The sequence below is a fragment of the Carcharhinus amblyrhynchos genome, unplaced genomic scaffold, assembly GCF_965287045.1.
Source record: "Carcharhinus amblyrhynchos unplaced genomic scaffold, sCarAmb.v2.hapA scaffold_79, whole genome shotgun sequence".
Classification (NCBI taxonomy): domain Eukaryota; kingdom Metazoa; phylum Chordata; class Chondrichthyes; order Carcharhiniformes; family Carcharhinidae; genus Carcharhinus; species Carcharhinus amblyrhynchos.
This window is the reverse complement of record NW_027649819.1, coordinates 410,846-482,934: the sequence shown is the minus strand read 5'-3', so window position 1 is coordinate 482,934 and position 72,089 is coordinate 410,846. Positions and strand designations below refer to the sequence as shown.

The following is a 72,089-nucleotide window of genomic DNA, read 5'->3' as shown; positions in this document are numbered from 1 at the left end:
ACGATTCTGACCCTCTCTCGGAGAAACTGTGGCCTTTCCAAATGTGTAACTCGTTACCTGGTGGCCATGGCAGCGGCGGATCTGCTTGTCATTATTATAGACCTGATTTTGAGGCATATCCCAACTGCTTATCAACGTGAATTTCGATTCATGCAGTACATCCAAGTGTGTAACATCCACGCTGTCCTGCTTTTCGCAGTTACTGACTGTTCTGTCTGGTTCACTGTTGCTTTCACTTTTGATCGCTTTCTGGCAATTTGTTGCCAGAAGATCAAAACTAAATATTGCACAGGTAAAATGGCGGCTATAATTCTAGGATCATTGACTGCACTGAGCTGTTTGAAGAATATCTTCTGGTATTTTATGTTTACAGGTCAATATCGAGGTACAAACGTTCCTTGGTTTTGTGATGTGTCAACAGATGTTCTGTTTTCAACTGTCTGGTCAGCAATTGAATTCCTTCATTATATTCTAACCCCGTGTGTCCCATTTGTCCTGGTTTTGCTCTTCAATGTGTTAACAGTCAGGCACATTTTATTGAGTAGCAAGGCACGGAAGAGACTCCGGGCTCGGAAGGACATGCAGAATTCCGGAGACGCAGAGATGCAGAGTCGAAAGAAAAGCATAATTTTACTGCTTGCTATCTCTGGGAACTTCATTCTCTTATGGTCAGTGTTCATGATGTATTCTATATGGAGCCGCATGTGGAATATTGGGTATCAATCTGTATATATTCATAGTTATATACGAGAAGCAGGATTTATGCTTCAACTTCTGAGTTGTTGCACAAACACATGTATTTATGCTGCGACTCAAACTAAGTTCAGGGCACAATTCAAAGATGTATTGAGGTATCCTATCGCTATAATTGCAAAAAATATCAAAAGATATTAAAAATAGACGTTACTGGAATGAACTGCCAAATCAAATACCAGCTAAACATCTCTCCCCTGCAGATCATCACCCAAATATCAACAGTGGGATCGATCAATTCTCCCCACAGGAGCACTGTGATACTGAGAGAATTCTTTAATTATACTCGCTACAAGAAGATGTGATGTAGAATCACCGTGGTCAATCTGGATTCCCAAAGGTGTTTGACAGGCACAGGGGAGATAGTCAGATTGGCACAAGTACAATTGATCTCATCTTAATTCGTACTGTGTTGGTAATAAAGAAACGGGGGAACACATTAGTTTGCCAAGTTGGATTTGTGATAGACTCATAGTTGGCTTTGTTTTCGTTTGCTGTGTCATCAAATTGGTTAAATGAGCTCCAAAAGGTCATCCATGATTGTTGCATCCAGATGGAGGCGTGGAGCTGGCTGGGGGAGAGGGTTTCGGGAGACCCTCAGCCTTAGTTTCCGTTTTTGGGAATTCTCAATGAAATCATAATCAACATTTCTTGTGTCCACCTGTTCCTCTCAGTCGCTGCCAATGTATCGAACTGCAATGTATCTTCAAACACTCATCACTTATTCCAACCCAGATCAATATTGTGAAGCTAAACCTGGTCCAAAACAGGACTTAACAGGCTACACTTCGATTATTTAACGAGCCACCGAGAAGAATGATCCTGGACAGAGTGTAGAAACCTGGTGCACGTTTGTTCTTAGACGTATTATCACACATCCACTATGAAACATGTGCAATTTTGTTTATATCATATTCCCTCATTCTTGCTTTTTAAATGCATACACTTGAAACAGTTCTCAGCGTCAGTGCCATCTGCAATATACCTTTGCGTTAAACCAGTTTTGCTTTCTGTCTTCCTTGAATGCCTTGTTATCCTTCACATCCTTTAGATCATTTGATCACTTCAGACACAAGTACATTTAGTACATATCTTCCCAGAATAGATCTATCACTAATACCGATTCTTAGGGAACACCACTGTTTAATTTCTTTGGTTTTGGAAAACGATTGTTCACTGACAATTTTGTGTGTACATGTCCCTGAATTCCATTAAATTCCATTTACAATTTACTGGTAAAGCCTCAGAGGATTCTCTGCCATCCAGTACTCTGGCCATCATGCCATCGTGGGACTGGCGTACCATCTGAATGCATTTGGGGAGGTAGCCGAACTTTGACATGATCCTCCACAGGCCTTGTCGGCTTCCAGTGTCGGAGGCTTTCGCGAAGTCAACAAAGGTTGTGTAGAGCTCGCGATTCTGTTCCTGACACTTCTCAGGGTAATATTCCACGTGTTGACTACGTGGCATCGCCAGATCAAAGGTGAACCAAAATGCTGGTGAATTGAACGAACGTTGATCTCAGGTCACGAAAAGTGTCGGTAAAAATGTAAAGATTTGCATTTTTGAAAGTTTCATTATTTGACAGCCTTTTTCGTTTCTGTTTCAAAGTTGGAGAACAACACAAGTACAATTTGAAGTAATAAAATTGCGATAAACTCCCCGTCGGGGAATTGAACCCCGGTCTCCCGCGTGACAGGCGGGGATACTAACCACTATACTTACAAGGAACTGGCAGTTAAAGCGACCATACGCATCGTACACTTGTCATTTTCACTTCCGGAGCGACAACTCAGTTCTGACGAGATCAGTTATTTTCCCCAATGCGGTGAACCATTTAATGCAGCAAACAGCGGCTTTAACTAACTTATTAAGACTTTTGGATTAGCAGGAAAGAGAATGAGATGGATGCATGAAGAAAAAACACAAATCAGGTGGAGACAGAAAGGTGCGTTTGCCGTTCATATCAAACCGCATGTTCTTTTTAATTTTGGAGGAAAGACGGGGTGTCTTGAAGTCTGAACATTCTGGACAATCTCAGCTGGTCTCTCTCCACAGATGATGTCAGACCCACTGAGTTTTTCCAGCATTTTCATTTAGAACATCGAACATAGAACACCACAGCACAAACAGGCCCTTCGGCCCACTAGTTGCGCCGATCACTTATACACCTACGAAGCCATAGACCTATCTATAACCCCCAATCCCATTAAATCCCATATACTCATCCAGTAGTCTTTTAAAAGACCCCAGCGAGTTCGCCTCCACCACCACCGACGGCAGCCGATTCCACTCACTCACCACCCTCTGAGTGAAAAACTTACCCCTAACATCTCCTTTGTTGTTTCAGATTCCAGCATCGGCAGGATTTTGTTTTTATCTTGTCTCGAAATGTTTTTTTTTTCTCCAAAACCGCTGGAAGTTTCAAAGTGCTTTACAGCTGAAATGCTTCTCTTTAATTATATTGTCTTTTCATTGCCCGAGGTACAGGTGCAGATTGAGCAAAAACATAAAATATAGTATCTACCAGAGTTTGGAGATTTGTTTTTTCGGCAACAAACAACTTTATCCGGATCCAAAATCCAATGAGTAAGAGTTATTTGAGCCTGACGTGATTTGAACACGCAATTTTCTGATCTGGAGTCAGACGCGCTACCGTTGCGCTACAAGCTCACACCACTAGGAGCCCTCCTACATCTCTGTTATTTTTGGTGAATTCAAAACTCAAACAGGGAGTTGTTTCCCTCTTTCCTTTCTCGGGATTGAAATCGAATGGAAGAGGAACAACGAACCAAAATTAAAGAGAAAGCAGAAACACAACATTATCTTACAGGAGAAATGTGTTCTTTGTTCAAGAGGTGATTAGACCGTTTGTTACTGTATGGCGAGGTGGCCGAGTGGTTAAGGCGATGGACTGCTAATCCATTGTGCTCTGCACGCGTGGGTTCATAATCCCATCCTCATCGATGCTGCATATCCTATGCCCCTTTTTTTGAAGTTGAACTCAATCTGTGAAGTTCCGGGGATGCGGCGTATAATAGAAATGCTGGCGAACTATTCGAGAGCACGTTAGATTTTCTCAGCTTTGCCCTTCGGCTGAGATGTGGTTATCCTCCGACTGCATCCTCACCAGTAAACCCTCCCTGTTGAGATTAGGGCTGAGTGGATGGTAATGTGGGAATATGCTGACTTCGCCTTTATTTTCATTCAGACTGTGTTCCTTTTTTTCATTATCTGCTGCTGTGTGAGGATTGGGATCTTTCTGATTCTGTCTGTGGAACTGTGCGTGTACAAGCGATGAGTTCTGACAGTCAGCTCCCGGAACTGTAAATTAGCTTGGAATCCATTCTGTATTTGCAATCTCTGCGATTGTAAACGAGTTGATGGATTTCCTCATTTTGAATCTCCGATGGACTTTTCTCAGCGTCGCTGACTGGGCCATTGGACAGTGATTACATTTCAAAAATACTTCATTGTCATTAACATAGGACTTTGAATAGAGTGGAGAAGCAGAGGGATCTAGGTGTATGTGTACTTAGATCCCTGAAAGTTGGGAATCAAGTAGAGAAGGTTGTTAAGAAGGCGTACGGTGTCTTGGCGTTTATTGGTAGGGGGATTGAATTTAGGAGTCGCAGCGTCATGTTGCAACTGTACACAACTCTGGTGCGGCCGCACTTGGAGTACTGTGTGCAGTTCTGGTCCCCACATTACAGGAAGGATGTGGAGGCTTTGGAGAGGGTGCAGAGGAGGTTTACCAGGATGTTGCCTGGTATGCAGGGGAGGTCCTATGAGGAGAGACTGAGGGATTTGGGGTTGTTTTCACTGGAAAGAAGGCGGCTAAGAGGGGATCTTATAGAAACATACAAGATGATTAGAGGTTTAGATAGGGTGGATGGTGATAGCCTGTTTCCTCGGATGGAGAAATCTAGCACGAGGGGGCATGGCTTTAAATTAAGGGGGGGGTAGTTATAGGACGGATGTCAGGGGCAGGTTCTTTACCCAGAGGGTGGTGAGGGACTGGAATGCCCTGCCTGCTGCAGTTGTAAATGCGCCTAGTTTGGGGGCGTTTAAGAGATTGGTGGATAGGTTTATGGACGAAAAGGGATTGGTTTAGATTAGTGGGTCAATGTTTTTTTTTAAAAATAAGACTGGTCGGCGCAACATTGTGGGCCGAAGGACCTGTTCCGCGCTGTAATGTTCTATGTTCTATGTTCTATACTTTGGGACGTCCTATGGTTTTGAAAGAGCTACAGAAATTTCAGTAGAACTCCAATAGGACACAGACACTTTTTTATTCATTCATGGAGCCTGGGTGTCACTGGCTGGGCAGCATTTATTGCCCAAAACTCGCAGCCCGAGGACAGCTGAGAGTCAACTACATTGCTGAGGATCTGGAGTCACATGTGGGCCAGACCGGGCAAGGACGGTAGGTTTTGTTCCCCAAAGGGCATTAGTTTATCATATAAGTTTTTCCGATGATGGTCAGTCATTTCATGGCCAGCAGTAGATTATTGATTACAGATTTTTTTTATTAAATTCAAATTTCACCAACTGAAATGGCAAGATTCGAGATCTAGAGTATTAGCTGAGTTTCTGGATTAATATTCCAGTGATAATACCACACAACCTAATAGTTTATAAAGCTTGTGTTCTCAGCACCTCGTCAGAATCATAGAATCATACGGTGTGGAAGGAAGTCATTTGGCCCATAGCCTCCAAAATTCCCTCAAACAGACCGCTTTCATAGGTGACAGGCTCTGTGGCTTAGTTGTTTAAAGCGCCTGCTCAGTAAGCAGGTAGATCCTGGGTTCTTGATTCTTTCCCAATGATATTTGCAATTGTGCCAGTCACAAAATCCATTTCTGCTTGTCAGTTTTGTCTTTCCCTTCACAGTGGATAATCTCCAACGATGGAAAAACTTTGAGACTCTCCACCAAAACTTCCACTATTTGTTGAGATGATCCAGGTATTTTCATCATCTTGCAGTTAAAAAAAATTTCACCCGCAATAAACCCAATGCTGTAAGTTCTACCAACACACATTTCCATTATTTTCTCAGGAAATTCCGAACACAGTCAAATGGCCTGAGAAACACACAATCCCGACAGTGCTCAAGGAGACCGTTCTGCCCATCGAGTCTGTACCGACTCTCCGACAGAGAATTGCACATAGGATCTATCCTCGCAGTGCCACACACCCACTCCGCTAATCTACTGATGGAAATACCTTGGGGGCGAAGAGACAATCTAACATGGCCAAATCCATTCAACCTGCTCATCTTTGGAATGTGGGAGGAAATCGAATCACCTTGTTTCCTGAGATCATTTGTCTGGGTGAATTCAACTTGAACAGAACTACAGAAGTTTGGGACCATCCAGGACAGAGCATCCCGCTTCATTCGCTTCCCATGTATAACAACTCACTCCCTCCACTACCGACGCACAATGGCAGCAGTGTGCACCATCTGCACGATGCACTGCAGCAACTCAATAAAGCTCCTTTGCCAGCGCCTTCCAAACCCACGACCACAAGGACCTGGAAGGAGAAGCGCAACAGAAAGATCAGAATAACATTGAAAAAGGCTCCGCTGGAATTTGAACTCAAGATCCCCTGCTTATGAAGCATACGCTTTAACCAACTAAGCCACAGAGCCTGTCACTACTGTGGGTGGGTTCAGCGGAATGCTGGAAATACGTTCCAGATCTGGTGGTATTTGTGAAAAAGGAGATCCTGCCAGGTTGTCGGACACTGATATTTATTTATTGATTGTAGTTATTTATAAGTTGTTGTTGCGTGTGTGCGTTCCTTAATCTTATTTATCTTCCATAAGAAATGAAATATCTAATTGAAAAATGATGTTACTATTTCTAACCCAACCAGCGAACGTTGTGTCAAACTTTAAGAAAGGTTTGTGATTTATTCTCGAGTCAGTGGTTTCCCTGGGAGCCGGGTTAACAGAAACAGCATGGAGAGATGGCAGAGCAGGAAATATCGGTGCCGAAGGTGAATCACATCAATGAAGCAGCAACTGGTTTGTTACTAACCTGATCCATAATCCGATTGTGGTGGGACTCAAACTCACAACCTTTAAGTGACTGAATTACCATCATTTGGAAGTCCAACGCGCCACAGACACATGCTGAAATTTTGCTTTACTTGTCCTTAGATGGATTTTTGACAATGTGGAAACTATTGATAAGTTCAATAATCTCCTAGTTAAAAGGTTAAGGACTGTTAAGAGGGATTTCATTGATTGCAAGTCATGTTGGGACATCTGATGTCTGTTAAAACAGTTGTGGAAATACAGACCATCTCGTCCTCTATACAGGAAATCTGTCCCTCACAGAATGATGCTCCCTCTCTCTCTTTCTCTTCCTCACTCCCCTGTACAGCTTGAAGTCTCATCTCGCAGGCCTGATAGTTGGGAGATACATTCTACTCTGTCTGTCATAGGGCTGATCAGAAGCTGTTCCCTTTTCCAGTTAAACACCTGCACAGAACACAACGCAAAGCTGGGAGCTGGAAACCTGACAAAAAAACAAAAAATGCTGGAAATACTCAGCAGGTGAGGCAACATCTAATTAACGGAGATTTGTGTAAAACCAGCTCCTGAAGCACAGCACAGCTGCACAGTTTAAAGTTTCCTTTCATCCACAATGGATGCTCCATTCTATGATTTTGAACAATTCAAATTGAGAATGTGTATTGTTTTTCGAGTCGCCACAGCCTGGAAACCACTTCAGGCATTGATGTCACCCTTTGAATTTTAAATTTGTAAATCCATTCTCTATCTTTTTAAAGCTACTGTTGAAACTGTATCCAACACACGCTCAGTTCTTTGTCAAAGAGAAGGAGAATTGAAGATATATTTGTGTAATTTTCCTTTGACTAAATTTGTACAGAAGCAGAAAGGCGGGAATCACACTCAGCTCTTCATGAAACTCACCCGCTAAACATTGAAAGGTGGCAGTGTTTATTCAAGGGATGATCCTTGAACATAGAACATAAAACAGTGCAGGCCCTTCGGCCCTCAATGTTGTGCCGAGTTATGTTCAAACCCAAGATCAAGCTATCCCACTCCCAATCATTCTGGAGTGCTCCATGTGCCTATCAATAACCGCTTGAAAGTTCCTAAAGTGTCCGACTCCACTATCACAGCAGCAGTGTATTCTACACCCCAACCACTCTCTGAGTGAAGAATCTACCTCGGACGTCCCTCCTATATCTCCCATCATCAACCTCATAGTTCTGCCCCAAGGGAAAAAAATCTCGGCTTGTGTATCTTTGCAACATTTACAGCTTGTGTCTGTTTGTGAGTAAATGACATTTCAGCCATTTGTTACTCATTCAAATGTTAACTAGTCACGAGAAGCGGAAGAAAATAACTGCACCCTGGCCGGAAATGTCAAATCATGTTGAAGGAGCCGCCATGTAATTCTTTTTGCTGTTGCTAAAAACGTACTAGCGGAGAATGGTTTCGATCCATCGACCTCTGGGTTATGGGCCCAGCACGCTTCCGCTGCGCCACTCTGCTACTCCAACAGTGTGCTTTCATTTATTATTAATGGAGAATAGAAATGTTGGAACAGTATGCAATCTGGGCAATACAATTGAGCAAGGTGAAACACGATGGGGACTGGGCAGGATAATCCTACCATGGGCAGTGCACTAAGTGAAGATGCGACATTGACTGAGTTGTCAGATGGAGCAGGGAATCCTTGCAGAAGATGTTAAGGAAAGTTGGAGTGCCAAATGTTTAATGATCACTGTACAAGTAGACGGTGAAATGCAGACTTCGGGCTGGATATTCATGAGTTCTGAGATGGGTGAAGAGACTGTGGCATCTCAGCGTAGTAAAGGTGCAATGGGGATTAGGAAGGGTACAGGTGTACGCTTTATTTTGTATCGTCTCTCCTCGACCTTTTGACCAACATGTCTCACTTCACACTTCCTTACATTAATTAAGTTGCATCTGTCACGTGTCTGTCCATTCCACCAGCCTGTCTCCATCTTCTTGAAGATGTTCAATATCCTTCTTATTAAAGTTCAGAATATTTTCAAGTTTTGCACCACTGGCTAATTTTGAGATTGAAACCTGTGCACCCAGATATAGGTCAGTAATATATAATCAAGAAAAGTAAGTTTCTCTCTATACACCATTCCCAATCAGAAGTAAGTAAAACTTTGTGTAATGTGTGTTTTAATAGGCCTGTACTAATAATTAAACTGTTATATAATGAAATTCTAACTGTGCCAAACAACAATGATTCAAAATATCACTTAGTTCTAAATGAAATCCCCAACGTCACTAATACTTGAAGTTAAAACGCATAGCCATGCTGATTTATCGGTGTTTCAATGATGAATACAGAGGAAAGCAGCGTCCTGGTGGATTTCGAATTGATATGGCCCACACATTTAGTATTTCGAAATTTCTCCGTCCCAGCTTCAATATAATGTGAACATTGCCTCTCTGTTTTGCTTCTCCCTGATATCTAAACTTTCGTCTATCAGAGTGTGCTGACATCTACTGGCCGCAATAGAGAACTGCAGCAGAGCGGAAGAAAATTCGCATTAACTCTCGCTGCTGCAGAGACAGATCAACAGGAATTAATGACTGGAATCAGCATCAAATCCCATGGAGAATTCAATATTAATGTACTTTCCCATGTCGTCAATATAAATTGGAATGTGATCTGACCTGCAGCAGTTGAGTCGATGTATCGGTGTACTAAAGAGAATTCTAGTTAATAAGACGACGGAGAATGAATTTCAGAGATAAGCAGATGCTGTTACATTCAACATTTTGAGTAGAGGGTCGTGTGGAATCATGTACTAATTAAAACAAAATGCCCGTTTCAATTAGGTATCTTCCGGTAGAATGCGTGCAGATTAGCGTAGGGAAAATTGTGCAAAAGATGTTCTTTCAGGAAGTTGTTGCAGACTCGATGGGCCAAATGGCTTCCTTCTGCAACGCAGAGATTCTGTGCAGAAACATTGTCTCCACTTATGAAGCCAAAGATCCAATCCGCTTTCCGAACGACATGTTCAAAATGTCATCTCACTGTCAAAGGTCTCTCTGAACCTCAGGCCCCTCTGAGCTTGCACCCTGTTTGGAACTGGGCCACTGAGATTCTGTTGCATCTCCCCATCTCGTCCGTCAAAATGCAGCACTGTTTCTGAATGTGGAATTAATAATGTGTCTCTGCTGCAATATCAGTGAGAGTTAGATGAATATATCAAGAGTCGCAGATGACACAGAGATGGGTGGAAGAGCAAAGCGTGCAGAGAACGCTGAAAGTCTACAAAGGGACGTTGAATGGGCGAGGGTCTGGCAGATGGAGTACAATGTTGTAAATGTGATGTCATCCATTTTGGTAGGTATAACAGCAAAATGGACTATTATTTGAATGGGAAAAATTGCAGCATGCTGCTCTGCAGAGGGAGCTGGGTATCCTTGTGCAGGAATCTCAAGGAGTTGGTTTGCAGGTGCTGTGGAGTACTGTGTACAGTTTTGGTCCCCTTACTTGAGAAAGGATGAATTTGCATTGGAGGGGTACAGAGGAGATTCATTAGGCTGATTCCGGAGATGAGAGAGTTGGCATATTAGGAGAAACTGAGTAGAATAGAGCTACACTCATTGGCATTCAGAAGAATGAGGGGAGATCTTATCGGACTATATAAAATTATGAAGGAAATAGATAAGGTAGAAGCAGGGTAATTATTTCCACTGGCGGGTGAAACTAGAACTGGTGGGATGGGGGGGGGCGTGGGGGGTGGTGGGGGTTGGGGGTGGTGCGGGATAGCCTCAAACTAAGGGGAAGCGGATTTAGAACTCAGTTGAGGAGGAACTTCTTCACACAAAGTGTTCTGAATCAGCGGAATTCTCTGCCCAGTGAAGCGGTTGAGGCTACCTCATTAAATGTTTTTAAGGCAAGGATAGATCAATTTTTGAACAATAAAGGAATTAAAGGTTATGGTGAGCGGGCGGGTAAGTGGAGCTGAGTCCACGAAAAGATCAGCCATGATGGGTTTGAATGGCGGAGCAGGCTCGAGGGGGCAGATGGCCTACTCCTGCTCCTAGTTCTTATGTCCTTATGAGAGCTGAGACTGCAGCTTCTGTTTCTCCAAAAGAATCTCTCTGGATAAAGCCGGAATTTACAAGGATTTCTGTCACTGAGGCATTGTCTGGCGGTCTGTGTCTCACTGCTCTAACTCACTCTATCCCTCCACCCCCTCTCACCAACTCTATATGAAGGTGGGATCTTGTTGTTTAGTGACTGAGTGCACACAATCTGTACCTACATCTGATCAAATAGAATTCAGCTTGTGAACAATATCATCGTTTCAACCAGCTCTGGGTTAACCCAGGCACAGCTCTGATTGGCTGCAGCCCCCTGAATCTGGGGAACAGACACTGTGAGCATCGCCGGCCTCAGAGGCTTTCACAGTTACTGAGCTGGGAAACTCCAACTCATCCCCGAGAATCCACAGCACAGAGCGAGAGGAGAGGAAAACCTGTCCTGGGAGATGTCAATCTGAGACACAGTTTGACCTGTCAATGTGCAGATGTGAAGCTGCTCCTTCCATTCCCAATCTGCTATAACCAGGAGTTCCTAACGCCCAATAATGACCAGCTTGCAGCAATGTGTTTGAATGAACACGATGTCATATCATCCAAGCAGCATTTTGAAATGATCATTCAGTGTATTCTGATGAAATGTATTTCTTATGTTCTGTGTGTCATTCCATAAGAATCTTCCTCTGAAATGAGACCTTGTTTTGTCCTTGCGCTCCTGATGCTGTTTATTTTTCAATCTGCTCACATTCTGATTTCCCTCATGGAACCAGAGAAAGGGAACAGCACTGAATCATTCGGCTTATCTTGTCCATGCCAGCCCGAGGCCACCCGGGTGACCTCTTCAAGCTCACCTTCCTGCACTCGGCCCGGAGCCATGGAGCTAAAAGCATGATGGTGATCCACAGACTTGGCACCAAAATTGCAGAAAAGATCCGGGTCAGCGGCTGCCGGAAAGAAACGCTTTTAACGATAATCGCTGCGACCAGGGCTCGAACCTGCGCGGGGAAACCCCATTGGATTTCTAATCCAACGCCTTAACCACTCGGCCATCGCAGCTCCGCAGTTTACGTCTCTAATATAATCACCTCAGTAGCGTTCATACTAACTTCATCAGGCACCGTTATTGGACAAAGCACAGTGTGTGAGCTGAAATTTGTTCCCCTCCTTTCACTTTGTCTTTTTGTCTCTGACGGAGAACTCATTGACTAGGTCAGAGACTTGTTTTTGTAGCTCAATAATTTTTCAGTAGAAATGAATTAGGTCTGAATAAACACAAGAAAAAGAGAAATCTCTATTGTATTTCATTATAGTCAAATGTTGTGTCCGCCCTGTTTCGATCCACTCTGTTGAAAACACAGGAGGAAGTGGAAAAAGTTGTAAATAAATGATCAATGCGATGGCTGGGAATGGAACCCGGGTCAACTGCTTGGAAAGTAGCTATGCTCACCACTATACCACCATCGCTTGCTCTACGCTGTTAACCCTTATTTGCAATAGTTTTAATTACGGAACTTCCTCAGTTGCTGATTTTCTCAGGCACCAGGAGAGCCCGGAGCGCAGTTTGGAAACTGAATTTGCCTTGTCTGGTTTAAGCCACCTTTTTACAATTGTTCCTTACTGGGAACTCATTGATCAATTCTGAGGCCTGTTCTTTCATTTCACAAAGTTTCCACTCAAAGCAAATTGAAGCTGAATTTTCCATTACAAAGATCGTGATGGGGAAGATTTTTAGTGAATTTCATTTTAAGAGTGTCCACCTACTGTTATGACCTGCGATAACTCATTAAAGAAATCAGAACAGTGATGGTCAGGAACTGAGCCTTGGTCAAATGCTCTCACAGTCACCACTCCATCACCGTCGCTCACCTGGCTCTGTCACCCACTCTGTAAGAAAGTCCAGCTCTGACAGTGAATCTGGTTCCCTCCAGGTCCAATCGGAGGATGGTCAGAAACTGTCACTGTCAGAAACTCCATTATCAGCGACTGTGGGATGGTTATTTAACTGGCTGTCACTGGTTGGTGAGGTTGTGATTTGATGTTACCTGTCAGTGCAAGAACAACAAATACAATTACACAAACACTTGTTTGGGGGAAAGGGCTTCTCTGGAGGCACTGGGAGTAATTGTATAATGGATATCTGGTTCTGTTCAGTTTGACGGCTGTCACGTCTGAAACACTTTTTTCTTGTATTTTTTTCCCACAATGTCCTTTCCCATCGCGATCATGCTTTTTCTGTTGGCAAAATCCTTCTCACTGTCCTGACTTGAGACAATCCACACCTCTTTAACTTGTGACTATCTCTCTCTCCACCCTTACTGTCTGTATTTTTAACGGCTTGATTACCCGAAAAGATGCGCATTCGAACCATTCTTCTCACTCCAATCTGTAATTATCATACTACTGTGCTCCTGTCTATTTGTCAACCTCCCTCAACTCATCTAAAGAAGGAACAGCGCTCCAAAGCTCGTGATTCCAAAGTTAACCCGGTGTTGTGAGACTTTTTTATTGTGGCCACCTCAGTCCAACTCCGGCACCTCTACATCAACACTGGTGCGAGCAAATCATCTGTTGAGGAAATAGGAAAATGGATCAGAATTGATGACGTTCCATTATCCGTCCTCACTGTTCAGAGCCTTAACCACGCATTCCAGGTGTAACATTAGTTTCTATATTTCTAATTTCAAGGTGTTATTATGTTGATAAAACTGTCGGTCATATTGGGCAGACTGAGTGACTGCGTTATGAAGCATCTCTGTTCAGTCAAGAAACATCACTCGGATTTCAGTCTCCACTCATTTTAATTCTTGATCTTGATGAATGTTGATATTTTTCCATCTCAGCCTCCTATAATGATCCAATAAAGCCCAGTGTAAACTCCAGAAACAGAAAGTCATTCCTCAATAAAACATTTTATCGCCTTCCAGATACAATTTCAGACATTCAACTCAGCTCCATTTTGCTTCAAATTTTCTTTGCAGGTTTCTATTTTATTCTCATGTTTACTCTTGCTTTCCTTTCGGGAGGCACCTGTTTATCATTCTGCCAACATCAACACATTTTAGACACATATCTGGTTTCTTCACCTTTTCCTTTCGACTTACACCAACATCTCTCCTGTTATTGAATCATTCCTGCACTTCAACTTGTTTCGAAACGGCAGGGAACAGTTCATTCTCGATTCAGTGATGAGTGATGAATGACAATATATTAACGTTCTGACAGATAATGAGCATTTCCGCCTTTTCCCTGGAACTCTGCACATTCTTCCCTTTTTTAAATAACAGTCTAATTCCTTTTGGAATGCTTCAGTTGAACTATCCTCCTCTCTCCAGCAGTACATTCCATACATTAAGCACTCGATGTGTGAAAAACATTTTCCTCGTGTTTCTATTCCCCCCTTTGATAATAACTTTAAATCTCATCTCTTTTATTCCAGGCGTAGGAACAGTTTGTTCCTTTCCATTCTGCCCAGGTGTGTCTTGAGATTTAGTACCTCGATTAAATCTCCTTTCAACATTCAATTCTCCAAGGAAAACAGTGCCAAACTCTCTCATCCTTTCTCATTAGTGAAGTTTCTCAGTCCTACAAACAATATCATGAACTTTTTCTGCAGTCTCTCAAATGCCTTCACATCCTTCCGATTGTGTGACTTCCGGAATTGGACACAATACTTCAGCTGTGGATGTTTTAGCGCCTTACATCATCTTAACATAACCTCCTTGTTCATGCACTCAAAGCCCCTGTTAATCAAGGGTACAATTCAATATGCTTTATTAAACTATCTCTCAGTGTATGCTGGTGTCCTATCACTTCATCTGTCGTTACATGTTTCCAGACAATGAATCTTGTTACTTTTGTGTCTGTCTTTCTCCTTTCATTGCATTCTTGGCGTTATGTAGTGGAATTATGTGATGAAGATTAGGACACCAGCATACACGGAGAGCTAGTTTAATGGTCTGTCCAATGACTGATACACATACACAACCAGCTCCGTCTGCTTCTTTACTTTTTGCTGTCTCCCTGTAATCTTCCAAGGAGAATGAATCACTTTACAATCCTCTGCTTTGGATTTCATCAGCAACTTGTCCACTCGTTCCGACAACTTGTTTATCTCCTTTTTGAAATTTTGCACCATTCTCCTCGCAGTTAACAATGTTTCCAAATTTCACATTGCCCACAAATTCTGAAGTTGTGCCCTGAGACCATTAGCTTGTTCACTAATATGTACTGGTGCGTTTTCAAAGGCTTTGCTGTTTGTGTGGATCTAGAAGTGTTTTACTGCAGATTGAAGCATTTCCCGGAAAAGACAACCAATGTAATCAATGTAACCTGTCTATAATCTTCACGTAAAAGTCACAAATATTGCACATTTGCAGTGAAGTGGTTTTATCATTATTGTTTATAGAAATACGAGAAGAATATTTCGATTGACAAACCTCAGGCCTTTAGGCCCAGCACGCTTCCGCTACACGACTCTACTACGGAACGATAAAGCCCTGCTGTCTATAAATGCAGCCAGTCAGGTACTCAATTCTAGATTGTTTCACACCAGCAGCAGCGTCAGGAGGCTAAGTCTGGCCACATAATTCCACTACACAACACCAAGAATGCATTGAAAAGAGAAAGACAGACACAAAAGTGGCAAGACACATCGTCTGGAAACATGTAACGACAGATGAAGTGATAGGAAACCAGCATACACGGAATTGGACAATCAGTCACTGATGTAAAGGAATTTTGTGTTGAAAATATATGTTTGCAAATATATTTCCTGCTCTGTAACTGTGCTCTCTGTTGTTTAGTGATGTTCACTGTTATTGTGTAAGGTGTTTTCCTGTTTGTAAATATATTTCCTGTTTTGTATCTGTTCTATCTGTTGTTGAGAGGTGTTTTCTGCTGTTGTGTAAAATGCTTCCTTGTTGTTGTAAATGTGTGTCCGGCTGTGTAAATATTGCGTGGCAATATATTTATCAGTTCTGCTGATACGTCGCCTGCTCTAGAAACGTTTTCCCTGTTATGTAAAAGTATTCGCCGTGAAGGTGTTTTCTGTTCGGCAAAAAAAAAATCTTCCTGTTCTCTGATGTTCGGTGTCGGGTTAACATGTTGCATTTTGTGTTAAGATGTTCGCTGTTCTTGCGTAAAACTCTGGTTAAACTGCAACTGGATTACTATCGCTTCATCTTGACTTCATGTCACCCTCTGTTAGTGAGTGTGATTGGCGAATTCATTGTGTATCTAACACATGTATGTGAGCGAGGTTGATTCTGTATCTGTTAGTCTCAGGTTGTGGTTGCGAGTTTTTACTTGTTTTATTTATTTATGTGAGGTGAGCTCACTGGCTCGGCCAACATTCATTCCCCATCTCCAATTGATCATGACAATGAGGTGATAAACTTTTTTCTTGAACGGCAGCATTCCCCGAGGTGCAGGTACATCCACAGTGCTGTTAACTTAACGGTTAGGGAGGGAGTGGCAGGATTTTACCCCAGCGACCGCGAAGGAGCAGCAATACATTTCCGAGTCAGGATAGGGTGTGGTTTGGAGGGAGGCTTCCAGGTACTGGTGTCCCCATGTATGAGCTGCCACTGACCTTCTAGATGGTAACTGTTATAGGTTTGTAAATGCTACCTAAGAAGAGCAGATGAAGAAATACTGTTCCCATTGGCAGGGAAATGAAGGATAGTTTTTAATGTGCTGAGTCTTTAGGACCTGGACTGTCTGAGAGTGTGGCAGGGGCAACATCAAATCAGGGTTGTCAAAGGGGAATGGGAAAGGCATCTGAAGAGAAAGGATCTGATGGATTATAAATCAATGACTGGGAAAGAAACGAGATGAACAGAACTTGTACAGGGCAACACACAGGCAAAGGCCGAATAGTCTCTCTCTTTGGATTCTTGGAATAGAATAGAATCCATTCTAAGATTCTATATGTATGAGAGTTGGACTCATTTTCTATCGCTCTGTCTCTCGTATGATATATGAGTGTTTGACTGAGTTTTTCTGAGTGAGTGAATGAGCGGATCTAAGTGAGTGAAATAGTGAAGGAGTGAATGAGTGAGTAACAGAGGCTAAGTAAGTGATTTGCTCTGAGTGATAGAGTGAGTCTGTGAGTGAATAGAACATAGAACATAGAACATAGAACATTACAGCGCAGAACAGGCCCTTCGGCCCACGATGTTGCGCCGACCAGTTACAAAAACAATGACCCACTAGCCTATACCAATCCCTTTTCGTCCATAAACCTATCCAGAGATCTCTTAAACGCCCCCAAACTAGACGCATTTACAACTGCAGCAGGCAGGGCATTCCAATCCCTCACCACCCGCTGGGTAAAGAACCTACCCCTGACATCCGTCCTGTAGCTACCCCCCCTTAATTTAAAGCCATGCCCCCTCGTGCTAGCTTTCTCCATCCGAGGAAAAAGGCTATCACTATCCACCCTATCTAAACCTCTAATCATCTTATATGTTTCAATAAGATCCCCTCTTAGCCGCCTTCTTTCCAACGAAAACAACCCTAAATCCCTCAGTCTCTCCTCATAGGACCTCCCCACCATACCAGGCAACATCCTAGTAAACCTCCTCTGCACCCTCTCCAACGCCTCCACATCCTTCTTGTAATGCGGGGACCAGAACTGCACACAGTACTCCAAGTGCGACCGCACTAGAGTAGTGTACAGTTGCAACATTACACTGCGACTCCTAAATTCAATCCCCCTACCAATAAACGCCAAGACACCGTACGCCTTCTTAACAACCTTATCTACTTGATTCCCAACTTTCAGGGATCTATGTACACACACACCTAGATCCCTCTGTTCATCCACACTATTCAAAGTCCTCCCGTTAGCAATATACTCGACACATCTGTTGCTCCTACCAAAGTGAATTACCTCACACTTCTCCGCATTAAATTCCATCCGCCACCTCTCGGCCCAGCTCTGCAACCTATCTAAGTCTCCCTGCAGACTATGACACCCTTCCTCAGAGTAAGTGATTCAGCATGTTTGAAACTCTGGAATAATGACTAGCGCTGCACCTGGGTGTGTGAGTGAGTTTTTGTGTCTGAGCGAGCCTGTGTGAGTGAGTGAGTCCTTGTTTATGAGTGAGTCGGCAGAAGTGATTGAGACTGGGCGTGTGACTGAGTCCGCTTTAGTGAGTGATTGAGCCTGAATGTGTGTAAATCTGCTCGAGTGAGTGAGTCTGCATGTGTGAGTGAGTCTGGATATGTAAGTGAGTCTGGGTGAGGGTGTGAGCCTGGTTATGTGAGTGAGTCTGGTTGAGTGAGTGAGTATGCGTGTTTGAGTGAGCTTGTGTGAGTGAGTGAGTCTGGGTGTGTGAGTGAGTTAGGGTGAAGTAGTGATTCAGAGTGAGTGAGTGAGTCTGAGTGTGTCAGTGAGTCAGGATGAGTGAGTGAGTCTGGGTGAGTGAGTCTGAGTGTGTGATCCAATCAGGGCCTTTGAGTGAGCCTGAATGAATAAGTAAGTTGAAATGTGTGTGTCAGTCAGGGTGAGTAAGTAGGTGTAAATAAATTCTGGGATAAGAACCAGGACACTGCTAAAGGGAATGAGTGGGTAAAGACACAGATGCCCTTCTCCTCCATGCACAGAAACCAATGCACAAAACAGGTCAGGATATCAGGAGTTCCGAAATTCTAATGCAACCCATTTCCATCAGAACTATTGCATGAACCTAGCCGAGCCAACACGGAGAGTGTGCAACCAGAGATGAATGCAAGTACATTGTCAGTTAAACCTAGCTTCTTAGCTCAGTCCCGCTCCCCCTCACACCCACACCCACCGCCCCCAACCCCTCCCCCCGCCCCCACCCCGCTACCCCCTCCCCACGCCTCACTTTTAATCTTCACTCCCTGGATTTTGGGTCTGGTCTCTCTGTCTCTGCTTCTGCTTCATAAGAAAAAATGCAAAAAAAAATTCTATCAGTTAATATTGCTTCTCGGCGCATCTTAATGCCCTTGTTTTATTCGTTGTGTTACTAAATGACCCATTTATTTGGTTGAAATTGATATTTTTAACATATACCTTTTTTGTCTTTTACACCCTTATCCTGCTTAAACGACTGATTGGAACATTGAGTGAAAAACAAATGGAATATTGTCCTCACAAAAAAATGGTCGGATGAGTCTGCGCGAGATTGAACTGTTTGTTCAGTAACTGTAACTAATCACCGTCTCCATGGACGTCAAATATAAAACTGGAGGGTTCCGTTCTTCTATTGATAAGGAGCTGCTTTCGCTCTGACACCCACAGCATTACCATCGGAATTAGCTTTTCCAAAGAGAAAGGGAGGATGGATGATAATCTTCTTTCAGAGTTCAGAATATTACTTCTGTTCTTTGATATTGAACGGATTTATTATCCCGTCCTTTCCGCTGTCGTTGTCCCTGGTAGGTTTTTGTATTGGTCTTTGTTTTTAGATATTTTGTCCTTAATTGTAACTGTTCTCTTCCTATTTACTCCTTCCGGTTGTTGAAGCCACTCTATGGAACTATCCGTTTGTTCTCGCTTTTTTGTGAAATACGTGTGTCAGACGCACAAGCTCGATCAATAAGATTCCCATTCACCGGTTGCCTTTGAAAAGGTGAAAGTGAACCAGCATTGCGAAGCTTTTCGCCGTATAGGATGCTGGTACACCTGCAGTGCTGATAGGAAATAAGTCCCAGGACTTTGATCCAGCAGCAATGAAAGGACGATCAAACAGGTTAAAGTCAGGATGAGGTGTGACTTGAGAAAAAAAAGCTTGTTTGTGTCTTAAAGTAAACGATTTTGCCACACAGAAAGAGGCAGTTCAGCCCATCGTGTCTGCAGCGACTATCAAACACCTATCTATTATTTTATGCGTCAGTTGGTCCACTGCTTTGTATGATATTGTGTATAACTTGCTCATCTACCAATTTATTAAATGTAATGTTTCCCGCCTCTCCCAATCTTTCAGGTGGCGAAACTGAGATTCCTTCCTAACCATGAATCATCCATGGCATGTTTTGAACCTGCTCCTTCAGAGGGCAGAGTTCGGGGGTTTGGGAGGTTCTGTTGAAGGAGCCTTGGTGAGTTGCTGCAGTGTCGATGTCACACACTGCAATCACTGTGCGTCGCTAATGGAGAAAGCTGATGCTAAATGTGATGGATGGGATTCCAATCACGCGTTTTTTTTTTGTCCTAATTTTGTTGAACTTCTTGAATGTTGCCGGAGATTACACCATCCAAGTTTTGGAGAGTGTTCCATCACACCCTGACCCGTGGATTGCCAGTGTTGAAAAGGGTTTATGGAGTCAGGAGGGGAATTACGCTGCACAGAATTCACAGTCTCTGATCTGCTCTTGGAGCCAAAGTAATTAGATCGCAGACCCCGTTTACATTTTTGGAAATTGTTACCAAGAGGATATTGACAGGGCCGCTTTCAGAGACGACAATCCATTCCGTATCAAGTGGAGATCATTGGATTCTATGTTACTGCAGATAGGTGCGTGTGTAGTGAGAATGTTACCTGTCATATTTCAGTCTAAGCCTGAATGTTGCTGGTCCTGCTGCCTATAAACTCGGAATGTTGCAATACCAGTGGAGTTGTGAATGAGTCTGGCATTCTGCATTGATCAGCGGAAAACTCCATTTTCAATATTTTGATAGGAAAGCGGTCATACTTGAAGCAGCTTCTGATGATTGCGCCTCTGGCACTAGCCTGAGGAAGGCGGGCAGCAATGACCTTGGGGTCGGATGTTTCAAGTCAAAAAAAAGCCACAACCATTTTCCATTGTGCCAGGTCTTACTCCGACTAGTAGAATGTTATCCGCCTGTTTCCCTTTGCCTCCAGTTGTATTAGAGCTGGCGGATGCCACAGACCAAACAGCTTCGACAAATACATGAAGAGTAAAACAGAAACTAGGAAGAGGATAGGATCTCTTAAGGATCAAAAAGGTTACCTATGGGCAGATTCAGAAGAAATGGGTGAGATCCTAAATGAATGTTTCTTATTAGTATTCACTGTTGAGAAAAGTATTGATGTTAGGGAACTTAGGGAAATAAATAGTGATGTCTTGAGCAGTGTACATATAACAGAAATGGAGGTGCCAAAAGTCATAATGCGCATCAAGATAGCTGGTCCCCGGGACCAGCTGAAATGTATCCCAGGACATTGTGGGTTGCTGGGGATGAATTGCAGGTCCACTGTTATTTGCCACTTTGAATGCTTTGGATGATAATTTAGGGGGCATTATTAGCAAGTTTGCGGATGTTGGAAAAATGTTGGAAAAAATTCTTAGGGATAGGATGTATAAGCATTTGGAGCGTTGCGATCTGATTAGGGATACGCAACATGGTTTTGTTCGGCGGAGGTCTTGCCTTACGAATCTGGTAGAATTTTTTGAGGAGGTGACAAAAACGGTTGACGATGGGCGAGCCGTTGATGTCATCTATATGGATTTCAGTAAGGCGTTTGACAAAGTCCCTCACGGTAGGCTGTTTGAAAAAGTTCTTGTTTTCCGCAAATCCCCTCTAAATTTGCTGTCCTTCACCTGAATAATAAGCTCCCGGATTCCTGCAAGCGAATAAGATACTTCCTAACCATTAACCATCCATGGCATGTTTTGAACCTGCTCCTTCAGAGGGCAGAGTTCGGGGGTTTGGGAGGTTCTGTTGAATGAGCCTTGGTGAGTTGCTGCAGTGTCGATGTCACACACTGCAATCACTGTGCGTCGCTAATGGAGAAAGCTGATGCTAAATGTGATGGATGGGATTCCAATCACGCGTTTTTTTTTTGTCCTAATTTTGTCGAACTTCTTGAATGTTGCCGGAGATTACAGCATCCAAGTTTTGGAGAGTATTCCATCACACCCTGACCCGTGGATTGCCAGTGTTGAAAAGGGTTTATGGAGTCAGGAGGGGAATTACGCTGCACAGAATTCACAGTCTCTGATCTGCTCTCGGAGCCAAAGTAATTAGATCGCAGACCCCGTTTACATTTTTGGAAATTGTTACCAAGAGGATATTGCCAGGGCCGCTTTCAGAGATGACAATTCATTCTATATCAAGTGGAGATCATTGGATTCTATGTTACTGCAGATAGGTGCGTGTGTGCTGAGAATGTTACCTGTCATATTTCAGTCTAAGCCTGAATGTTGCTGGTCCTGCTGCCTATAAACTCGGAATGCTTCAATATGTGTGGAGTTGTGAATGAGTCTGCCATTCTGCATTGATCAGCGGAAAACTCCATTTCCAATATTTTGATAGGAAAGCGGTCATACTTGAAGCAGCTTCTGATGATTGCGCCTCTGGCACTAGCCTGAGGAAGGCGGGCAGCAATGACCTTGGGGTCGGATGTTTCAACTCAAAAAAAAGCCACAACCATTTTCCATTGTGCCAGGTCTGACTCCTACTAATAGAATGTTATGCGCCTGTTTCCCTTTGCCTCCAGTTGTATTAGCGCTAGCTGATGCCACAGTCCAAACAGCTTCGACAAATACATGAAGAGTAAAACAGAAACTAGGAAGAGGATAGGATCTCTTAAGGATCAAAAAGGTTACCTATGGGCAGATTCAGAAGAAATGGGTGAGATCCTAAATGAATGTTTCTTATTAGTATTCACTGTTGAGAAAAGTATTGATGTTAGGGAACTTAGGGAAATAAATAGTGATGTCTTGAGCAGTGTACATATAACAGAAATGGAGGTGCCAAAAGTCATAATGCGCATCAAGATAGCTGGACCCCGGGACCAGCTGAAATGTATCCCAGGACATTGTGGGTTGCTGGGGATGAATTGCAGGTCCACTGTTATTTGCCACTTTGAATGCTTTGGATGATAATTTAGGGGGCATCATTAGCAAGTTTGCGGATGTTGGAAAATTGTTGGAAAAAATTCTTAGGGATAGGATGTATAAACATTTGGAGCGTTGCGATCTGATTAGGGATACGCAACATGGTTTTGTTCAGGGGAGGTCTTGCCTTACGAATCTGGTGGAATTTTTTGAGGAGGTGACAAAAACGGTTGACGATGGGCGAGCCGTTGATGTCATCTATACGGATTTCAGTAAGGCGTTTGACAAAGTCCCTCACGGTAGGCTGTTTGAAAAAGTTAAAGCACATGGAATACAAGGACAGGTAGCTGGATGGATTGAAAACTGGCTAGGCAATAGGAGGCAGAGAGTAGTAGTGGAAGGGTCCTTTTCTGGCTAGAGGTCTGTCTCCAGTGGTGTGCCGCAGGGCTCAGTACTGGGACCTCTTCTCTTCGTAATATATATAAACAAATTGGAAGAGGGCGTACGTGGTGTGATCAGCAAGTTTGCGGATGACACCAAGATGGCAGGATTAGCGGATACTGAGGAAGATTGTCAGGTGACACAGCAGGATATGGATAGGTTGGTATACTGGGCAGATAAATGGCAGATGGAATTTAATCCTGACAAATGCGAGGTGAATCATTTTGGAAGGAATAATGCAGGGAGGAGTTACATGATAAAAGGTAGGCCAATTAAGAGTATAGCAATGCAGAGGGACCTGGGAGTGCAAGTGCACAAGTCTCTGAAGGTGTCAACACAGGTCGAGAAGGTTGCAAAGAAAGCTTATAGAATGCTAGCCTTTATAGGAAGGGGTATAGAGTATAAGAGCTGTCGCCTAACGTTTCAGTTGTACAGAACGTTGGTTAGACCGCATTTGGAGTACTGCGTCCAGTTCTGGTCACCTTACTACCAGAAGGACGTGGAGACACTGGAGAGAGTGCAGCGGAGGTTTACCAGGATGCTGCCCGGTATGGAAGGGCTGGGTTATGAGGAAAGATTGGAAAAACTGGGGCTTTTCTCCTTAGAAAGACGGAGAGTAAGGGGGGAGCTGACAGAGGTGTATAAAATAATGAATGGTATAGATAGAGTCAACACTGGCAAGCTTTTCCCTAGATTGGGGACAACTATCACGAGAGGTCACGAGCTAAGGGTGAGGGCGGAGAAGTATAATTTGGATACTAGAGGAAGGTTTTTCTCACAGAGGATTGTGGGGGTATGGAATGCGCTACCAAGTAAGGTGGTGGAGGCAGGCCATCTGGACTTGTTTAAGGTTTACTTCGATAGACACATGAGTGACACAGGGATGGAGGGTTATATAAGACGGTTTTAAAAAGGGACAGAGCCTCGGGTCGATACTAGAAATGTAATAGTATATGTTCATGTTTTGTCTCTTTAATCCACAGGTGTTGCTCCACCTTGTTGTCTAACGAGGGGCACGCACACGGTGGGTCGTGCGTGGGCTGCTCTTGGATGTTTCGAGAGTAGCCGAGTGCTTTGTGTCGATGTGTGTGCTTAAATCTGGACCAGCAGACGGGCACCACAACAGCTCAGTGACTATCACTGCTAGCTGTGCAGATACATGGATTTGGGCCTGTGTCTGTGGGAGTTTGCGCATTCTCGCTGTGGTTGCGTGGGTTTTCTCCGGGTGCTCCGGTTTCCTCCCACACCCTAAAGATGTCCCCTTAGGCTGATTGGTGTACCAAAGTGACCCTACACTATTCTCCCCTGAATCTGGCTACAGTAGCGGTACCATTCGCAAACACACGGGGCAAGGTAGGTGTAGGAAAATTCTTTAAAATGGCGGCGCGGGCTCGTTGGGCCGAAGGGCCTGTTTCCTGTGCTGGGTTGTTCTTTGTTCTTTGTTCTTTATGACATCAAGATTGGTGGTATAGTGGACAGTGAAAAAGTTTGTCTAAGATTACAAGGATCTTGATCGGCTAGGCCAGTGGGCTGACGAATGACAGATGGTGTTAAATTTCAGTAAATGTGAGGTAATGCATTTTGGGAGATTGAACCAGGGCAGGATTTACTCAGCTAATATCGGGCGTTGAGGGTTATTAGAGGACAAAGAATTCTAGAGGTACAGGTTCATAGCTCCTTGAAGGTGGAGTCACAGGTGTACAGTGAGGTGAAGAAGGTATTCGTCGTTCTTGGTTTCATCGGTCAGAACATTAAATACAGGAGTTGGGACGTCTTGCTGAAGTTGTGCAAGGCAAAGGTAAGGCCACACTTGGAACACCTTGTAGAGTTTGGGTCACCCTAATATGCAAATAATATTATTAAACTGGAAAAAGTGCAGAAAAAATATGAGGATACTCCAGGATTGTTGGTTTGCATCATACCGAGAGGCTGGATAGACTGGGACTTTTTTCTCTGGAGCGTAGGAGACTTAAGAGTGATCTTATACGTGTCTATAAATGAATGGAGAGCATTGATCAACTCGATAGTCAAAACAATTTCCCAAATGAAGGGGAGTCCAAAATAGAGGACAAAGGTTTAAGTTGAAAGGGCAGAGATCCAAAAGGGTTCACAGGGGCAAAATATTTCATTGGGGTGGCGGGGGGGAGATGGTGATTGGCTGGAGTGAGCTGCTGCTAGAGACAGAACTGGAGACGGAGACAATTTTGTCGTTTAAAAAGTGTTTAGACAATTACATGGTTAAGGTGGGTAGAGAAGCATATGGGCCAAACGCGTGTAAATGAGAATTTCTTACTGGTTAAAAAAAGGTGACAAAAAGTTGGATCAAAAGGCGAGATTCCCGTGCCATAAACCTCTCTGATTGTATGACTCTGTGTGCTGCCTTGTTGCCAAGTGGAATTTGATAGCACAAGCTGTTGGAACACCGCTTCTTTATTACATAAGAACATAAGAACATAAGAAATAGGAGCAGGAGTAGGCCATCTAGCCCTTCGAGCCTGCCCCGCCATTCAATAAGATCATGGCTGATCTGTTGTGGCTCAGTTCCACTTTCCCGCCCTCTCCCCATAACCCTTAATCCCCTCTCTTATCAAGAACCCATCAACCCGCTTCTTAAAAATATTTAGCGAGGCAGCCTCCACCACTTCAACGGACAGAGAATTCCAGAGATTCACCACCCTTTGAGTGAAGAAGTTCCTCCTCAACTCCGTTGTAAACCGCCTTCCCTTTATCTTGAGGCTGTGCCCCCTAGTCCTACTGTCTGTTTTGATCGGGAAGAGTCTCTCCACCTCTATCCTATCCATCCCATTCATCATCTTATACGTCTCAATGAGATCTCCCCTCATTCTTCTAAACTCTAACGAGTACAAGCCTAGTTTATTCAGCCTCTCCTCATAGCTCAATCCCCTCAACTCCGGTATCAGCCTAGTAAACCTCCTCTGCACTCCCTCCAGGGCCAAAATATCCTTGCGCAGGTGCGGCGCCCAAAACTGCGCACAGTACTCCAGCTGCGGCCTCACCAATGCCCTACACAGCTGCAGCAAGACCTCCCTACTTGTATATTCAATCCCCCTCGCTATGAAGGCCAGCATCCCATTCGCCTTCCTGACCACCTGCTGCACCTGCAAGCTGGGTTTTTGCGACTCATGCACAAGGACCCCGAGGTCCCTCTGCACCGTCGCCTGATGAAGGAACGGTGCTCTGAAACCCCGTGCTACCAAATACACCTGTTCGACTTTAATGTGATGTTATGACACTACTTACTGTGCCTACCCGAGTCCAATGCTGGCAACTCCACATCATATCTCCCCAGAATGTATTTTCCTTGCTGGTTTGCAGTTCCAACAGGAGCACAGAGACATCATGATACTTGCAAGGTGCATCATCAGTTGTTTTGGTTTCCATGCACATTACTGCAGAAAATACGGATGCATGGGATGGAAGGTGATTTAGCAGTTTGGATCAGGAATTGGCTAGCTGATAGAAGACAGCGTGTGGTGGTTGATGGGAAATATTCAACCTGGAGTTCAGTTACTAGTGGTGTACCGCAGGGATGTGTTTTTTATAAATGACCTAGATGAGGGTGTAGAAGGATGGGTTAGTACATTTGCTGACAATACCAAAGTTGGAGGAGTTGTAGACAGTGAGGATGGATGTTACAGTTTGCAGAGGGACATAGATAAGCTGCAGAGCTGGGCCGAGAGGTGGCAAATGGAGATTAACGTGGAAAAGTGTGAGGTGATTCACTTTGGAAAGAGTAACAGGATTACAGAATATTGGGCAAATGGAAAGGCTCTTGGTAGTGTGGATCAGTGGAGAGATCTCGGTGTACATGTGCGTAGATCCCTGAAAGTTGGTACCCAGGTTGATAGGGTTGTTAAGAAGGCGTACAGTGTGTTAGCTTTTATTGGTAGAGGAACTGAATTTCTGAGCCATGAGGTCATGTCACAGCTGTACAAAACTCTGGTGCGGCCGCACTTGGAGTATTGCGTACAGTTCTGGTCACAGCATTATAAGAAAGATGTGGAGGCATTGGAAAGGGTGCAGAGGAGGTTTATCAGGATGCCGCCTGGTATGACGGGAAGGTCTTGTGAGGAAAGGCTGAGGGACTTGAGGTTGTTTTCGTTAGAGGGAAGAAGGTTACGAGGTGACCTAATTGAGGCATACAAGATGATCAGAGGGTTAGATAGATGGACAGTGAGAGCCTTTTTCCTCCAATGGTGATGGCTAATCCGAGGAGACATAGCTTTAAATTGAGGGGTGGTAATTATAGGACGCATGTCAGAGGCAGGTTCTTTACTCAGAGGGTCGCAAGGGCGTGGAATGCCCTGCCTGCAGCAGTTGTGGACTCGCCAACTTTAAGGGCATTCAAATGGTCATTGGATAGGCATATGGATAATATTGGAATAGTTTAGGTTAGAGGGTCATTAGATTGGTTCCACGGGTCGGCGCAACATCGAGGGCCGAAGGGCCTGTACTGCGCTGTAATGTTCTATGTTCTATGTGATTCATTCTGCAGCTCAGCTTCCACTCACTGGTGTGGATATTTGTCATGCGAGGTGTGATAAACAGGCGGAGTCGAGTTACCACGTATTACGCTTATTTTCCTCTTAGAAATCATAGAAAGAAACCCTACATTGCAGAAGGAAGCCATTCGGCCCTTGGAGCCTGCAGTAACAACTCACACGCAGGCCCTATCCCCGTAAACCTACATATTTTACAAGTTAATCCCCTAACACTAACAGACAAATGATCATGGTTAATCCACCTTACCTGAACACTTATAGACAGTGGAGGAAACCAGAGCACCCGGAGGAAACGCACGCAGACTCAGGGAAAATATGCAAACTCCACACTGACAGTCATCCAAGGCCAGAATTGAACCCAGGGCCTTGGCGTTGTGCGGCAGCAGTGCTGAGAACTGTGCCACCGTCCGGCCACTGCTGGTATTGCATGATGTTCTTTCAGAGACACCACAGTCGAAACGACATTCCCGAATCAAACTTGCACAGATTTTTTTAAATTAATACATCACAAAAACAGTGATTGAAAACTCAACATGCATCGACTTGTGGATATCCCATTTGAACTGTTGAACTTAAGGTCTTCCCTTCAGTTTCATTGGGCATAAGCACAAGGAAGTCACTCCAGTTCCCTGCTTCCCGACTTTGCTTTCCGAAATCCTTATCGCGTTCTTTTTGACCAGGGTATTGCTGATCTGATGTAATATTCACTGCGCTGCCCTATTTTGTACTCTGAAGCTCACGTGAATCGGATTAAATGGTTAATTTATGCTAAATCATCGTTCGCTTCATTTGAGCATGAAATAAACTGTCGGCAGAACTGCGACCATTATCAGTCCATTGATGTGTTGGTCCAACTTGCGAAATATTTGATCAGAAACATTGATTTTCATTTAACGGTTCATCGTGCAATACTAACAACTCATCCCAGTAAATCCATGTCTCCCGGATGCAATCACTTCAATACATCATCATATAAAGTAATGCATTTGCTCATCACAATAAATACTCTCCATTGTAATTTGACTCAGAAGTTCATGTGATGTTTTCTTTGTGTTTTTTTTCCTTCCTCACAGTGAATATGTTGACGATTCTGACCCTCTCTGGGAGAAATTGTGGCCTTTCCAAATGTGTAACTCGTTACCTGGTGGCCATGGCAGCGGCGGATCTGCTTGTCATTATTATAGACCTGATTTTGAGGCACATCCCAATTGCTTATCGAGGTGAATTTCGATTCATGCGGTACATCCAAGTGTGTAACATCCACGCTGTCCTGCTTTTCGCAGTTACTGACTGTTCTGTCTGGTTCACTGTTGCTTTCACTTTTGATCGCTTTCTGGCAATTTGTTGCCAGAAGATCAAAACTAAATATTGCACAGATAAAATGGCGGCTATGATTCTAGGATCATTGACTGCACTGAGCTGTTTGAAGAATATCTTCTGGTATTTTATGTTTACGGGTCAATATGTAGGTACAAACGTTCCTTGGTTTTGTGATGTATCAACAGGCGTTCTGTTTTCAACTGTCTGGTCAGCAATTGAATTCCTTCATTATATTCTAACGCCGTGTGTCCCATTTGTCCTGGTTCTGCTCTTCAATGTGTTAACCGTCAGACACATTTTATTGAGTAGCAAGGCACGGAAGAGACTCCGGGCTCAGAAGGATGTGCAGAATTCCGGAGACGCAGAGATGCAGAGTCGAAAGAAAAGCATAATTTTACTGCTTGCTATCTCTGGGAACTTCATTCTCTTATGGTCAGTATTCATGATGTATTGTATATGGAGCCGCATGTGGAATATTGGGTATCAATCTGTATATATTCATAGTTATATACGAGAAGCGGGATTTATGCTTCAACTTCTGAGTTGTTGCACAAACACATGTATTTATGCTGTCACTCAAACGAAGTTCAGGGCACAATTCAAAGATGTATTGAGGTATCCTATCGCTATAATTGTAAAAAATATCAAATTATGTTAAAAATAGATGTTACTGGAATGAACTCCCAAACCAAATTGCAGCTAAACATCTCTCCCCTGCAGATCATCACCCAAATATCAACAGTGGGATCGATCAATTCTCCCCACAGGTGTACTGTGATACTGAGAGAATTCTTTCATGATACTCGCTACAAGAAGATGTGATGTAGAATCACCGTGGTCAATCTGGATTCCCAAAGGTGTTTGACAGGCAGTGGGGAGATCGTCAGATTGACACAAGTACAATTGATCTCATCTTATTTCGTACTGTGTCGGTAATAAAGAAATGGGGGAACACATTAGTTTGCCAAGTTGGATTTGTGATGGAGTCATAGTTGGCTTTGTTTTCGTTTGCTGTGTCATCAAATTGGTTAAATGAGCTCCAAAACCTCATCCATGATTGTTGCATCCAGATGGAGGCGTGGAGCTGGCTGGAGGGGAGGGTCTCGGGAGACCACGGCCTTAGTTGCCATTTTTGGGAATTCTCAATGAAATTATAATCAACATTTCCTGCGTCCACCTGTTCCTCTCAGTCGTTGCCAGTCTGTCTAACTGCAATGTATCTTCAAACACTTATTCCAACCCAGATCAATATTGTGAAGCTAAACCTGATCCAAAATAGGACTTAACAGGCTTCATTTCGATTATTTAACGAGTCTCTGAGAAGAATGATCCTGAAGAGAATGTAGAAACCTGGTGCACATTTGTTCTTAGACATATTATCACACATCCACTCTGAAACTTGTGCAGTTTTGTTTATATCATATTCCCTCATTCTTGCTTTTTAAATGCAGTCACTTGAAACAATTCTCAGCGTCAGTGCCATCTGCAACATACCTTCGCGTTAAACCAGTTTTGCTTTCTGTCTTCCTTGAATGCCTTGTTATCCTTCACATCCTTTAGATCATTTGGTCGTTCCAGACACAAGTACATTTAGTACATATCTTCCCAGAATAGATCTATCACTAATACCGATTCTTAGGGAACACCACCGTTTAATTTCTTTGGCCTTGGAAAACAATTGTTCACTGACAATTTTGTATATACGTGTCCCTGAATTCCATTAAATTCCATTTACAATCGATTAATCACTTTACCAAACGTCACTTGAAAGTCAATATGCATCGATTGACGAACCACAATAACCCACACATAATCAGCCTGTTTTATTCCTTGAGTAAGGAACACATTTGATGTGTACACAGAATTTTGAATATATAAATCAAGTCTAGTTTCATGACTACAAGTTTGAATGAGGTAGATGCCAGATATGGATAGGGAATTGCAAAAGGTAACGTTTACTGATTGAACCAGCCATGCAGCCTCGCAGTTGAGAAACTTGCACGCTAGAGCACCAATATTCACACAGTTGCTCACATGTGTCCAGTTGGAAAGCTCTCTAAAGGTACATGAAGTTTGATAGAGCGCCTGTGAGCACCCTTCACTGTCTGATTTCACGCTGAACAGGGAACTGCTCAGTGAAGCTGCATTCACTACGTGGAAAAATATGATAGAGTTGATATTCAAGAGTGCAGTTGCATTTGGCCTTCACAACGTTTCTGTTGCACAAACTCTGTCAAAGCAATATGGAAATTTGGAAAACTTTAAAATATATATAGTTTATGGGATGTAGACGTCGCTGGTTCACTTTTCCAGCATTCATTCTATCTGGGGTTTTAATAAAGTTCTGCGCAGTTGTTTCTACTGCACAGTAAACAACGTCTGAACAGCGTTGTGATAGAGTCGATTGTGCCTTGCGAATATCAAACCTGCGAGATCGGATTCCAATGTCTACAGGAGAATAAGGAAAGTGAGTGTGTGGCTTTTCTGCATTGAAAAGAATTTCTGCCTAAAGATACAAAATTTGCCAGCCTTGTTCACAATTACAAGAAGTCACAACGAGTTTTACATTGTATATTGTATTTGATGGGAGGGGCCTGATAGACACTTACAAGATAATGAAGGGGATGGATAGGGTAGAGGTAGAGAGATTCTTCCCGCTGACAAAGGATAGCAGGACTAGAGGGCACAGCCTCAAGATAAGCTGGGGGGCGGGTAGTTTAGATCGGAGTTGAGGAGGAACTTCTTCACTCAAAGGGTAGTGAATCTCTGGAATTCTCTGCATTTATTGCCCATCCAAAATGGCTTTTGCCAAGATAATGTTGAGCTGCTTCTGAACCTACTGCCATCCGCGTAACACGGTGCAATCTCACTACAAATGTTATTTACCACATGACAAGACTAATTTTATTTACCACATGTCACAGACCAGGACTGCGCGGTTATCCAGTTCTTGCTGCATTTGGAAATAGTCTGAAGAGTCCTCTGAATAGTCCTGAGCAGTGTGCAGTCATCAGTGAACATCCCCAGTTCTGCCCTGACCATGGAAGAAAAGTCATTTCTGAAGCAGCTGAGAATCATTTCACTCAGGGCGTTGCCGTGAGAAAAAAACGCCGAGATTTCCTGAAGATGAGCCGAACAACATCCAAAAACGGCAGCCATCTTCCTTTGTACCAGGTGCGGTTGCTGGAAGACAATCAGCGAATTCAGATTCAATTCAAGACTTGGGTCACCGTTTTTATGGAGTTTGCATTTTCTCCGCGTGACTGTGTGGGTTTCCTCCGGGTGTTCTCGTTTCGTCCCACAGTGCAAAGATGTGCGGGTTAGGTTGATTGGCCATACTAAATTGACCATACTGTCAGGTGGATGAGTAAACGAGGGTTTCGGGGAAAGGGGCTGGGTTGAATTATATAGAGCATAGAACATAGAACATTGAACATTACAGCGCAGAACAGGCCCTTCGGCCCACGATGTTGCGCCGACCAGTTAAAAAACAATGACCCTCTAACCTAAACCAATCCCTTTTCATCCATAAACCTATCCACGGATCTCTTAAACGCCCCCAAACTAGGCGCATTTACAACTGCAGCAGACAGGGCATTCCAATCCCTCACCACCCTCTGGATAAAGAGCCTACCCCTGACATCCGTCCTATAACTACCCCCCCTTAATTTAAAGCCATGCCCCCTCGTGCTAGCTTTCTCCATCCGAGGAAAAAGGCTATCACTATCCACCCTATCTAAACCTCTAATCATCTTATATGTTTCAATAAGATCCCCTCTTAGCCGCCTTCTTTCTCGCGAAAACAACCCCAAATCCCTCAGTCTCTCCTCATAGGACCTCCCCTCCATACCAGGCAACATCCTGGTAAACCTCCTCTGCACACTCTCCAAAGCCTCCACATCCTTCCTATAATGTGGGGACCAGAACTGCACGCAATACCCCAAGTGCGGCCGCACCAGAGTTGTGTACAGATGGCCTACTCCTGCTCCTATTTCTTACGTTCTTATGTTCTTGCATCTCTGGTTCTGAGCCAGCATACAGGGCACAGTCATCGGCAAAGAGGAAATCTCTCAGAACAGTCTCCTTCACACTCGTAATAGCTTGAAGTCTCCTCAGGTTGGAAAGCTTCCCACCCACTCTGTACTTGAGGCTGATTCCAGCAACACTGTCCTGGAAGGCATCATTCAGCATGGCAGTAACCATCATGCTGAACAGTGTGGGTGCGAGCACACAGCCCTGTTTCACTCCATTGGTGACTGGGAATGCCTCAGAGGATTCTCCGCCATCCAGTACTCTGGACATGACGCCATCATGGACCTGGCGCACCATCTGAATGAATTTGGCGGGGGTGGGGGTGGGGGAGGCAGCCGAACTTTGACATGATCCTCCACAGGCCTTGTCGGCTTCCAGTGTCGGAGGCTTTCGTGAGGTCAACAAAGGTTGTGTAGAGCTCGCGATTCTGCTCCTGACACTTCTCAGGGTAATATTCCACGTGTTGACTACGTGGCATCGCCAGATCAAAGGTGAGCCAAAATGCTGATGAATTGAACGAACGTTGATCTCAGGTCAAGAAAAGTGTCGGTACAAATGTAAGGATTTGCATTTTTGAAAGTTTCATTTCTTGACAGTCTTTGTTTCTGTTTTCAAAGTTAGAAAACAACACAAGTACAATTTGACATAATAAAATGACGATAAACTCCCCGTCGGGGAATTCAACCCCGGTCTCCCGCGTGACAGGCGGGGATACTAACCACTATACTAACGAGGAACTGACAGTTACAGCAACCATACACATTGTACACTTGTCATTTTCACTTCCGGAGCGACAACTCAGTTCTGACGAGATCAGTTATTTTCCCCAATACGGAGAACCATTTCATGCAGCAAACAGCGGCTTTAACTAACTCATTAAGACTTTTGGATTAGCAGGAAAGAGAATGAGATGGATGCATGAAGAAAAAACACAAATCAGGTGGAGACAGAAAGGAGCGTTTGCCGTTCATATCAAACCGCATGTTCTTTTTAATTTTGGAGGAAAGACGGGGTGTATTGAAGTCTGAAATGCTGGACAATCTCAGCTGGTCTCTCTCCACAGATGATGTCAGACCTGCTGAGTTTTTCCAGCATTTTCACTTGTTGTTTCAGATTCCAGCATCGGCAGGATTTTGCTTTTACCTTGTCAAGAAATGCATTTTTTTCTCTCCAAACCGCTGGAAGTTTCAAAGTGCTTTACAGCTGAGATGCTTTTCTTTAATTATATTGTCTTTTTATTGCCCAAGGTACAGGTGCAGATTGAGCAAATACATAAAATATAGTATCTATCATAGTTTGGAGATTTGTTATTTCGGCAACAATCAACTTTATCCGGATCTAAAATCAAAAGACTGATGAGTAAGAGTTGCTTGAGCCTGACGTGATTTGAACACACAATCTTCTGATCTGGAGTCAGACGCGCTACCGCTGCGCAACAAGCTCATAACTTTTGCAGTTCTTCTACATCTGTGTTATTTTTGGTGAATTCAAAACTCAAACAGGGAATTGTCTCCCTCTTTACTTTCTCGGGATTGAAATCGAATGGAAGAGGAACAGCGAACCAAAATTAACGAGAAAGCAGAAACACAACTTATCCGACAGGAGAAATGTGCTCTTTGTTCAAGAGGTGATTCGAAAGGTTGTCACTCTGTGATGAGGTGGCCGCGTGGGTAAGGCGATGGATTGCTAATCTATTGTGCTCTGCACGCGTGGGTTCGAATCCCATTCTCGTCGATGTTGTATCTTCTATGCTTCTTCATTGAAGTTGAACTTCAATCTGGGGATGCGGCATGCCAGGGAAATGCTGATGAAGTATTCGAGAGCACTTCAGATATTCTCAGCCTTGCCCCTCGGCTGAGGTGTTGTCATCCTGAGACGACATCCTCAGCAGTAAACCCTCCCTGTTAAGATTAGGGCTCAGTGGATGGTAATGTGGGAATATGCTGACTTCGCCATTATTTTCATTCAGACTGTGTTTCTTGTTTTCATTATCTGCTGCTGTGTGAGGATTGGGATCTTTCTGATTCTGTCTGTGGAACTGTGCGTGTACAAGCGATTTGTTCTGACAGTCCCCGGAACTGTAAATTAGCTTGGAATCCATTCTGTATTTGCAATCTCTGGGATTGTAAACGAGTTGATTGATCTCCTCATTTTGAATCTCCGATGTACTTTTCTCAGCGTCGCTGACTAGGCCATTGGACAGTGATTACATTTCAAAAATACTTCATTGTCATTAACATATTTTGGGGCGTCCAGTGGTTCTGAAAGAGCTACAGAAATTTCAGTAGAACTCCAATAGGACACAGACACTTTTTTATTCATTCATGGAACCTGGGTGTCGCTGGCTGGGCAGCATTTATTGCCCAAAACTCGGAGCCCGAGGACAGTTTAGAGTCAACTACATTGCTGTGGATCTGGAGTCACATGTGGGCCAGACCGGGCAAGGACGGTAGGTTTTGTTCCCTAAGGGGCATTAGTTTATCATATAAGTTTTTCCGATGATGGTCAGTCATTTCATGGTCAGCAGTAGATTATTGATTACAGATTTTTTTTATTAAATTCAAATTTCACCAACTGAAATGGCAAGATGCGAGATCTAGAGTATTAGCTGAGTTTCTGGATTAATATTCCAGTGATAATACCACAAAATCTAATTGTTTATAAAGTTTGTGTTCTCAGCACCTCGTCAGAATCATAGAATCATACGGTGTGGAAGGAGGTCATTTGGCCCATAGCCTCCAAAATTCCCTCAAACCGACCGCTTTCATAGCTGACAGTCTTTGTGGCTTAGTTAGTTAAGGCACCTGTTCAGTAAGCAGGAGTCATCCTGGGTTCAAGTGATATTTGGCTTCCATTTTCCCCGAAAAACCTCGATCTGTACTAAATGGATTTTATATGCAACCAGAGTATTACACAAGAAGGGAGAATCCCAGCGGAGCCTCGATTCGTTCCCAATGATATTTGCAATTGTGCCAGTCACAAAATCCATTTCTGCTTGTCAGTTTTGTCTTTCCTTTCACAGTGGATAATCTCCAACGATGGAAAAATCTTGAGACTCTCCACCAAAACTTCCACTATTTGTTGAGATGATCCAGGTATTTTCATCACCTTGCAGTTAAAAAAAATTTCACCTGCAATAAACCCAATGCTGTAAGTTCTACCAACGCACATTTCCATTATTTTCTCAGGGAATTCCGAACGCAGTCAAATGGCCTGAGAAACACACAATCCCGACAGTGCTCAAGGAGACCGTTCTGCCCATCGAGTCTGTACTGACCCTCCGACAGAGAATTGCACATAGGATCTATCCTCGCAGTGGCACACACCCACTCCGCTAACCTACTGATGGAAATACCTTGGGGGCGAAGGGACAATCTAACATGGCCAAATCCATTCAACCTGCTCATCTTTGGAATGTGGCAGGAAATCGAATCACCTTGTTTCCTGAGATCATTTGTCTGGGTGAATTCAACTGGAACAGAACTACAGAAGTTTGGCACCATCCAGGACAGAGCATCCCGCTTCACTCACTCCACTACCGACACACAATGGCAGCAGTGTGCACCATCGACACGATGCACTGCAGCAACTCAGTCAAGCTCCTTTGCCAGCACCTTCCAGACCCACGACCACAAGGACCGAGAAGGACAAGCGCAACAGAAACATCGGAATAAGATTGAAAAAGAGCCAAGGCTCTGCTGGGATTTGAACCCAGGATCTCCTACTTACTAGGCAAGCGCTTTAACCAACTAAGCCACAGAGCCTGTCGCTGCTGTTGGTGGGTTCAGCGGAATGCTGGAAATACGTTCCAGATCTGGTGGTATTTGTGAAAAAGGACATACTGCCAGGTTGTAGGACACTGATATTTATTTATTGATTGTAGCTATTTATAAGTTGTTGTTGCGTGTGTGCGTTCCTTAATCTTATTTATCTTCCAAAAGAAATGAAATATCTAATTGAAAAAAGATGTTACTGTAAGGGGAAGTTGATGCAATTTTTGAGAAAGCGGGCTGACAGAGCGGAAAATCGAGAAGTGAAATATGCTGTATAAACGCTTTGCAGGGGCAGGTGCTTAAAAACAAGTATGAAATCAGTTGCTCGCAGTCAAAGTAGTCATGGGTTGGGTATGATAAAGAAGCGGTTACTGAGAACCATAAAAAGGAGGAATAGGCGCCAAAGATAGAACAAGGGAAGGGAGATGTAGGAGGGTGAAGCTAGCTGAGCAGTTCACGATAAGGGAGCGTGGAAACCAAGGACAAAACTAGCTGAGCAGTTCACGATAAGGAAGCGCGGCGCGGGAGCCAATTAACAAGGGAAGGGAGATGTATGATAAACTGCATAGGCATGTAAGGCAGAATCATGTATTGTGTGTGTGTGTGTACCTGCGGGACTGCACCCTTTCTTGCAAGATTGAATAAACTGACGTAGAATGACTCCGCCGTGTCTTTGATTTCAAGAGCAGGGGGGGAAAGGGAAGTGGGATCGGTGTCCCCAGAGGTGTCTCTTTGGATGGGCTCGACGGTTGAAACCTAACGGTGACAACTAAGCCGATCGAGTTCCCCCCCCTCAAAGATTGAGTCAGTTGGTCGGGTGTAATCCATACAAACTGACTGGCCTCGGGTTGGGTACCTCCTACTTCTCACACAAATTGGGGGCTCGTCCGGGATCCTGAATTATAACGGGGACCTCTCGCGGGGGGACCAACTCGGTGGAATAAGACGCGTCTGGTATATATTTATGCCTAGGAACGCCGTTTTGGTCCCCGGGTGGAGAGATCTGAAACCACTCGATTGAGATAATTCTGGACCCTAGGAAGGAAATCACACGGATGAGTAGGGGAGAAGGACTGTGACGGGGACCTGTAAAAAGGAAAGGGGGTACACACACAGGCAGAAGTCAGACAACTCCGTGCACGGATCAAGGTAAGAAATTTCTCTCGGAATTTGGATTCGGGCTAGTGAGAGTTATTATCTACCTTGTTGACTTCATGGTTATGACAGTATGATCTGAGAGTGTGGGCGATTCATACTCAAGACGACTACTGGAGACTAACCATGGGAAATAGGTCGTCCCGAAGACGGGACGGGGAACCTAGGAGGAAGGATAAGAAGGAGGAAATACCCCCAGATAGCCCATTAGGTATGAAGTTACAAAATTGGGACTATGGGACGAAGACGAAAAATCTGGACAAAACGGTTATGATAAAATATTGTTGTTTTACATGGACAGCAGAACCAATCCGGGCACCGTCAGTATTCTGGCCAAAATACGGATCGGACGAGGATTGGGTCTGCCAACTCTTAAATTTATATGTAAATGGTAAACCATCACCCAGCCCGGAGGAAATCAAATACGCGGCTTGCTGGGTGGGAGCGATACCTGGGTCGCCCCTGTCTGTCCCACTATATCCTGTGATCCAGCAAACACAGGGTAAACCGAGACCCTGGGAGGTTATGTGATGAGGGAGCAGAGGAAAGTAGAATAAGGGAAGTGTCCCTGGAGGCACTGGAGTTTGTGGATGGGTCACGAAGTATATGGATGGATCAGCGTGAATGGGATGGACCTACAATTGGTCTGAGCAGAAAGAGTAGAGAGAAGTATGTCAGTGGAACTGCGAACCCTGACATAGGCTTTTACTGAGATGCGGGGAGAACACTAATAGCGGTTATGTATTTGGAATTGTGCATGACTATATGACTGTTTGAGAGAGAAAGGGATTTGTCATGACATGAGGCACCCGAATCAAACATGGTCAAATTTATTAGAGGCCAGTGAGCTCCCATCAGTAAAGGGTTAAAAAGAGACAAGCAGGCTGACTCTGTATGGTACAGAGAGAGAGAGAGATGGAGAGTGTAACTGTGTAATCGAGACCCTCATGTGATGTAATAGGTATAGCCAATCAAAGTGAATTGCTTTAAGTTTAATAAATTATGTAGGGATCGGACAGAGATTTGAATTCTGCCAAGTGGGAAAGGTGGCATTACATTGCATCTTAAAGTTGTAAGGAGAGTTAACCATTTAGGCACACAGTAGATTTGATTTTGTACTTGCCTGTGTTGGTTACAAAGGCAGAGCTGCAGAAATAATTAAACATGTAGATTGCACATTAGAATGCTTTCAGTATTTCTTCGTGCATCTGTGCTCCAAGTGATGTTTTGTTTTATTGTACCAGAATTGTAAGAATGTGCAAGGGTCTTGATTTAGTGAGGATATTTAAAGGTGATAAAAATAAATCTTATTTTGGATTTTCTGAATCAGGCTTTGTTAAATAAACTGCTGTACTTTGACTCACAATTAGTCTCAGAGGAATCTTTACCTACAAGAATTGGTGCGGCCACAACCGGAGCTCCGGAATAGATTACCAAATTTAAGGGAGTGAATCAAAGTGCAGTAGGGGCTCACCTGTGATGAAAAAGTGTGAGTGTGTGTGAGAGGTCTGAGCTGAGCACGTACAGACAAGGAGGCATCTGTCTTTACACCCAGCCTTAGACCAGTTGTTAAGAGGGGTAGCCCCCTACGCGAAGTTCAGGAGTTTGAAGTGAGTGTAAAGGCTAGAGAAGGATGTCTGGGATGTGATGTTCAGACGTGAGTAAGAAAGAATCTGTCTGAGAGATCGCCGGAGTAGAAGGGAAAGCCGGCTTAATAGTGTGAGCTTAAGGGTGTAAGCTCACGAGTGTAAGTGGTGGTACAGAGGGCACTAAACACCCCTAACAGGTATCACCAGACTCTGAGAAGAGCGACCTAGGGGTGGGATCCATTTCACCCACTAGATCAACAATGGAAATGATTGGAAAAAGGACAGAACTAAGATAATTGGAATTCTCTTAGTTTGAATTAATTAAACAGGTTTAAACCGGATTAATTGAACAGGTCTCAGTCTTGGGTAAAAAAAAATTGGGCTGACGACAAGGGGAAAATTAAAACAACAGAATCACAGATTAGAGAGTTAGAAAAGAGAAACCAAACAAAGAAAATAGCAGTATTGTTAATACATCAGTTAGCTGGACTAATTGAACAAGTAGACACTTCCACTAAGAAGTGGAGTGGGGATAAAAAGATTAAGGAATTAGAATTCAGAGTAAGGGAACTGGAGAAACAAAACTAAGTGTTAGAAGACTACTGCGGGGGGACATTACCTCCCTCCCCCGGCAGTATGACCATGAAACTTACAGCACCTGGGGGCGACTTTAATACTGAGGAGAAGGTCTGTAACCTTGCTCCGGTAACGAGGGGAGGAACAGTGAATAATCCATTGACCAATTTAAATATTTCACACCAGGCAAAGACATCAGATCCTGGTGTCACTGAGAAAACTCCAGCCCTGGAGTTCAAATGCCAAATTTTGGTATTATCATTGTCCCACAAAGTATTTGTAGTATTAGATATAGCTAACGAGTTCTCGTCCATCCCCTTGAACTTGAACTCACAGGATAAGTTTTTCTTTATAGTAGACGATAAGCACGGATGTTATATTTGGGACATTTTAATATCCCAAGGGATCAAGGAGAGGCCTGTGGACAAGCTAGCCGATGAAATAGCGAAAAGAAAGCAGCCCTAAACCCACAACCAATTAGGATGCAGGCCCTTATTTCCCGAATGCCCCGGGGAGCGAATCCAATCTTTACAGAAAAGGAAAAAGAGGAGCTGACTGAGATGGGAGCTAGGGAAACTGGGGAAGGAAAATGGGTACTGCCAGATGGAAGAGAAATGATAAATAAACAAGTAATGGGGGAAATCATGGCCCACTTACATCAGGGAAGAACTCGAACAAATAGTGCCTAGATATGGTTTGGTAGAGAATGTAGATTCTGATCAGGGAAGACATTTTACATCAAAACTGCTACAAGGGATAATGAAAGGATTAGGAATATCATGGGACTTCCACACCCCCTGGCATCCCCCGTCCTCGGGCAAGGTCGAGCGGATGAACCAGACCCTTAAAAAAACAGCTCACGAAACTCACTACTGAAACTGGGCTGCCCTGGACTAAGTGCCTTCCCCTAGCTCTCCTACAAATACGAACGCAACCGCGGCGCGATTTAGGTGACTCCCCATATGAAATGTTGTTCGGTCTCCCCTTTAATGGACCGAGGGGGGAGTTACCCCTCTTCGAGTCTAGAGACGTATTTATACGAAAATATGTTGAGGCCTTGGAATCTGTCCTGTCTCGTTTACGTCAACAGGGACTCCTGGCACAGACGCCGCCTCTAGAATTCGCGGTTCACACTATCAAGGCGGGACAGTGGGTCCTAATTAAGAACTGGAAACTACGAACATTGGAGCCGATCTGGGACGGCCCCTTCTTGGTACTACTGATTACAGAGACTGCTATACGGACGGCTGAGAGAGGCTGGACGCATTACACCAGAGTTAAGGGACCGGTACCGGCTCCAGCGGAGGAGACGTCAACTCTTAGCGATCACGTTACAGAGGCGGAGCATATTACAGAGCACTAAGTGGACAATATTCTGAAATGAACTCTGATCACAATACTGAAATGCTACTAATATTGCTAATAATGTGGATAAAGTTTCTGTGGAGGGGCTTGGGAGCTATGGCGCGGGAAAATCAGGAAGCGGTTGATAGGTGGTATGAGGAAGAAGCGGCCCTCGCAGGCAAAATATATTCGCTCACCATAAACGAAGCACCCCAGGTGCAGGTAATAGAGATTTATCTCTGCCGGATGGTGCCATGCGAGACCGTAGGGGAACGTGACCAGACTGCAGTAAACCTTGAAAGGCAGAAGGGATACCAGGGAAAGAGGATGGAATTGTATTTCCTGGGAAAAGGGCTAGGTGAGGGTATATCACTCGGGGTTAGGGAACGTGTCTCGTTAATTCCACGGGCCATCCTCCCTAGGAATTGCGGGCTGAACCAGTGTAATCCGTTATACCTCACCGTGAGGCAGACGGAATGGATGGTGGGAAATAGGTATGGGAACCTGGACAATGAAGTACTAGGGGTAAGAGTTAGGGGGGATAGATTGTGCTGCGTACGGATCACGGTCCAGAAGGCGGTAGCTGGCAGTTCCCCGGTTCTATGGAAGGAGACATCCGTCTCGGAAAGTTCCGAAGGGGTCAGGGTGATAAAGATAAAAGATCTCAAGGAGACTATTGAAATAAAAACGGGGTTCGGAGAAACGAATGCCTGGATTGAATGGGTCAGGTATACGGTCAAAAGCCTCGAAAAAGGCAACTGTTATGCCTGCACGGGCAGTAGGCCGACTCCACGGGTAGTTCCCTTCCCGTTGGGATGGGATAGGGAGCCACAACAGATGGAATGCCTGGTGAGATTATATCAACACCGGACGGCCTGGGATGATCCCACCTGCCAATCCCTGGGCCTGACGTTTCCCCCTGTAAGATCCAACAGGGAATCGCAGCCCCCAGTGTTCTCTGGGGTATTAGGGACACATCACACTTGTGTTTCCCGGACTGGGAACAGACTGGACAGGCAGGTGGGCACCTTTGACAGATGCGGTACGATCAAAAAGGTCAGTGACGACACGGGGGAAGGGAATTATTCCCAAATCCAGGTCCCCCGAGCTGACCTCTGGTGGTACTGTGGAGGAAGGACTTTGCGACCAACGTTACCCCGGAGATGGACAGGGACCTGCGCGATAGTCCAATTAGTTGTCCCATTCACCCTGGCATTCGAACACCAGGAACCCCGTAGGGATCGGCGAACAGAGAGGAGCTTACCCACCTCTTTTGACGACCGGGTCTATTTAGACCATATAGGAGTCCCCAGGGGGGTTCCCGATGAATATAAGGCTAGCAACCAGATAGCGGCGGGGTTTGAGTCTCTGTTCTGGTGGGTGACCATCAATAAGAATGTGGATTGGATCAACTACATCTACTATAACTAGCAGCGATTTATTAATTACACCCGCGATGCAGTGAAGGGAATCGCGGCGCAGCTTGATGCCACCAGCAGAATGGCATGGTAAAACAGGCTAGCCTTAGACATGATCCTGGCAGAGAAAGGCGGGGTCTGTGTCATGATAGGGGCACAGTGTGGTACCTTCATCCTGAACAACACCGCCCCTGATGGGTCAATCACTAGGGCTTTAGAAGGACTAACGACTCTGGCTGAGGAGATGGCTGAAAATTCAGGAGTGGATACTGACCTTGCTGGGTGGTGGGAGACATGGTTCGGGAAATGGAAAGGAGTCGTGGTATCCGTCCTCATCTCCTTTATAGTGGTAGCAGGGGTGTTGACCGCCTTAGGGTGCTGTGTTATCCCTTGCATACGGGGTCTGACACAGAGGCTCATTGAAACAGCTCTGACTAAACGCGATATCCTGGATGGACGGGTAGTAGGCATACACTTAGAAACAGAGGAGGGACAGGGCCTCCTAGACACCAAAGGTGGAGATGGCACCTGGGATGAACGAGCCCACATAATGCTTGAGGGATGGAAACAGGAGGTGGAAGTCAAAAATTACAGCGCGTAAGGAAAAGCAGGGGGGATTGTAAGGGGAAGCTGATGCAATTTTTGAGAAAGCGGGCTGACAGAGCGGGAAATCGAGAAGTGAAATATGCTGTATAAACGCTTTGCAGGGGCAGGTGCTTAAAAACAAGTATGAAATCAGTTGCTCGCAGTCAAAGTAGCCATGGGTTGGGTATGATAAAGAAGCGGTTACTGCGAACCATAAAAAGGAGGAATAGGCGCCAAAGATAGAACAAGGGAAGAGAGATGTAGGAGGGTGAAGCTAGCTGAGCAGTTCACGATAAGGGAGCGTGGAAACCAAGGACAAAACTAGCTGAGCAGTTCACGATAAGGAAGCGCGGCGCGGGAGCCAATTAACAAGGGAAGGGAGATGTATGATAAACTGCATAGGCATATAAGGCAGAATCATGTATTGTGTGTGTGTGTGTACCTGCGGGACTGCACCCTTTCTTGCAAGATTGAATAAACTGACGTAGAATGACTCCGCCGTGTCTTTGATTTCAAGAGCAGGGGGGGAAAGGGAAGTGGGATCGGTGTCCCCAGAGGTGTCTCTTTGGATGGGCTCGACGGTTGAAACCTAACGGTGACAACTAAGCCGATCGAGTTCCCCCCCCCCCCCAAAGATTGAGTCAGTTGCTCGGGTGTAATCCATACAAACTGACTGGCCTCGGGCTGGGTACCTCCTACTTCTCACACATTACTATTTCCAACCCAACCAGCGAGCGTTGTGTCAAACTTTAAGAAAGGTTTGTGATTTATTCTCGAGTCAGTGGTTTCCCTGGGAGCCGGGTTAACAGAAACAGCATGGAGAGATGGCAGAGCAGGAAATGTCGGTGCCGAAGGTGAATCACATCAATGAAGCAGCAACTGGTTTGTAACTAACCTGATCCATAATCCGATTGTGGTGGGACTCAAACTTTGAATGGCTGAAGTGCCATTATTGAGCAGTCCAACGCGCCACAGAGACACATGGATTTTCCGGTATAGTCAATATAACTTGGAATTTGCTATTACCTTGAGCAGTTGAGTCGACCAGCATCGGTGTCCAAAAGGGAAATCTAGTTGATGAGACGATGGAGAATGAATTTCAGAGATAAGCAGATGCTGTTACATTGAAGATTTTGAGTAGAGGATCGTGTGGAATCATGTACTAATTAGAACAAAAGGCCCAGTTTCAATCCGGTATTTTCTGGGTAGAACGTGTACAGATTTGCAAAGTCTCTCAGATAGATTTATAATGAATATCACACACATATGTCACACCAGAGACAGATCGATACAGAATGAGTCCAACACTCATACATCTAGAATCTTAGAATGGATACAACAAAGAGAAGGAGACCATTCGGCCCTTATTTTGTGTGCTGACCTGTACATGAACAACTCGGCACATCCCTTTCCCAGTTCTTGTCTCATAACCCTGTAAATCCCTTCACTTCAGGTGTTGATCCCATTCCTCCTTGTCAGTCCTGATTTGATGCTGCCTCTGCCACACCCTCAGGCAGTGCATTCCAGGTCCTAAACATTCAGCGCATTAAAACCCATCCTTCTCTCCTCTGCAATGGGAACAATATTTCTTCATCTTCTCTTCTTAGACTGCACCCACTAACCCATCACCTCTACCATCTCGAAGGAAAATGGCAGCAGATACATGGGAGCACCAGCACTACACCCCGCCCCTCCCACCCACCCGGCCTCGAACCCACTCACCGTCTCGACTTGGAAATACATCACGGCGTCTTCACTGTCGCAGCGGCAAAATCCTGAAACACTGTTCGGCTGACAGCACCGTGGCTGTTCCGACACCTCAGGGACTGCAGCAGTTTAAGAAAGCAGCAAACCACCACCTACTTAAGGCCAGTTAGGGATTGGTAATGAATGTTGGCCTAGTCAGTGATACCCACCTCTTCAAATCAATAAAACAAATAAAAACTCGCAACTACAACCGGAGACAGAGAGATACAGAACAAATCTCACTCACACGCATGTATTGGATACAATATGAATCACTCAATCACATTCCCTAACAGAGGGTAAAAGGCAGTCGAAATTGGGCGATCGTTATCCACTTGCAGTTTAACCAGAGTTTTGTACAAGAACAGAGAAGATCTGAACACAACATACAACATTTTAACCCAACGTGGAACATCATGAGATCAGATAATTAACATTTTGCTGAACAGAAAACATTTTCACGGAGAATAGTTTGACACAACAGGGAACACGTTTACAGAGCAGGGCATTTATTAACCGAATATTTTAAAAATATTGACACAAGATGGATCATATTTACACAGCTGGAAACACATTTACAGCATCCGGGAGGCATTTTACACAACAGCAGAAAACACTTCTCAGCAACAGAGAGCACAGTAACACAGCAGGAAATATATTTACAAACATGTATTTGCAACGGAAAATTCCTTTTAAAATAGTGATGGATTCTCCAATTCCGTGTCTTGCCGGTTTCCCAGCACTTTGTCTGTCGTTCCATGTGTCCAAGCAGTCTCTCGTGCTGCTATTGTGTGTTTTTCTCTGTCTATTGTATTCTCGGTGTGATGCAGTGATGCCTCCTCACACTGGTGTTCACATCAAACGATACAGGAGTGAACATCTGCCTGACGACATTGATAGGCACGAGCCACGACCACTGTAGCAGAGTGGCGCAGCGGAAGCGTGCTGGGCCCATAACCCAGAGGCCGATGGGTCGTAAACCATCCTCTGCTATTCTGGTTCACAGTGGTGATGAAACAATCTAACGGTAACTCTGAAGCAGTTGTGACTTTTACCTGGAGAACACCAATTGATATTTGGCTTCCCTTTTCACCGAAAAACCTCGATCTGTACTAAATGGATTTTATATGCAACCAGAGTATTACACAAGAAGGGAGAACATCTTAACACAGCATGCAACAATTTACTGACAAAAAAACATCCTCACGGAGAATCTTCTTTACACAACAGGGAACACGTTTGTCAGAGAAGGGGACATATTAACAGAACAGAAGGAAAAAATATTTACAGAGCCGGAAGCACAACAACAGGGAAGAATTTTACAGAACAGCAGGAATAAAAACACTCAACAATATTTGAGACAGTTACCTGGGTAAGATTGGTCTGGAGAGATATTGGCAAAACACGGATAATTGGGAATAACTCAGAGGTAAAAAAACTGGGCGGCATGGACACTTTGGGCCGAAGGGCCTGTTTCCATGCTGTAACCCTCTATATGACAGAGCACAACAGGAAATATATTTAGACAGTGAAACACTTTGCACAACAACAGTGAACATCTTTGAACAATAGTTCAAAGCAGGACAGCTGTGCAGCAGGAAATATGCTTACAAGAATATATTTGCAACAGAAAACTAATTTAACATGTGAGTGATCAATTCCGGGTCCTGCCGGTTTCGCGGAACCTTTATCTGTCGCCACACGTGTACAAACAGCCTCTTTTGCTGCTTTTGTGCGTGTCTTTCTCTGTCCATTGCATTCTTGGTGTTCTGCAGTGGAATTGTGTGGCCAGACTGAAGCTCCCTCACACTCGTGCTGGAGTTAAACAACAATGTGGAAGTGAATATCTGAATGGCTACATTGATAGGCAGCAGCGGGGAGCTGGATTTACCAGAGCAAAGTGACGCAGTGGAAGTGTGCTGGACTGATAATTCAGAGGTTGATGCATCAAAGCCATTCTCTGTTATTTCCTGTTAACGATGATAACAAAACCACTTGACAACAATTCTGCAACATTTCCGTGGGATATACAAGCATTTGCATTGGCTCCGCTTTTCTGTTTTCACCCTCAAACTGCAGTAAATCACATTGATCTGCACACAAGCTGTAGATACTGTGAACATGCACCAGGATATATTAGTGACCAAGGTCATGGTGTGCAGGGCACAATTTCAGAATTTGTGGATGATGTGAAAGTTGGGGGCATTGTGAACTCTGAGGAGGATAGTGTAAAACTGCAAAAAGGACAGAGACAAGTTGACGGAATGAGTGGACAAGTTACAGATGAAAGTCAAAGCTGAGAATTGTGAAGTGATTTATTCTGGTAGGAAGATTATACAGAGACAATGAAAAGTAAAAGGACCCGGGTTCAATACTGGCCTTCGGTGACCTGTGTTCCACAATTTTCCTGTGCCTGCTTCTCTTTCCTCCGGGTGCTCTGGTTCCCCCCGCACTCCATTGATAGGGTAAATGGATTTACCATGCTAAATTTCCCCTTATGTCTCCCAGTATGTTTAGATTAGGAGGATTAACGAGGTAAATATGTGAGGTTGCGTGGATAGGTCAGAGAATGAGTGCACACTCAATGGGCCGAATGGCCACCTTCTGCACTGTAGGGATTCAATGATAGAGATTTTCATATTCCAGTCAAGAGTTCATCAAGAAACAAGGGAAAATATTCAAGGCAAGTATCAAAATTTCACCGATTCGGTGCCTAATGTACATATCTTTGGAAGCTAAAGCAACGTTTAACATGGCCATTCCACCTAACCTGCACATCTTTGAACTACGGAGCAAACCAGAGCACCCAGAAGAAACAACGGGAGAGAATGTGCAAAGTCAGCAAAGGGTCAGAACCGAAGTCAGGTCTCGAGGCTCTGAGGCGGGGGAGTGGGATTGGATGGAATGTTGTTTCAATAATGCCAAATGGCGGCCTACTGTAGCGGGTGGCTCGTTGGTCTAGGGGTATGATTCTCGCTTTGGGTGTAGTGCTAAAATGCGAGAGGTCCCGGACGAGCCCTGCAATTTTATTTAAAGATAATTCTTTGTAATGAAGGTGGCGACAATGAGTGAAAGCCGAAGCAGTGTTTACCTCCAGAGAACTCATTGCAGAGAATTGATCCCTGCAGAACACGGAAAGAAACCATACAGTCTGAAAGACCTGGGAGTCCCGGTCAGATTTTAATTTGTCCATATTTCAGTTTGATTCCTGTGCGCCGAGTGAACCGTGAGTATTGGTAGGTTTCAGCAGTCCTGCTGAGGGGAAATTTGGAATAGACGACGGACACACGAACAGAGGAAATGGAACATAGAACATAGAACACGATGTTGCGCCGACCAGGTAAAAAACAATGACCCTCCAACCTAAACCAATCCCTTTTCATCCATAAACCTATCCACGGATCTCTTAAACGCCCCCAAACTAGGCGCATTTACAACTGCAGCAGGCAGGGCATTCCAGTCCCTCACCACCCGCTGGGTAAATAAGAGTAATAAGAGCAGAGGAAGGCCATTCGGCCTCACAAGACTGTCCCGCCATTCACTGAGGTCATGGCTGATCTGTTTGTGTTTCGATTTCCACATTTCCATCACTCAGCTCGTTATTAAACCTCTTCCTGAGGAGATTAGATTTTCCCCCACAGAATTGTATTAAACTATTTGCTACAAAGCCTGTTCGTCCATTTGGGAGCATCAATAATTTATTAAGATCACACAAAAAAGATTGATTTCTTGAGGGGAGAATAATATAATGAGATGAGAAAAATTAATGAACAAAACAACAAGGAAATACATTCTGAGAAAGCGCCCTGCAATGTTTGCAAGAAAATGCAGAGCTTTTAGCTGAAGAAGGAAATCTCAGTTTGCTGGAAGTTCTACAAATTTCTGCGCAAAACGACCGCGACAGAACTCAAGCCTGCAATCTTCTGATATCACCATTGCTATGAATACCGAAGTCAGACGCCTTATCCATTAGGCCACACGGTCAACAGATACAGTGCAGCCCCAAATGTTAGCACCATGTGAATAACTGCCGTGATTATATTTATTTTCAGTTCTGTTTTTAGTTACTTCTCTGATTCCCAGATGCCAAAAAATTGAAATGGAATCCCCAGAGTTTGCCAACAGCAGAAATCTAAAGCCCACTTCTAACATTCTTGGCTGCCTGTCTGTGTGGAGTTTGCACGCTCTCCCCGTGTCTGCGTGGGTTTCCTTCGGATGCTCCGGTTTCCTCCCATCTCCAACGATGTGCAAATTAGGTGGATTGGCCAGGCTAAATTGACCTTTACTGTTAGGGGGATTAGCAGAGTAATTACGTGGGGTGACAGGGAGGGATTCACTGTCGGAGAGTCGGTGGAGAATATCTGGGCCGAATGGCCTCCTTCCGCACTGTCGGGATGCTTTGCCTCCTGCACTTCCTGTCTTCAATCTTCAATGCCTGTTCCCGAATCCTTCTGCTAGCAGCTAATGCAGCAACTGCCCCCTGTGTACCTTAGTTAACTATGTTCTACTCTTTTACACCTCTCTTCCAGCGCCACTCAATCCCTTTTGCTGCAAAGAGAGAAACTCCGAGTTATCCAGCCATACCTGGGAGCTAAAATCCCTCACCGCTGGATCCAAAACAGTAAATCTCCTTTCCCCCTGTATAAGGACTCTCACACACTTTGTAAAGTGGGGTTACCGGGTCTGGGGGCAATGCTAAAACAGCTCAGTTAATCAGAGCTTCATAAAGATTGAGCAGGACTTCCCAGTTTTTATACTCAGTATCTCCAGTTATGAAGCCAAACATCCAATCCGCCTTCCTGACGACTGTGTGCAATTTTGGTCCCCTTGTTTGCGAAAGGATATATTGGCCTTGGTGGGAGTACAGAGAAGGTTCACCAGGTTGATACCGGGGATGAGGGGGTGAGTTTATGAGGAGAGATTGAGTAGATTGGGCCTGTACTCGTTGGAGTTTAGAAGGCTGAGGGGTGATCGTACGTTGACATTTAAGATAATGAAGGGGCTGGAAAGGGTAGAGGTAGAGAGATTCTTTCCAATTAGAAAGGAAACCAGAAGGAGAGGGCGCAGCCTCAAAATAAGGGCGGGAGGGGGAGGGGGGGTCAGTTTAAAACAGAGTTGAGGAGGAACTTCTTCTCTCAGAATGTGGCGAAACTCTGGAATTCTCTTCCCATTGAAGTGGTGGAGGCTGCCTCGTTGAATATGTTTAAGTCACGGGTAGGTAGATTTCTGATCGATAAAGGAATTAAGGGTTATGGGGGGCAGGCGGTTAAGTGGAACTGATCCACTTCAGATCAGCCATGATCTTATTGAATGGTGGGGCAGGCTCGAGGGGCGAGATGGCCTAATCCTCCTCCGAGTTCTTATGTTCTTGTGAGAGCTGAGAATGCAGCTTTTGTTTCTCCAAGTAAATCTCTCTGGATAAAGCCGGAATTTATAGAGATTCCTGTCACTGACGGATTTCTGGCGGTTTGTGTCTCACTGCTCTAACTCACTCTATCCCTCCATACCTTCTCATTAACTCTATATGAAGGCGGGATCTTGTTGTTTAGTGACTGAGTGCACACAATCTGTATCTACATCTGATCAAATAGAATTCAGCTTGTGAACAATATCATCGTTTTAACCAGCTCTGGGTGAACCCAGGCACAGCTCTCATAGGCTGCAGCCCCCTGAATCTGGGGAACAGACACTGTGAGCATTGCCGGCCTCAGAGGCTTTCACAGTTACTGAACTGGGAAACTCCAACTCATCCCCGAGAATCCACAGCACAGAGCGAGAGGAGAGGAAAACCTGTCCTGGGAGCTGTCAATCTGAGACCTGTCAATGTGCAGATGTGAAGCTGCTCCTTCCATTCCCAATCTGCTATAACCAGGAGTTCCTGACGCCCAATAATGACCAGCTTGCAGCAATGTGTTTGAATGAACACGATGTCATATCATCCAAGCAGCATTTTGAAATGATCATTCAGTGTATTCTGATGAAATTTATTTCTTATGTTCTGTGTGTCATTCCATAAGAATCTTCCTCTGACATCAGACCTTGTTTTGTCCTTGCGCTCCTGATGCAGTGTTTTTTCCAATCTGCTCACATTCTGATTTCCCTCATGGAACCAGAGAAAGGGAACAGCACTGAATCATTCAGCTTATCTTGTCCATGCCAGCCCGAGGGCACCCAGGTGTCCTCTTCAAGCTCACCTTCCTGCACTCGGCCCGAAGCTATGGAGCTGAAAGCATGATGGCCATCCAAATACTTGGCACCAAAATACCAGAAGAGTTCTGGCTCTGTGGCTGACGGAAGAAAACGCTTTTTAATGATAATCGCTGCGAGCGAGGATTCGAACCTAACGCGGGGAAACCCCACTGGATTTCTAATCCAACGCCTTAACCACTCGGCCATCGCAGCAACGCAAGTCACACTGGTAATATAATCACCTCAGTACCGTTCATACTAACTTCATCAGGCACCGTTATTGGACAAAGCACAGTGCGTGAGCTGAAATTTGTTCCTCTACTTTTACTTTGTCTTTTTGTCTCTGACGGCGAACTCATTGATTAGGTCAGAGACTTGTGTTTGTAGCTCAATAATTTTGCAGTAGAAATGAGTTAGGTCCGAATGAACACAGGAAAAAGAGAAATCTCTATTGTATTTCATTGTCGTCAAATGTTGCGTCCGCCCTGTTTCGACCCACTCTGTTGAAAATGGAAGGAAAAGACGTAATTGAATTGCTAATGCGATGGCCGGGAATCGAACCCGCCACAACTGCTTGAAAGGGCAGCTACGCTCACCACTATACCACCAGCGCCCGCCGTACAAAAGCAGCTCTTATTTGCAATAGTTTTAATTCTGGAACTTCCTCAGTTGCTGATTCCATCAGGCACCAGGGGAGCCCGGAGCGCAGTTTGGAAACTGAACTTGGCTTGTCTGGTTGAAGCCACCTTTTTACAATTGTTCCTGACTGGGAACTCATTGATCAATTCTGAGGCCTGTTCTTTCATTTCACAAAGTTTCCACTCAAAGCAAATTGAAGCTGAATTTTCCATTACAAAGATCCTGATGGTGAGGATTTTTAGTGAATTTCATTTTAAGAGTGTCCACCTACTGTTATGACCTGCGATAACTCATTAAAGAAATCAGAACAGTGATGGTCAGGAACTGACCCTTGGTCAAATGCTCTCACAGTCACCACTCCATCACCATCGCTCACCTGGCTCTGTCACCCACTCTGTAAGAAAGTCCAGCTCTGACAGTGAATCTGGTTCCCTCCAGGTCCAATCGGAGGATGGTCAGAAACTGTCACTGTCATAAACTCCATTATCAGCGAGTGTGGGGTGATTATTTAACTGGCTGTCACTGGTTGGTGAGGTTGTGATTTACTGTTACCTGTCAGTTCAGGAGAAACAAATAAAACTATACAAACACTGAGTTGGGGAAAGGGCTTCTCTTGAGGCACTGGGAGTATTTGTATAATGGATATCTGGTTTTGTTCAGTTTGACGGCTGTGACTTCTGATCCACTTTTTCTTGTATTTTTCCCCCACGATGTCCTTTCCCATCGCGACCATACTTTTTGAGTTGGCAAAATCTTTCTAACTGTCCTGACTTGAGACAATCCACACCTCTTTAACTTGTGACTATCTCTCTCTCCACCCTTACTGTCTGTATTTTTAACGGCTTGATTACCCGAAAAGATGCGCATTCTAACCATTGTTCTCACTCCAATCTGTAATTATCATTCTATTGTGCTCATATCGATTTGTCAACCTCCCTCAACTCATCTAAAGAAGGAACAGCGCTCCAAAGCTCGTGATTCCAAAGGTAACCCGGTGCTGTGAGACTTTTTTATTGTGCCCACCTCATTCCAACGCCGGCACCTCTACATCAACACTAGTGCGAGGAAATCATCTGTTGAGGAAATAGGAAAATGGATCAGAATTGATGACGTTCCATTATCCGTCCTCACTGTTCAGAGCCTTAACCACGCATTCCAGGTGGAACATTAGTTTCCATATTTCTAATTTCAAGGTGTTATTATGTTGATAAAACTGTCTGTCATATTGGGCAGACTGAGTAACTGCGTTATGAAGCATCTCTGTTCAGTCAAGAAACATCACTCGGATTTCAGTCTCCAGTCATTTTAATTCTTGATCTTGATTTATGCTGATTTTTTTTTCCATCTCAGCCTCCTATAATGTTCCAATAAAGCCCAGTGTAAACTCCAGAAACAGAAAGTCATTCCTCAATGAAACATTTTATCGCCTTCCAGATACAATTTCAGACATTAAACTCAGCTCCATTTTGCTTCGAATTTTCTTTGCAGGTTTCTATTTTATTCTCATGTTTACTCTTGCTTTCCTTTCGGGCGGCACCTGTTTATCATTCTGCCAACATCAACACATTTGAGACACATATCTGGTTTCTGCACCTTTTCCTTTAGACTTACACCAACATCTCTTCTGTTATTTAATCATTCCTGCACTTCACCTTGTTTCGAAACGGCAGGGAACAGTTCATTCTCGATTCAGTGATGAGTGATGAATGACAATATATTAACGTTCTGACAGATAATGAGCATTTCCGCCTTTTCCCTGGAACTCTGCACATTCTTCCCTTTTTAAAATAAGAGTCAAATTCCTTTTCGAATGCTTCAGTTGAACTATCCTCCACTCTCCAGCAGTACATTCCATACTTTAAGTACTCGATGTGTGAAAAAGATTTCCCTCCTGTTTCTATTCCCCCCTTTGATAATGACTTTAAATCTCATCTCTTTTATTCCAGGCGTAGGGACAGTTTGCTCCTTTCCATTCTGCCCGGGTGTGTCTTGAGATTTAGTACCTCGATTAAATCTCCTTTCAACATTCAATTCTCCAAGGAAAACAGTGCCAAACTCTCTCAACCTTTCTCAATAGTGAAGTTTCTCAGTCCTACAAACAATATCATGAGCCTTTTCTGCAGTCTCTGAAACGCCTTCACATCCTTCCGATTGTGTGACTTCCGGAATTGGACACAATACTTCAGCTGTGGATGTTTTAGTGTTTTAGATCATTTGAACATAACCTCCTTGTTCATGCACTCAAAGCCTCTGTTAATAAAGGGTACAATTCAATATGCTTTATTAAACTATCCCTCCACCTGTCTTGGTCTGTCCAATGACTGATACACATAGACAACCAGTTCCGTCTGCTCCTTTACTTTTGGCTGTCTCCCTGTAATCTTCCAAGGAGAATGAATCACTTGACAATCCTCTGCTTTGGATTTCATCTGCAACTTGTCCACTCGTTCCGACAACTTGTTTATCTCCTTTTTGAAGTTTTGCACGATTTTCCTCGCAGTTAACAATGTTTCCAAATTTCACATTGTCCACAAATTCTGAAGTTGTGCCCTTACACCATTAGCTTCTTCACTACTATGTACTGGTGCATTTTCAAAGGCTTTGCAGCTTGTGTGGATATAAAAGTGTTTAACTGCAGATTGAAGCATTTCACGGAAAAGACAACCAATGTAATTACCTGTCTATAATCTTCACGTAAAAGTCACAAATGTTGCACATTTGCAGTGAAGTGGTTTTATTATTATTGTTTATAGAAATGCCAGAAGAATATTTCGATTGACAAACCTCGGGCCTTTAGGCCCAGCACGCTTCCGCTACACGACTCTACTACGGAGCGATAAAGCCCTGCTGTCTATAAATGCAGCCAGTCAGGTATTCAATTCTAGATTGTTTCACACCAGCAGCAGCGTCAGGAGGTTAAGTCTGGATACATAATTCCACTACACAACACCAAGAATGCATTGAAAAGAGAAAGACAGACACAAAAGTAGCAAGATACATTGTCTGCAAACATGTAACGACAGGTGAAGTGATAGGAAACCAGCAGACACGGAATTGGACAATCAGTCACTGATGTAAAGGAATTTTGTGTTGAAAGTATATGTTTGTAAATATATTTCCTGCTCTGTAACTGTGCTCTCTGCTATCTAGTGATGTTCACTGTTATTGTGTAACGTGTTTTCCTGTTTGTAAATATATTTCCTGTTTTGTATCTGTTCTATCTGTTGTTGAGAAGTGTTTTATGCTGTTGTGTAAAATTCTTCCCTGTTGTTGTAAATGTGTGTCCGGCTGTGTAAATATGACCCGTTGCGTGTCAATATATTTCTCAGTTCTGCTGATATGTCGCCTGCTCTGTAAACGTTTTCCCTGTTATGTCAAAATATTCTCCGTGAAGGTGTTTTCTGTTCGGCAAAAAAATACTCTGATGTTCGGTGTCGGGTTAACATGTTGCATTTTGTGTTAAGATATTCGCTGTTCTTGTGTAAAACTCTGGTTAAACTGCAACTGGATAACTATTGCTTCATCTTGACTTCACGTCACCCTCTGTTAGTGAGTGTGATTGGCGAATTCATTGTGTATCCAACACATGTATGTGAGCGAGGTTGATTCTGTATCTGTCAGTCTCAGGTTGTGGTTGCGAGTTTTTACTTGTTTTATTTATTTATGTAAGGTGAGCTCACTGGCTCGGCCAACATTCATTTCCCATCTCCAATTGATCATGACAATGAGGTGATGGACTTTTTTCTTGAACCGCTGATTCCCTGAGGTGCAGGTACATCCACAGTGCTGTTAGCTTAACGGTTAGGGAGGGAGTGGCAGCATTTTGCTCCAGCGACCGTGAAGGAGCAGCAATAGATTTCCGAGTCAGGATGGGGTGTGGCTTGGAGGGAGGCTTCCAGGTACTGGTGTCCCCATGTGTGAGCTGCCACTGACATTCTAGATGGTAACTGTTGTAGGTTTGTAAATGCTACCTAAGAAGAGCAGTTGAAGAGATACTGTTCCCATTGGCAGGGGAATGAAGGATAGTTTTTAATGTGCTGAGTGTTTAGGACCTGGACTGTCTGAGAGTGTGGCAGAGGCAACATCAAATCAGGGTTGTCAAAGGGGAATGGAAAAGGCATCTGAAGACAAAGGATCTGATGGATTCTAAGTCAATGACAGGGAAAGAAACGAGATGAACAGAGCTTGTACAGGGCAGCTCACAGACAAAGGCCGAATATTCTCTCTCTTTGGATTCTTGGAATAGAATAGAATCTATTCTAAGATTCTATACGTATGAGAGTTGGACTCATTTTCTATCGCTCTGTCTCTCGTATGATATTTGAGTGTTTGACTGAGTTTTTCTGAGTGAGTGAGTGAGCGGATCTAAGTGAGTGAAATAGTGAGGCAGTGAATGAGTGAGTAACAGAGGCCGAGTAAGTGATTTCCTCTGAGTGATAGAGTGAGTCTGTGAGTGAATGTATCAGAGTAAGTGATTCAGCATGTTTGAAACTCTGAAATAATGACTATCGCTGCATCTGGGTGTGTGAGTGAGTTTTTGTGCCTGAGCGAGTCTGAGTGAGTGAGTGAGTCCTTGTTTATGAGTGCGTCGGCAGAAGTTCTAGAGACTGGGTGTGTGACTGAGTCTGGTTTAGTGAGTGATTGAGCCTGAGTGTGTGTAAACCTGCTTGAGTGAGTGAGTCTGCATGTGTGAGTGAGTCTGGATGTGTAAGTGAGTCTGGGTGAGGGTGTGAGTCTGGGTGAGGGTGTGAGTCTGGTTATGTGACTGAGTCTGGTTGAGTGAGTGATTGAGCCTGAGTGTGTGTAAATCTGCTTGAGTGAGTGAGCCTGCATGTGTGAGTGAGTCTGGATGTGTAAGTGAGTCTGGGTGAGGGTGTGAGTCTGGTTATGCGAGTGAGTCTGGTTGAGTGAGTGACTGAGCCTGAGTGTGTGTAAATCTGCTTGAGTGAGTGAGTCTGCATGTGTGAGTGAGTCTGGATATGTAAGTGAGTCTGGGTGAAGGTGTGAGTCTGATTATGTGAGTGAGTCTGGGTGAGTGAGTGAGTATGGGTGTTTGAGTGAGCTTGTGCGAGTGAGTCTGGGTGTGTGAGTGAGTTAGGGTGAAGTAGTGATTCTGAGTGAGTGAGTGAGTCTGGGTGAGTGAGTGAGTATGGGTGTTTGAGTGAGCTTGTGCGAGTGAGTCTGGGTGTGTGAGTGAGTTAGGGTGAAGTAGTGATTCTGAGTGAGTGAGTGAGTCTGAGTGTGTAAGTTAGACAGGATGAGTGAGTGAGTCTGGGTGAGTGAGTCTGAGTGTGTGATCCAATCAGAGCCTTTGAGTGAGCCTGAATGAATAAGTAAGTTGAAATGTGTGTGTGAGTCAGGGTGAGTAAGTATGTGTAAATAAATTATGGGATAAGAACCAGGACACTGCTAAAGGGAGTGAGTGTGGAAAGACACAGATGCCCTTCTCCTCCATGCACAGAAACCAATGCACAAAACAGGTCAGGATATGAGGAATTCCGAAATTCTAATGCAACCCATTTCCAACAGAACTATTATGAACCTAGTTGAGCCAGCATGGAGAGTTTGCAACCAGAGATGAATGCAAGTACATTGTCAGTTAAACCTAGCTTCTTAGCTCAGTCCCGCTCCCCCTCACACCCACACCCACCGCCCCCACCCCCTCCCCCCACACACCCCGCTACCCCCTCCCCACTCCTCACTTTTAATCCTCACTCCCTGGTTTTTGGGCCTGGTCTCTCTCTCTCTCTGCTTCTGCTTCATAAGCAAAAATGCAAAAAAAAATTCTATCAGATAATATTGCTTCTTGGCGCATCTTAATGCTCTTGTTTTCTTCGTTGTATTACTAAATGACCCATTTATTTGGTTGAAATTGATATTTTTAACATATACCATTTTTGTCTTTTACACCCTTATCCTGCTTAAACGACTCAATGGAACATTGAGTGAAAAACAAATGGAATATTGTCCTCACAAAAAAATGGTTGGATGAGTCTGCGCGAGATTGAACTGTTTGTTCAGTAACTGTAACTAATCACCGTCTCCATGGACGTCAAATATAACACTGGAGAGTTCAGTTCTTCTATTGATAAGGAGCTGCTTTCGCTCTGACACCCACAGCATTACCATCGGAATTAGCTTTTCCAAAGAGAAAGGGAGGATGGATGATAATCTTCTTTCAGAATTCAAAATACTATTTCTGTTCTTTGGTATTGAACGGATTTATTATCCCGTCCTTTCCGCTGTCGTTGTCCCTGGTAGGTTTTTGTATTGGTCTTTTTTTTAGATATTTTGTCCTCAATTGTAACTGTTCTCTTCCTATTTACTCCTTCCGGTTGTTGAAGCCACTCTATGGAACTATCCATTTGTTCTCGCTTTTTTGTGAAATACGTGTGTCAGACTCACAAGCTAGATCAATGAGATTCCCATTCACCGGTTGCCTTTGGAAAGGTGAAAGTGAACCAGCATTGCGAAGCTTTTCGCCGTATAGGATGCTGGTAACCTGCAGTGCTGATAGGAAATAAGTCCCAGGACTTTGATCCAGCAGCAATGAAAGGACGATCAAACAGGTTAAAGTCAGGATGAGGTGTGACTTGACAAAAGAAAAGCTTGTTTCTGTCTTAAAGTAAAAGATTTTGCAACACAGAAGGAGGCAGTTCAGCCCATCGTGTCTGCAGCGACTATCAAACACCTATCTATTATTTTATACGTCAATTGGTCCACTGCCTTGTATGATATTGTGTATAACTTGCTCATCTACCTATTTATTAAATGTAATGTTTCCCGCCTCGACCAATCTTTCAGGTGGCGAAACTCAGATTCCCACCTCGTTCGTGTTTTCCGCAAATCCCCTCTAAATTTGCTGTCCCTTACCTTAATAATAAGCTCCCAGATTACTGCAAGCGAATAAGTTACTTCCTAACCATGAATCATCCAGGGCATGTTTTGAACCTGCTCCTTCAGAGGGCAGAGTTCGGGGGTTTGGGAGGTTCTGTTGAAGGAGCCTTGGTGAGTTGCTGCAGTGTCGATGTCACACACTGCTATCACTGTGCGTCGCTAATGGAGAAAGCTGATGCTAAATGTGATGGATGGGATTCCAATCACGCGTTTATTTTTGTCCTAATTTTGTCGAACTTCTTGAACGTTGCCGGAGATTACAGCATCCAAGTTTTGGAGAGTATTCCATCACACCCTGACCCGTGGATTGCCAGTGTTGAAAAGGATTTATGGATTCAGGAGGGGAATTACGCTGCACAGAATTCACAGTCTCTGATCTGCTCTTGGAGCCAAAGTAATTAGATCGCAGACCCCGTTTACATTTTTGGAAATTGTTACCAAGAGGATATTGACAGCGCCGCTTTCAGAGATGACAATTCATTCCATATCAAGTGGAGATCATTGGATTCTATGTTACTGCAGATAGGTGCGTGTGTGGTGAGAATGTTACCTGTCATATTTCAGTCTAAGCCTGAATGTTGCTGGTCCTGCTGCCTATAAACTCGGAATGCTTCAATATCAGTGGAGTTGTGAATGAGTCTGGCATTCTGCATTGATCAGCGGAAAACTCCGTTTTCAATATTTCCATAGGAAAGCGGTCATACTTGAAGCAGCTTCTGATGATTGCGCCTCTGGCACTAGCCTGAGGAAGGCGGGCAGCAATGACCTTGGGGTCGAATGTTTCAACTCAAAGAAAAAGCCACAACCATTTTCCATTGCGCCAGGTCTGACTCCTACTAATAGAATGTTATCCGCCTGTTTCCCTTTGCCTCCAGTTGTATCAGAGCTAGCTGACGCCACAGTCCAAACAGCTTCTACAAATACATGAAGAGGGAAAGAGAAACTAGGAAGAGGATAGGATGTCTTTAGGATCAAAAATGTCACCTATGGGCAGATTCACAAGAAATGGGCGAGATCCTAAATGAATGTTTCTTGTTGGTATTCACCGTTGAGAAAAGTATTGATGTTAGGGAACTTGGGGAAATAAATAGTGATATCTTGAGCAGTGTACATATAACAGAAATGGAGGTGCTGAAAGTCATCATGCGCATCAAGATAGATAAATCACCGGGACCAGATTAAATGTATCCCAGGACATTGTGGGATGCCAGGGACGAAATTGCAGGTCCACTGTTATTTGCCACATATATGAATGCTTTGGATGATAATATAGGAGGCATGACTAGTAAGTTTGCAGATGACATCAAGATTGGTGGTTTCATGGACAGTGAAAAATTTTGTCTAAGATTACAAGGATCTTGATCGATGAGGCAAGTGGGCTGACGAATGACAGATGGAGTTTAATTTCACTAAATGTGAGGTAATGCATTTTGGGAGATTGAACCAGGGCAGGATTTACTCAGCTAATGTCGGGCGTTGAGGGTTATTATCGAACAAAGAATTGTAGAGGTACAGGTTCATAGCTCCTTGAAGGTGCAGTCACAGGTGTACAGCGAGGTGAATAAGGCATTTGTCATTCTTGGTTTCATTGGTCAGAACATTAAATACAGGAGTTGGGATGTCTTGTTGAAGTTGTGCTAGACAATGGTAAGGCCACACTTGGAATACTGTGTACAGTTCGGGTCACCCTATTATGCAAAGTATATTATTAAACTAGAAAGAGTGCAAAAAAAAAGGAGGGTACTCCCGGGATTGTTGGTTTGCATCATACCGAGAGGCTGGATACACTGGGACTTTTTTTTTCTGGAGCGCAGGAGACTTCGGAGTGATCTTATAGATGACTATAAATGAATGGAGAGCATTGATCAGCTCGATAGTCAAAACATTTTCCCAAATGAAGGGGAGTCCAAAATAGAGGACAAAGGTTTAAGTTGAGAGGGGAGAGATTCGAAAGGGTGAAAAATGTCAAGGGGCAAAATATTTCATGGGGGGGTGGAGGGGGAGGTGGTGATTGGCTGGAGTGAGCTGCTGCCAGAGACAGAACTGGATACAATTTTGTCTTTTAAAAAGTGTTTAGACAATTACGTGGTTAAGATGGGTCGAGAAGCATATGGGCCAAATGCATGTAAATGAGACTACCTTACTGGTTAAAAAGAAGTGACATAAAGTTGGGTCAAAAGGCGAGATTCCCATGCTGTAAACCTCTCTGATTCTACGACTCTGTGTGCTGCCTTGTTGTCAAGTGGTATTTGGTAGCACAAGCTTTTGGAGCACCGCTTCTTTATTACCTGATGAAGGAACGGTGTTCTGAAACCCCGTGCTACCAGATAAACCTGTTCGACTTTAACGTGATGTTCTGACACTACTTACTGTGCCTACCCCAGTCCAATGCTGGCAACTCCACATCATATCTCCCCAGGATGCATTCTTCTTGCTGGATTGCAGTTCCAACAGGAGCACACGGCCATCACGATGCTCACAAGGTGCATCATCAGTTGTTTTGGTTTCCAAGCACATTACTGCAGAAAATACGGTTGCATGGGATGGAAGGTGATTTAGCAATTTGGATCAGGAATTGGCTAGCTGATAGAAGACAGAGTGTGGTGGTTGATGGGAAATATTCAACCTGGAGTTCAGTTACTAGTGGTGTACCGCAGGGATCTGTTTTGGAGCTACTGCTGTTTGTCCTTTCTATAAATGACCTAGATGAGGGTGTAGAAGGATGGGTTAGTAAATTTGGTGATGACACTAAAGTCGGAGGAGTTGTAAACATTGAGGATTGATGTTACGGTTTGTAGAGGGACACAGATAAGCTGCAGAGCTGGGCTGAGAGGTGGCAAATGGAGATTAATGCGGAAAAGTGTGAGGTGATTCACTTTGGAAAGAGTAACAGGAGTACAGAATATAGGGCAAATGGAAGGACTCTTGGTAGTGTGGATCAGCGGAGAGATCTCGGTGTACATGTGCATAGATCCCTGAAAGTTGGCGCACAGGTTGATAAGGTTGTTAAGAAGGCGTACGGTGTGTTAGCTTTTATTGGTAGAGGGATTGAATTTCAGAGCCGTGAGGTCATGTCGCAGTTGTAAAAAACTCTGGTGCGGCTGCACTTGGAGTATTGCGTACAGTTCTGGTCGCCGCATTATAAGGAAGATCTGGAGACATTGGAAAGGGTGCAGAGGAGTTTTATCAGGATGTTACCTGGTATGGTGGGAAGGTCTTGTGAGGAAAGGCTGAGGGACTTGAGGTTGTTTTCGTTCGAGAGAAGAAGGTTAAGAGGTGACCTAATCGAGGCATACAAGGTGATCAGAGGGTTAGATAGGGTGGACAGTGAGAGCCTTTTTCCTCGGGTGGTGACGGATAACACGAGGAGACATAACTTTAAATTGAGGGCTGATAATTATAGGAGGGGGGTAGTAAGGGCGTGGAATGCCCTGTCTGCAGCAGTTGTGGACTCGCCAACTTTAAGGGCATTCAAATGGTCAGTGGATAGGCATATGGAAAACATTGGAATGGTTTAGGTTAGAGGGTCATTAGATTGGTTCCACTGGTCGGCGCAACATCGAGGGCCGAAGGGCCTGTACTGCGCTGTAATGTTCTATGTTCTATGTGTTTCATTCTGCAGCTCAGCTTCCACTTACTGGTGTGGCTATTTGTCATGTGACGTGTGATAAAAAAGCGGAGTCGAGTTATCCTGTATTACGCTTATTTTCCACTCAGAAACCAAAGAAAGAAGCCCTCCAGTGCAGAAGGAAGCCATTCGGCCCTTGGACCCTGCAGTATCAACTCACTCGCAGGCCCTATACCCGTAACCCTACATATTTAGCAAGTTAATCCCCCAACACTAACAGACAAATTATCATGGGCAATCCACCTTACCTGTACACTCATAGACAGTGGAGGAAACCAGAGAACCTGAAGGAAACCCACGCAGACACAGGGAAAATATGCAAACTCCACACTGACAGTCAGCCAAGGCCAGAATTGAACCCGGGGCCTTGGCGTTGTGCGGCAGCAGTGCTGAGAACTGTGCCACCGTCCGGCCACTGCTGGTATTGCATGATGTTCTTTCAGAGACACCACAGTCGAAACGACATTCCCCAATCAAACATGCACAGATTTTTTTAAAATTAATAAATCACAAAAACAGTGATTGAAAACTCAACATGCATCGACTTGTGGATATCCCATTTGAACTGTTGAACTTAAGGCCTTCCCTTTAGTTTCATTGGGCATAAGCACAAGGAAGTCACTCCAGCTCCCTGCTTCCCTACTTTGCTTTCCGAAATCCTTATCGCGTTCTTTTTGACCAGGGTATTGCTGATCTGATATAATATTCACTGTGCTGCCCTATTTTGTACTCTGAAGCTCACGTGAATCGGATTAAATGGTTAATTTATGCTAAATCATCGTTCACTTCATTTGAGCATGAAATAAACTGTCGGCAGAACAGCGACCATTATCATCCCATTGATGTGTTGGTCCGACACATATTTGATCAGAAACATTGATTTTCATTTAACGGTTCATCGTACAATACTAACGACTCATCCCAGTCTCCCGGATGTAATCACTTCAATACATCATCATATAAAGTAATGCATTTGCTAATCACAATAAATACTCTCCATTGTAATTTCACTCAGAAGTTCATGTGATGTTTTCTTTGTGTTTTTTTTCCTTCCTCACAGTGAATATGTTGACGATTCTGACCCTCTCTCGGAGAAACTGTGGCCTTTCCAAATGTGTAACTCGTTACCTGGTGGCCATGGCAGCGGCGGATCTGCTTGTCATTATTATAGACCTGATTTTGAGGCATATCGCAACTGCTTATCCACGTGAATTTCGATTCATGCGGTACATCCAAATGTGTAACATCCACGCTGTCCTGCTTTTCGCAGTTACTGACTGTTCTGTCTGGTTCACTGTTGCTTTCACTTTTGATCGCTTTCTGGCAATTTGTTGCCAGAAGATCAAAACTAAATATTGCACAGATAAAATGGCGGCTATGATTCTCGGATCATTGACTGCACTGAGCTGTTTGAAGAATATCTTCTGGTATTTTATGTTTACAGGTCAATATCGAGGCACAAACGTTCCTTGGTTTTGTGATGTGTCAACAGATGTTCTGTTTTCAACTGTCTGGTCAGCAATTGAATTCCTTCATTATATTCTAAGCCCGTGTGTCCCATTTGTCCTGGTTTTGCTCTTCAATGTGTTAACAGTCAGGCACATTTTATTGAGTAGCAAGGCACGGAAGAGACTCCGGGCTCAGAAGGATGTGCAGAATTCCGGAGACGCAGAGATGCAGAGTCGAAAGAAAAGCATAATTTTACTGCTTGCTATCTCTGGGAACTTCATTCTCTTATGGTCAGTGTTCATGATGTATTCTATATGGAGCCGCATGTGGAATATTGGGTATCAATCTGTATATATTCATAGTTATATACGAGAAGCAGGATTTATGCTTCAACTTCTGAGTTGTTGCACAAACACATGTATTTATGCTGCGACTCAAACTAAGTTCAGGGCACAATTCAAAGATGTATTGAGGTATCCTATCGCTATAATTGCAAAAAATATCAAAAGATATTAGAAATAGACGTTACTGGAATGAACTGCCAAATCAAATACCAGCTAAACATCTCTCCCCTGCAGATCATCACCCAAATATCAACAGTGGGATCAATCAATTCTCCCCACAGGAGCACTGTGATACTGAGAGAATTCTTTAATTATACTCGCTACAAGAAGATGTGATGTAGAATCACCGTGGTCAATCTGGATTCCCAAAGGTGTTTGACAGGCACAGGGGAGATAGTCAGATTGGCACAAGTACAATTGATCTCATCTTAATTCGTACTGTGTTGGTAATAAAGAAACGGGGGAACACATTAGTTTGCCGAGTTGGATTTGTGATAGACTCATAGTTGGCTTTGTTTTCGTTTGCTGTGTCATCAAATTGGTTAAATGAGCTCCAAAAGGTCATCCATGATTGTTGCATCCAGATGGAGGCGTGGAGCTGGCTGGGGGAGAGGGTTTCGGGAGCCCCTCAGCCTTAGTTTCCGTTTTTGGGAATTCTCAATGAAATCATAATCAACATTTCTTGTGTCCACCTGTTCCTCTCAGTCGCTGCCAATGTATCGAACTGCAATGTATCTTCAAACACCCATCACTTATTCCAACCCAGATCAACATTGTGAAGCTAAACCTGGTCCAAAACAGGACTTAAGAGGCTACATTTCGATTATTTAACGAGCCACCGAGAAGAATGATCCTGGACGGAGTGTAGAAACCTGGTGCACGTTTGTTCTTAGACGTATTATCACACATCCACTATGAAACATGTGCAGTTTTGTTTATATCATATTCCCTCATTCTTGCTTTTTAAATGCATACACTTGAAACAATTCTCAGCGTCAGTGCCATCTGCAATATACCTTTGCGTTAAACCAGTTTTGCTTTCTGTCTTCCTTGAATGCCTTGTTATCCTTCACATCCTTTAGATCATTTGATCACTTCAGACACAAGTACATTTAGTACATATCTTCCCAGAATAGATCTATCACTCATACCGATTCTTAGGGAACACCACTGTTTAATTTCTTTGGTTTTGGAAAACGATTGTTCACTGACAATTTTGTGTGTACATGTCCCTGAATTCCATTAAATTCCATTTACAATTTACTGGTAAAGCCTCAGAGGATTCTCTGCCATCCAGTACTCTGGCCATCATGCCATCGTGGGACTGGCGTACCATCTGAATGCATTTGGGGAGGTAGCCGAACTTTGACATGATCCTCCACAGGCCTTGTCGGCTTCCAGTGTCGGAGGCTTTCGCGAAGTCAACAAAGGTTGTGTAGAGCTCGCGATTCTGTTCCTGACACTTCTCAGGGTAATATTCCACGTGTTGACTACGTGGCATCGCCAGATCAAAGGTGAACCAAAATGCTGGTGAATTGAACGAACGTTGATCTCAGGTCACGAAAAGTGTCGGTAAAAATGTAAAGATTTGCATTTTTGAAAGTTTCATTATTGGACAGCCTTTTTCGTTTCTGTTTCAAAGTTGGAGAACAACACAAGTACAATTTGAAGTAATAAAATTGCGATAAACTCCCCGTCGGGGAATTGAACCCCGGTCTCCCGCATGACAGGCGGGGATACAAACCACTATACTAACGAGGAAATGGCAGCTAACGCGACCATACGCATCGTACACTTGTCATTTTCACTTCCGGAGCGACAACTCAGTTCTGACGAGATCAGTTATTTTCCCCAATGCGGTGAACCATTTAATGCAGCAAACAGCGGCTTTAACAAACTCATTAAGACTTTTGGATTAGCAGGAAAGAGAATGAGATGGATGCATGAAGAAAAAACACAAATCAGGTGGAGAAAGAAAGGTGCGTTTGCCGTTCATATCAAACCGCATGTTCTTTTTAATTTTGGAGGAAAGACGGGGTGTCTTGAAGTCTGAACATTCTGGACAATCTCAGCTGGTCTCTCTCCACAGATGATGTCAGACCCACTGAGTTTTTCCAGCATTTTCATTTGGAACATCGAACATAGAACACCACAGCACAAACAGGCCCTTCGGCCCACTAGTTGCGCCGATCACTTATACACCTGCTAAGCCATAGACCTATCTGTAACCCCCAATCCCATTAAATCCCATATACTCATCCAGTAGTCTTTTAAAAGACCCCAGCGAGTTCGCCTCCACCACCACCGACGGCAGCCGATTCCACTCACTCACCACCCTCTGAGTGAAAAACTTACCCCTAACATCTCCTTTGTTGTTTCAGATTCCAGCATCGGCAGGATTTTGTTTTTATCTTGTCTCGAAATGTTTTTTTTCTCCAAAACCGCTGGAAGTTTCAAAGTGCTTTACAGCTGAAATGCTTCTCTTTAATTATATTGTCTTCTCATTGCCCGAGGTACAGGTGCAGATTGAGCAAAAACATAAAATATAGTATCTACCAGAGTTTGGAGATTTGTTTTTTCGGCAACAAACAACTTTATCCGGATCCAAAATCCAATGAGTAAGAGTTAGTTGAGCCTGATGTGATTTGAACACGCAAACTTTCTGATCTGGAGTTAGACGCGCTACCGTTGCGCTACAAGCTCACAACACAAAAAGCCCTTCTACATCTCTGTTATTTTTGGTGAATTCAAAACTCAAACAGGGAGTTGTTTCCCTCTTTCCTTTCTCTGGATTGAAATCGAATGGAAGAGGAACAACGAACCAAAATTAAAGAGAAAGCAGAAACACAACATTATCTTACAGGAGAAATGTGTTCTTTGTTCAAGAGGTGATTAGAACGTTCGTTACTGTATGACGAGGTGGCCGAGTGGTTAAGGCGATGGACTGCTAATCCATTGTATTCTGCACGCGTGGGTTCAAATCCCATCCTCGTCGATGTTGCATACTCTGTGCCCCTTTTTTGAAGTTGAACTCAATCTGTGAAGTTCCGGGAATGCGGCGTATAATAGAAATGCTGGCGAACTATTCGAGAGCACGTTAGATTTTCTCAGCTTTGCCCTTCGGCTGAGATGTGGTTATCCTCCGACTGCATCCTTACCAGTAAACCCTCCCTGTTGAGATTAGGGCTGAGTGGATGGTAATGTGGGAATATGCTGACTTCGCCTTTATTTTCATTCAGACTGTGTTCCTTTTTTTCATTATCTGCTGCTGTGTGAGGATTGGGATCTTTCTGATTCTGTCTGTGGAACTGTGCGTGTACAAGCGATGAGTTCTGACAGTCAGCTCCCGGAACTGTAAATTAGCTTGGAATCCATTCTGTATTTGCAATCTCTGCGATTGTAAACGAGTTGATGGATTTCCTCATTTTGAATCTCCGGTGGACTTTTCTCAGCGTCGCTGACTGGGCCATTGGACAGTGATTAAATTTCAAAAATACTTCATTGTCATTAACATACTTTGGGACGTCCTATGGTTTTGAATGAGCTACAGAAATTTCAGTAGAACTCCAATAGGACACAGACACTTTTTTATTCATTCATGGAGCCTGGGTGTCACTGGCTGGGCAGCGTTTATTGCCCAAAATTCGCAGCCCGAGGACAGCTGAGAGTCCACTACATTGCTGAGGATCTGGAGTCACATGTGGGCCAGACCGGGCAAGGACGGTAGGTTTTGTTCCCCAAAGTTTATCATATAAGTCTTTCCGATGATGGTCAGTCATTTCATGGCCAGCAGTAGATTATTGATTACAGATTTTTTTTATTAAATTCAAATTTCACCAACTGAAATGGCAAGATTCGAGACCTAGAGTATTAGCTGAGTTTCTGGATTAATATTCCAGTGATAATACCACACAACCTAATAGTTTATAAAGCTTGTGTTCTCAGCACCTCGTCAGAATCATAGAATCATACGGTGTGGAAGGAGGTCATTTGGCCCATAGCCTCCAAAATTCCCTCAAACAGACCGCTTTCATAGGTGACAGGCTCTGTGGCTTAGTTGTTTAAAGCGCCTGCTCAGTAAGCAGGTAGATCCTGGGTTCTTGATTCTTTCCCAATGATATTTGCAATTGTGCCAGTCACAAAATCCATTTCTGCTTGTCAGTTTTGTCTTTCCCTTCACAGTGGATAATCTCCAACGATGGAAAAACTTTGAGACTCTCCACCAAAACTTTCACTATTTGTTGAGATGATCCAGGTATTTTCATCATCTTGCAGTTAAAAAAAATTTCACCCGCAATAAACCCAATGCTGTAAGTTCTACCAACACACATTTCCATTATTTTCTCAGGGAATTCCGAACACAGTCAAATGGCCTGAGAAACACACAATCCCGACAGTGCTCAAGGAGACCGTTCTGCCCATCGAGTCTGTACCGACTCTCCGACAGAGAATTGCACATAGGATCTATCCTCGCAGTGCCACACACCCACTCCGCTAATCTACTGATGGAAATACCTTGGGGACGAAGGGACAATCTAACATGGCCAAATCCATTCAACCTGCTCATCTTTGGAATGTGGGAGGAAATCGAATCACCTTGTTTCCTGAGATCATTTGTCTGGGTGAATTCAACTTGAACAGAACTACAGAAGTTTGGCACCATCCAGGACAGAGCATCCCGCTTCATTCGCTTCCCATGTATAAAAATTCACTCCCTCCACTACCAACACGCAATGGCAGCAGTGTGCACCATCTGCACGATGCACTGCAGCAACTCAGTAAAGCTCCTTTGCCAGCACCTTCCAAACCCACAACCACAAGGATCTGGAAGGAGAAGCGCAACAGAAAGATCAGAATAACATTGAAAAAGGCTCACGCTGGAATTTGAACTCAAGATCCCCTGCTTATGAGGCATACGCTTTAACCAACTAAGCCACAGAGCCTGTCATTTCTGTGGGTGGGTTCAGCGGAATGCTGGAAATACGTTCCAGATCTGGTGGTATTTGTGAAAAAGGAGATACTGCCAGGTTGGAGGACACTGATATTTATTTATTGATTGTAGTTATTTATAAGTTGTTGTTGCCTGTGTGCCTTCCTTAATCTTATTTATCTTCCATAAGAAATGAAATATCTAATTGAAAAATGATAGAACATAGAACATAGAACATAGAACATAGAACATTACAGCGCAGAACAGGCCCTTCGGCCCACGATGTTGCGCCGACCAGTTACAAAAACAATGACCAACTAGCCTATACCAATCCCTTTTCGTCCATAAACCTATCCAGAGATCTCTTAAACGCCCCCAAACTAGACGCATTTACAACTGCAGCAGGCAGGGCATTCCAATCCCTCACCACCCGCTGGGTAAAGAACCTACCCCTGACATCCGTCCTGTAGCTACCCCCCCTTAATTTAAAGCCATGCCCCCTCGTGCTAGCTTTCTCCATCCGAGGAAAAAGGCTATCACTATCCACCCTATCTAAACCTCTAATCATCTTATATGTTTCAATAAGATCCCCTCTTAGCCGCCTTCTTTCCAACGAAAACAACCCTAGATCCCTCAGTCTCTCCTCATAGGACCTCCCCACCATACCAGGCAACATCCTAGTAAACCTCCTCTGCACCCTCTCCAACGCCTCCACATCCTTCTTGTAATGCGGGGACCAGAACTGCACACAGTACTCCAAGTGCGGCCGCACTAGAGTAGTGTACAGTTGCAACATTACACTGCGACTCCTAAATTCAATCCCCCTACCAATAAACGCCAAGACACCGTACGCCTTCTTGACAACCTTATCTACTTGATTCCCAACTTTCAGGGATCTATGTACACACACACCTAGATCCCTCTGTTCATCCACACTATTCAAAGTCCTCCCGTTAGCCCTATACTCGACACATCTGTTGCTCCTACCAAAGTGAATTACCTCACACTTCTCTGCATTAAATTCCATCCGCCACCTCTCGGCCCAGCTCTGCAACCTATCTAAGTCTCCCTGCAGACTATGACACCCTTCCTCACAATCTACCACACCTCCAACTTTGGTGTCATCAGCAAATTTACTAATTCACACAACTATACCCTCATCCAGATCATTAATAAAAATTACAAACAACAGTGGCCCCAAAACAGATCCCTGAGGCACACCACTCGTAACTGCACTCCATGATGAATATTTACCATCCACCACCACCCTGTTACTATTTCTAACCCAACCAGCGAACGTTGTGTCAAACTTTAAGAAAGGTTTGTGATTTATTCTCGAGTCAGTGGGAGCCGGGTTAACAGAAACAGCATGGAGAGATGGCAGAGCAGGAAATGTCGGTGCCGAAGGTGAATCACATCAATGAAGCAGCAACTGGTTTGTTACTAACCTGATCCATAATCCGATTGTGGTGGAACTCAAACTCACAACCTTTAAGGGACTGAATTACCATCATTTGGAAGTCAAACGCGACACAGAGACACATGCTGAAATTTTACTTTACTTGTCCTGAGATGGATTTTTGACACTATGGAAACTATTGATAAATTCAATAATCTCCTAGTTAAAAGGTTAAGGACTGTTAAGAGGGATTTCATTGATTGCAAGTCATGTTGGGACATCTGATGTCTGTTAAAACAGTTGTGGAAATACAGACCTTTTCGTCCTCTAGAAAGGAAATCTGTCCATCACAGAATGATGCTCCCTCTCTCTCTCTTCCTCACTTCCCTGCACAGCTTGAAGTCTCATCTCGCAGGCCTGATAGTTGGGAGATACATTCTACTCTATCTGTCACAGGGCTGATCAGAAGCTATTCCCTGTTCCAGTTAAACACCTGCACAGAACACAACACAAAGCTGGAAGCTGGAAACCTGACAAAAAACCAAAAAATGCTGGAAATGCTCAGCAGGTGAGGCAACATCTAATTAACGGAGATTTGTGTAAAACCAGCTCCTGAAGCACAGCACAGCTGCACAGTTTAAAGTTTCCTTTTATCCACAATGGATGTTCCATTCTATGATTTTGAACAATTCAAATTGAGAACGTGTATTGTTTTTCGAGTCGCCACAGCCTGGAAACCACTTCAGGCATTGATATCACCCTTTGAATTTTAAATTTGTAAATCCATTCTCTATCTTTTTAAAGCTACTGTTGAAACTGTATCCAACACACGCTCAGTTCTTTGTGAAAGACAAGGAGAATTGAACATATATTTGTATAATTTTCCTTTGACTAAATTTGTACAGAAGCAGAAAGGCGGGAATCACACTCAGCTCTTCATGAAACTCACCCGCTAAACATTGAAAGGTGGCAGTGTTTATTCAAGGGATGATTCTTGAACATAGAACATAGAACAGTACAGGCCCTTCGGCCCTCAATGTTGTGCCGAGTTATGTTCAAACCCAAGATCAAGCTATCCCACTCCCAATCATTCTGGAGTGCTCCATGTGCCTATCAATAACCGCTTGAAAGTTCCTAAAGTGTCCGACTCCACTATGTGGGTATGCCGGCGTTGGACTGGCGTAAACACAGTAAAAAGTCTGACAACACCAGGTTTTAGTCCAACCTATTTATTTGATAATATACTCACAAGCTTTCGGGGTTAGCCCCTTCGTCAGGTGAATGGAGAGTTCTGGCCTCAGACAGAGCATATAAAGCACAGACAGACTCCACTATCACAGCAGGCAGTGTATTCCACACCCCAACCACTCTCTGAGTGAAGAATCTACCTCGGACATCCCTCCTGTATCTCCCACCATCAACCTCATAGTTCTGCCCCAAGGGAAAAAAATCTCGGCTTGTGTATCTTTGCAACATTTACAGCTTGTGTCTGTTTGTGAGTAAATGACA

General features: G+C 44.0%; 10 non-coding genes across 10 annotated transcripts; 3 read left to right on the top strand and 7 right to left on the bottom strand.

Moving 5' to 3' along the window:
• Positions 1–3,354: 3,354 nt before the first annotated feature.
• trnaw-cca (transfer RNA tryptophan (anticodon CCA)) lies at positions 3,355–3,426 on the bottom strand. Its single transcript has one exon. It is a non-coding gene; the product is annotated as a tRNA-Trp (tRNA).
• Positions 3,427–3,636: 210 nt separating this feature from the next.
• Positions 3,637–3,719, top strand: trnas-gcu (transfer RNA serine (anticodon GCU)). The gene has a single exon. It is a non-coding gene; the product is annotated as a tRNA-Ser (tRNA).
• An 8,089-nt stretch (positions 3,720–11,808) lies between these two features.
• On the bottom strand, positions 11,809–11,890 carry trnas-aga (transfer RNA serine (anticodon AGA)). The gene has a single exon. It is a non-coding gene; the product is annotated as a tRNA-Ser (tRNA).
• A 21,693-nt stretch (positions 11,891–33,583) lies between these two features.
• On the bottom strand, positions 33,584–33,655 carry trnad-guc (transfer RNA aspartic acid (anticodon GUC)). The gene has a single exon. It is a non-coding gene; the product is annotated as a tRNA-Asp (tRNA).
• Positions 33,656–34,290: 635 nt separating this feature from the next.
• trnaw-cca (transfer RNA tryptophan (anticodon CCA)) lies at positions 34,291–34,362 on the bottom strand. The gene has a single exon. It is a non-coding gene; the product is annotated as a tRNA-Trp (tRNA).
• Positions 34,363–34,571: 209 nt separating this feature from the next.
• On the top strand, positions 34,572–34,653 carry trnas-gcu (transfer RNA serine (anticodon GCU)). The gene has a single exon. It is a non-coding gene; the product is annotated as a tRNA-Ser (tRNA).
• Positions 34,654–36,609: 1,956 nt separating this feature from the next.
• On the bottom strand, positions 36,610–36,683 carry trnat-agu (transfer RNA threonine (anticodon AGU)). Its single transcript has one exon. It is a non-coding gene; the product is annotated as a tRNA-Thr (tRNA).
• Positions 36,684–51,423: 14,740 nt separating this feature from the next.
• Positions 51,424–51,507, bottom strand: trnas-aga (transfer RNA serine (anticodon AGA)). The gene has a single exon. It is a non-coding gene; the product is annotated as a tRNA-Ser (tRNA).
• A 14,433-nt stretch (positions 51,508–65,940) lies between these two features.
• Positions 65,941–66,012, bottom strand: trnad-guc (transfer RNA aspartic acid (anticodon GUC)). Its single transcript has one exon. It is a non-coding gene; the product is annotated as a tRNA-Asp (tRNA).
• Positions 66,013–67,164: 1,152 nt separating this feature from the next.
• Positions 67,165–67,246, top strand: trnas-gcu (transfer RNA serine (anticodon GCU)). The gene has a single exon. It is a non-coding gene; the product is annotated as a tRNA-Ser (tRNA).
• The last annotated feature ends 4,843 nt before the right edge of the window (positions 67,247–72,089 follow it).